The following is a 72,089-nucleotide window of genomic DNA, read 5'->3' as shown; positions in this document are numbered from 1 at the left end:
TAAACCCAAATCTAATAAGGTGTTCTCTAACTTGATCACACACAAGAAATTTACCATTACCGCACTTTTTACACGGACACCTTAACTTATTTCCATCCATAAACTCATATTTACTACTAGCAAAGTCTAAAAATAGTTCCAACCCAGTACGAAACTCATCTGTCAATCCTTGACGTCCAGGTAAGTTCTTATTATACATCCAAGCCCTTTCTCTTTGCATTGTGTCTGTATTAAAATAAAAAATTCTGGTAAAATATTTAAAATATCATATCTATTGTTCTTAATTAAAACCATAAAATTTTGGAAATTATAATTTTTGTTATTCACGCAACAATTAATATGAAATTGAAAAAATAGAAAAAATTACAATGTAAATAAGACTTACCCAAATATTTGACTGAAATATTTGTAGGAGAAAGTGATCAATTTGATGAGAATTGCAACGTCCACTTGGATTGCAAGACCTTCAATTAGGCACATACCCAAAAAAGAATAATCACTTAAGAATCATTTTTTAATAATTTTTAATGTGCGATGGAAACGGAATGTATCCGTCGCAAATTTGCGACGGAAAATAGTATCCGTCGCAAATTTTGCGACGGAATTTTCATTTATTCGTCGCAAATTTGCGACGGAATCAGGTATCCGTCGCAAATTTGCGACGGATACTATGTGCCGTCGCAAATTTGCGACGGATACTATGTTTCGTCGCAAATTTGCGATGGAAATAGTTTTCCGTCGCAAATTTGCGATGGATACTGAAATCCGTCGCAAATTTTGCGACAAAATTTTCATTTATTCGTCGCAAATTTGCGACGGAGTTCAGTATCCGTCGCAAATTTGCAACGGAATCAGGTATCTGTCGCAAATTTGCGACGGCACATAGTATCCATCGCAAATTTGCAACAGAATTATCATTTATTCGTCGCAAATTTGCGACGGAAACTATTTCCGTCGCGAAACGGCATGGCCGTTCAGCCTCATCCAAAGGCCGGCGAGGTGTCGCCGGTCGCCGGTCGTTAAACCGGTGATGCAGATACAAAAAAAAACAAACATAAACATATATTAAAAAAATAGAAATTACAATGCAACGATGAATAGTCACGAAGCTAGCTATGACACTTACCGGTACAAAAGCTTCACCGAGATTAATATGTGCATGCGCGAATTTTGCTGATTTCAGACATATGAAAGAGGGAGAAAAACGAGAGAGAGCGAGAGAGAGCGAGAGAGAGATAGGGTTGGAATATCACGGGCTGATAAACTACGAATTTGCGACGGACGTTGTTTTCGTCGCAAATTTGCGACGGACTTACAATGCCGTCGCAAATTTGCGATGGAATTTGCGACGGTTTTATTTTCCGTCGGAAATTTGCGACGAACGTTTTTCCGTCACAAATTTGCGACGGAATTTGCGACGGATTACATTTTCCGTAGCAAATTTGCGACGGAAAAACGTTCGTCGCAAATTTCGTGTTTTTTTGTAGTGTCTGCTTTAAACCGGCTTTGCCTTTTACTAGGCGCGATGTTTTACGAAAAAGAAATGCTTCAAGCATGTGGGGGGAGGGAGGGAGGAAGGGAGGGAGAGAGAGACCTATGCAAACATATGCTAACCAAACTTCCTCAATTAACAAATCAAATTTACCATATTTTATGTTGTCTTGATTGGATGATCGTATTTTATTATGCTTAGCACGTGGAATTGCACATGACTCCATTATCTAACCAAATAGTGCCCAATTTGTTGTGGCTCCATCTACCTAATAATCTCGCGTGATAAGTTATGATTGAAAAAATGTTGACAATTATGATAAATGTAACTTTTTGGCAGTCTATTCTGTTATATGAATAGGGAATCTGGTATGTTAAAATAACACATCAGAAAATGAACCAGGATTTTGTGTTGGCTTGAGTGAGCTTCATCTTCACTAGTGGGTAATGACACTTGAAAAGAAAAAAAAAGGATAGAAGAGTGAGAATGTGACCATTCTACAAAATTCTGTTGATAATATCAAGTTTTAAGAACCTTTAGCTTCAATTAAATGGTAAGAATAAAAAAGGTACATGTTCATTAACATGACCGATAATAAGATCTTGAATTAGACAATTAATACGATGCATTTATTGAAATATAGAACATAATCATGAGTGGAGGTTGATAACCCCTGAATATTTAGGATGTCAACACGCCATCCAATTTGGCCAATGCCATGATCCACTCTCTTGGGTTGACTCTATTTCCTCCTAATAAACATGTACTTTTTGATCCCGTGCAAAAAAGAAAAAAACATGTACTTTTTGAAAACTTGTGGGTTAACAAGGTATCATCAATTATTCCGATCCTTTTCACTCTAGATATCTAGTGTGAGATTTTCTTTATCTCTTGCCTCACATGTGCACTAGATAATCTTGCTCATGTGATCATTGCCAATTGATACACGACCTCTTTTGATAATCACTGAATACTTCTTTTACTTCCAATGTTCGATGTGACACTTTTTTTCACCTCACAAATGCACTCAATAGATGAACGCTTCAAAATGTATTTACTAACGCCAAAGACAAAAAACAAAGTCTTCAGTGGGTCATAGATTGGTTTGTAGTGCCGACTCTCAAGCCTTGTTTTTTATTTATCTTTTTTGGATTTAAGGGAAGTAAGCACGCTAAACATTCAAAATATTTAAGGGAAATTCATTTCTTGTGAAAAGGGCTAAATGGACTAACAAAAGCTTCTAATGAGTCCACACAATCAAATAAAATAGCCTTGTTATCAATTACAACAAGAGCGGAGGTTCCTAACTACAAGCCGTCACTAGATACTTTCAAACGTATAGTAATTAATTAATGAACTTATTTTAGGGTGCACATTAGTGTGGGAACATGTATAAATTGATGATGAATACTTAGGTCCTTACGGTTATGTTTGGACTTGGTTATGCCTCATAACTCCTTTCTTGACGAAAGGTGACTCCAATCTAGCAAGTGCTGATAGGGGTGTGCAAAATGGATCGCCTAAACTGGGAATCGCCCAAACCTGACCGAACTGGCTGGTTTGATCTGATTCTCGGGAGTGTCAGTCCGATTCTTGGTTCCTAAAAGTGGAATTGGTGTCCGGGCAGTCTGGTTCCCGGTTCCAAGAGGGAACCTGACCGACCGGATCGGATCGACTACATATGCATATTTTTTTATTTCTTCAAAATATTAGTAAAATGTAAACTAAATCCTATGTGAACTTTTTTTTTGGTAAGGTAAATCCTATGTGAACTTCATTGACAAAAATTAGTAAAATGTGAACTAAACCCCAAGTGAACTTTATTGACATAAATTTATAAACAAAAAGTTGTAAAATGTGAATTAAACCCTAAGTGATTGGTTCTATTGGACCGGATAGGACCATCAGTCCGATTCCCTGTCCTAGGATCAACCGGTTCGGTCATCAGTTCCCAAAATTGAAAACCGGTCCTCTCGGTCCGTTTCCCAGTTCCAAGGACAAACGGACCGAGAACCAATCACGCCTAAGTGCCGCATATATATTCAAAATGTTTCACGAAATTAAGGTTTTTTCCACATTTCGATCCCCAATGGATTACGCAGCAGATTTGTTCAACTTTTAGGAACCATGGACACAAATGTTTCTATTTCTCTTCCTACAAAAAAGCTTTCAAAAAGTATTTTTTTTTTGGGGTCGAATTTCAAAAAGTATTTCATAAGTCCCGATGTACGTCAATTCGGTAATTTACATGCATTCACATTGATTAGTCGACTTTAAAAGTAAGGAATTCCATGTTTTTTTACAAATATCCATATGATAAGGAAAAGTCAGAACTCTCATTTCTACTTTAGGGACGAAAAAGGTTCCTTAGATGAAAATCCCGAATCTGCAAAATTTGGTATAACATTAAAGAGAAAATAAATGATCCCACATTTCAAATGTCTCCAAAAAACGAAAAATTAATAATTTTAATCTCAAAATAAAATGATTGTTGTTAAAGAGAAAACAAAAAAACAAAAAACTAGAAGAAGGGAGGGGGGGAGGGCGTGTGTCCCGTGGCCGCGCCACTGTCGACGTAAGCGGCATCACATTTGCTACCGCATTGCTCTTGGTGCTCTTTTCGACTCTGGTGGCCATGGCCACAATTAGTTTCTCCACATAACATAGTTCGCAAAGGCAACCATGGAGAAAGTGCAGGAAAAGTGTGAAAAAAGTCTTAAACCTTTTGCATTAGTGTTAATTTAGTTATAAACCTTTTTTTGATGTTAATTCAGTCCTAAATCTTTTTATGGTGCCAATTCAGTCTTAAACTTTTTGTATTGGTGCCAATTCAGTCTTAAACCTTTTGTTTTTATGCCAACTCAGTCCTTCCAGCCAATTTTGGCTGGATTTTACTGACGTGGACATCGACCGACCGGTGGCCGGCATTGATGTGGACAACTTTAATAATATTTTTTTGAATTTTTATTTATTTTTTTCTTTTTTTCTCCTTCCCTCCCTCCTTTCTCCATCCGGTCGCCGGACTGGCGACTGGCCAGAGGCCGACGAGGTCGGGCCTCGCCCAGCCGTTGGCGAGGCTCGCCCTCGCCAGTGACGGCGAAGGCGAGCATCGCCATGGCTGGGCGAGGCCCGACCACGCCAGATCTGGCGAGGTCGTGCCAGTCGCCGGTGAGGCTCACCTTCATCGTCGCTGGCGAGGGCGACCTCGCCAGTGGCCGGAGAGCCCTCGCCTGCGACCGGATGAACAAAGGAGGAAGGGGAGGGGAAAAAAATTCAAAAAAATATTAAATATATTATTAAAGTTATCCACGTTAGCGTTGGTGACTGGCCGCCGGCCGGCCGGCGTCCACGTTAGTAAAATCCGGCCAAAATTGGTCGGAAGGACTGAATTGACATAAAGACAAAAGATTTATGACTGAATTGGCACAAATGCAAAAGGTTTAGGACTGAATTGGCACAAAAAAAAAGTTTAGGACTGAATTGGAATAAATGCAAAAGGTTTAAGACTGAATTGACACAAAAAAAAGGTTTAGAACTAAATTGGTACCAATGCTAAAGGTTTAGGACTTTTTGACACTTTTCCCGAGAAAGTGCCATTGGCAGACAAACTGTCTTAGTCTTTGCCTTCCTCTGCCTCACCATCTCTCCCATAGCTCGGCAAAAGAAAATCATAAAAGAAAAGGAATGGCCACAATCACAAACACGATGAGTGATTCTGATGATCACCATGGAGCCCGCTTGCAGGCCTTGCCTCGTCAGATCTCTCAGCCCCTATTACGACAATGGCAGGCTCGCGCTTGCGCCCCTCTAATCGGGCGTTCTAACCCTAACCTTGTGTATTTAAATCCGAAGCACATAGAAGGGAACTCCTCTGCATCTTCTCAAACTGCATGCTCGCTCAATGCTCTCTGTTGGTAGGTATAACATCGACTCATAATCCTTTCTCCCTTCAATCGTTCCTCTTTTTCACTCTACTTTGATTTTGTGTTTGTATCTCTGTGAATTGAGAGGAAGAAAGAGAAGAAAAATGTGACATTTGTTTTTGCTTCTACATCCTGTTACTTTTTTTTCCCTTCTCTCTTTGATAAAAAACCATCTTTTTTAAAGTTTAAAATCATCGATTTAATATTTCTTTTACCTTTTTAAAAATAGAAAACGTCACATTAGCTTACCACGTAAGTTTAAAATCACTGATTTAATAGTGGCCAGGTTTGTTTGTCAAGAATGACTACATGCTCTTTTTAGACACTTAGGTTGCGCATGACAACTTGCCAAACAGTGTTTGATTCTGTTCTTTTGTTCTCAGAATCAGTTTGGGAACAGAAATGCGTTTGTTTAATTTTTTGATTAATCAGTTTTGGAGCAGAATCAAGAATAAAAAAAAAGTAGCTTCGTGATTCTGAGAACAATTTTGAGAATCAATTTTTTTTTCTTCTTCCTTTTCTTGGTTTTTAATTTAGCTTCTAATGTTCGGCCTGAGGACCGCCCTCGCCGGATCTGACGAGAATAAAATATTTAATAAAAAATATTTTACAGGCCATGGCCGGCGACCAGGCCATGGCCATAAAAAATAAAAATATATATTTTTAATAAAAATATTTTAATAAAAAATATTATTAATAAAAAAAATATTTTACCTGCCATGGCCGGTGAACAGGACATGGCAAAAAAAAATATATATATATTTTTAATAAAAATATTTTAATAAAAAATATTATTAATAAAAAAATATTTTACCGACCATGGCCAAAAAAATAAAAATGTATATTTTTAATAAAAATATTTTAATGAAAAAATTATTAATAAAAAAATATTTTACAGGCCATGGCCGGCGATCAGGCCATGGCAAAAAAAACGAAAAAAATATATTTTTAATAAAAATATTTTAATAAAAAAATATTTTACCAGCCATGGACGGCGACAAGGCCATGGCAAAAAAAAATAAAAAAATATATTTTTAATAAAAATATTTAATAAAAAATATTATTAATAAAAAAAATATTTTACCGGCCATGGCCGGCGACCAGACCATGGCCGGCGACCAGACCATGGCCCAAAAAAATAAAAATGTATATTTTTAATAAAAATATTTTAATAAAAAAAAATATTAATAAAAAAAATATTTTACCGGCCATGGCCGGCAACCAGGCCATGGCAAAAAAAAATAAAAAAATATATTTTTAATAAAAATATTTAATAAAAATATTTAATAAAAAATATTATTAATAAAAAAAATATTTTACCGGCCATGGCCGGCGGCCAGACCATGGCCGGCGACCAGACCATGGCCCAAAAAAATAAAAATGTATATTTTTAATAAAAATATTTTAATAAAAAAATATATTAATAAAAAAATATATTTTACCGGCCATGGCCGGCAACCAGGCCATGGCAAAAAAAAATAAAAATATATATTTTTAATAAAAAATATTATTAATAAAAAAAATATTTTACCTGTCATGGCCGGCGACTAGGCCATGGCAAAAAAAAAGAAAAAATACTTTTAATAAAAATATTATTAATAAAAAAATATTTTACCGGTCATGGCCGATGAGCAGGCTATGGCCAAGAAGGAGGAAAAGAAAAAAAGAAAAGAAAAAAAAGAAAGAAATATTAAAATATTTAAAAATATTATTAATAAAAAGAAATTTTGTGGCGTTACCAAACGCATTTCTGTTCTTTTTCTATTCTAGGGATGGAATTTTGGACCGTTAACAAACACCTTAAAATGCTCAGAATCAATTCCGGGCACAGAATAAAAAAGAATCATTTCTGAGCAGAATCTGTTCCTGGGCACAGAATCGTTGTCATGCGCAGCCTTAGAAAGTGAAGTAATTTTTCTCTCCTGATGTAAATACATGACTTATTTGATGGATTTGGCCCATCAGTTATTTGAGAACTTCAAACGACACTCCAACCCCACCGTGGCCATTGGGCCCTAACTCTCTTTGTTAATAGCGTGCTGTGTCCAAGTCCCACAAAGCATGGTCAATGAAAAAAAGAAGTGTCGTCTCTTTCGACCCATCGAGAATGAAGAAAGAAAGAAAGACGTTAAGTTTGTGCTCTTGGTCGGAAACGACCAACTCCGTTTGGGCTTTGGGTTGAAACATGGGAGATTGAGATACCTGGTGATATCTATCCCTCTCCGTCATTACACACTATTTTTCAACTAATCAATTTCTTAATTGTGAGTTATGTAGTTTTGGTTGCCTTGCTTTGTTTGTCTTTGTGCGATGGTCATTTGCAAATACTTATATGGGCAAGTTGGATAGAACCACATGATATTTTCTTAATTGCGAGTTATTTGTTGATAAATGCTAAACATGAGTATCCGAGTTGAGAGAGAGAGAGAGAGAGAGAGAGAGAGAGAGAGAGAGAGAGAGAGAGAGTGTTGGATTTTTTTTTTTTGAACATTGTAAAAATGGCCTCCCATTGTCCAATCAATATTAAGATGAATAGAATACTTACATTAAAATATTAAAAATTTAAGCAAAGTTCTATTTATTAATCAAACTTACAAACTTAAAAGTATTACAAAATTTAATTAATCATAGATTAAAAGGAAAATTGGAGAAGCAGTGGCGATAGTGAGAAACAAAAGATATAGTTAATTAACCATTAATTTATTTTCACACACAGAAGGATAATTTAGTCAATTAATAATAAACATAAAAGGTCAAGAGAAAATACGAGAGAGAAAAAAGTAGGACGAATTGATATTGACCATGTTTCTGATCATAAATAAATAAAAATATATATATATATATATATATATATATATATATATATATATATATATATATATTGATTAATTGATAATGAAAAGTGTGTATCAAGCTAAAACGAAAGTGGAATAGCCCCGCCTTTTTTTGTTTAATATAAAGTAATAATATCTAACTTTTATCCGTTGCTATGTTGTCGTGTAATTTATAATTTCCCACATCAAGAGGTAGCCAGTTTAAGAAGATTCTCTTTTAATTTATTTGGGACATGGCATTTGTTGTGCGGTAAGAATTGATTGTAATCTTTTACATAGAAAATATTGAGGGGTCCTGGACCTCCACATCAGCTACCTTTTGTCACGCCCCACACTCTACGAGCGCGCGATCATCCCTCGATGGTCGATCACTGAATGCGACGTCCCAGGCATGTCGCCGACCCAACCCAAACATCAGAGATTAGGCACGCGCGAAAACAAATAGAAACAACCCGGACAATTAATAATGATAAGGGGTGGCAATAGCACGAAACAATAACTGTAATTCCTACACTTTACAGATACAAACCACGTTCACAAAAAGGCAATCCCCAAGCTAGACCACAACAACAGAACCACGTTCATCAAAAAGGGACAGTGGTTCAAAAACTTAACTCCTCTACAAAAAGGGGGAAACTCAAAGCACAGGGTACTTGACCCGTCCTCGATCTCCGAGATACCCTTGCAGCGTCGCCAATCACTCACGGTCGCGGATCTGAAATGGTTATATAATAACCGTGAGAACGAGTCTCAATAAGCAACCCCCTATACCCCACGTAGGCCAATGCGTACCCAGACAAGTCGTATATGCAATCTACCCTATAACATGTAAAATTCGCATCATTATACTTACCTTGCCATCAAGCCCATGTAAACTCTGCACGTTAGTCGTCACGTGATAATGCAATAATAGTAATTAAATAACACATCGCAATTGCTCAAACGCCAACCACACTTGCACGCAATCCATCTTACTAATTCAACCACACATTCAACCAATCAATTCAATCACACACTCAACCAGCCAATTCAGTCACACTCAACCAGCCAATTCAATCACACTCAATTCGTATGCATGGCCGAACATATTTCTCACGACTCGCGCCACTGCGCCTCAGGTCCATTCTCATTGCCCGCGCCACTGCGCCTCAGGCCCAATCTCATTGCCCACGCTACTGCGCCTCTGGCCCAATCTCACAGCCCGCATAAATACGCCTCAGGCTCAGCCCTCCGATCGATCCGGGCTCACTACCAATGACCGACGTAAACACGTCCCGGTCTAACACACCTTTAACGGGCCACCGTCAACACGTCTCAAGCCCGCGTCCATTTGGCACGCCGGCCATTCATGCCTTCACACGGACCGCCGTCAACACGTCCCAAGTCCGTAGCCCTCCGATCAATCCGGGCTTATAATCAACAGGCATGCACACGCCATTCAATTCAATCAATTTCACGCCAATTGCACCAAACGATCCATACTCACAACTCAATCCAATTCACAATTTACCACATCAATCCACAAACCCGACATTCAAGTCGGCCACGTACGATCACCTAAATCATGCATATTATTTTATCCAATCCAACTAGCACAATTATATCATAATATAATTAAATTAAATCATAACAAGTCTATAAAATACCCAAAGTACTAAATAGGGTTTAGGAAGTCACTTACTAGGTTTTGGCCCGGAGAAAATCGGCTCGGGCCTAAAATGGCCCGGGTGAACAATATTGGACTAGGCATGGGCGCGGGCCAAACGGGCGCGCTGACTGGCCAACACGGGCACGGTGGCCGGACGGCGTGCCTGGCGCGTGGGCGTGGTGGCCGAACGGCGTGCCCGGGGGCGCACGGGCGGCTGGACGGGCGACGCGCCTGGGCGACGGGCCGACTGGATGGGCGACGTGCCTGGACGACGGGCCACGGCCGGGCGAGCGGGCGCGCGGCTGGGATGCGTGGGCAACGGGCTGGCCACGGCTTGGGCAAGGCCGGGCACGGCTGGCAAGCGGCCTGAGCTGGCCTGGGCTGCTGGCCAGCTGGCTGGCTGGCTGGCCGGCCGGGGCGAGCGAGCGGCGGTGGCGACGGCGCGGAGGGAAGGGGAAGTCAGCTGGGGGTGGTGATGACGAGAGAGAGGAAGGAGAGAAGTTGCGGGCTGAGAGGGGGGCGACGGCCGGGCGGCGAGCTGGGCGGACGGCGCGGCGGCGATCGGGCGCGGCGAGCGGCGGCGCAGCTCGGTCGGGGCTATGGCAGCGCCAGGCGGACGGCGGGGCGATCAGGACGGCCGACTGGGTGGCTGGCCAACGCCGGGCCGTGATAGGCGCGGCGGTGAGCCTGCTGCGCGCGCGGACAGGGGAAAGGAGGAGCGGTGACGACGGCGGCGCGGCTCGGTCGGGGCGACGGTGGCTGGGCTGGTCGCCGGCGAGGCGCGGTCGGCGTCGGCCGGACAGCAAGGGGAAGCAGAAGCCAGAAGCTGCGGCGTCGGGGGAGGAGAAGGGGGGAGAAGGAAGAAAGAAAAGGGAAGAAAAAGGAAAAGAAAAGAAAAGAGAGAGAGAGAGAAGAGTAGGTGGGGATTGGTCAGCGGGGAGTGGGGGTGTCAGACACGCAAAAGGGGGGACCGGCGGGAAAGGAGGGGAGGAGAGAGAGGGAGAGAGAGAATAGTCAAATCGCAATAATCGCGATCCAACGGTCACGATTCGAATCTAAAAACGATTTAACAGTCCCAAAAAAAATCCTAATTAAAATTTAGGATTTGGCCAAAGGGTATTAATAAAAACACATCGCGAGAGAAGTCTATCAGTCCAAGTTTGCACCCGGTCAAAATTTCACTTTCTCACTATTCCTGGTAAGATTGACGCTGGCCACAATAATATCGACACCGTCCAATTTATTTCGTCCCGAAACTCCCGAAAATCGACTGCCAAGTTCGGTGTCTAAATAACGGCCAAATTCGATCGAGTGCGATTCTAGCAAAATCTCTATTTAAAAAAAAAAGAACTCAAGAGTGATCAGTTTCCGAGCGAGATTCTATTATAAGCGCACTGACGAATTACACGTTTTACAAATTCCAAAAATGAACCGAAATTCAGAATGTCACACCTTTCATCTCCCTGAAACGCTTTCACCAACCCAAGCTCATCGTCCTCATCAAGCATCAACTATGGGGAAGGGCAGAGACAAAGCTCTAATCACCCTCCCCTTGTCGCCTTCCCACTCACTCTCGTCCTCCTTCGATTTTGAGTTCACCATCTCTCTCTCTCCTTCTCATTGCCACCCAACTGCATTGAAAAAAGAGAAAATCGTTGTTCGCCATGAGTGAAGTATCGAAATTGGACATGGAATAGAACAAACGAGAGAGAAATCTGAATTCAGACACGTGGCAAGGTCCAAGAGCACCCCTTATTTTTCTATTGATATCTACATGGTGGATGTTACAAACATTTAAGCACCTACTAGTAGTCATGGCCACGGTTCGGAACCGGCCGTTCCGGTTCGTGGCCATGTGTGAACCGGAACCGGAAACGCCCCTAGCGATTCCAGTTCCGGTTCTGATTTTGAACCGGCCGGTTCCGGTTCGTAATTTAAAAATTTTAAAAATAAATTATGAAATAAAAAAATAATGAATTATAAAATTATGAAATAATGAATTATTCAATATAAATTGTAATCAAAATGTAAATTGTAGAGGTGATTGGTTCCCGGTTCGGTCCGGTTCCGCTCGGAACCGAGAACCAAACCGGTAAGACCGGTCTCTTAATTTTAGAACTAGGAACCGGACCAAAAAATCATAGAACCGGGAACCGGACCATTGGCCCGGTCCGGTTCTAGGTTGTCCAATGGAACCCTTTGCTCTTAACTAGCAAAGGATCATAGCCACAAAAGGCATACAACTTCATATGCTCATGGCTTGGCTTGGGTTTTATACATAACCACTTTGATGGTCTCTTCATTCCCATTCGATGTAAGACTCTTGGCATTTGCATGAAGACAAGCCAAGAGTCTCACATTGAAGGTGTTTAAGGCAAGCTGAGAGTCCCACATCGAATGGGAACGAAGAGGCATTAGAATCATTGTGTATAAAACCCAAGCCAAGCCTTGTAATTAGAGTTCAATACACCCAAGCCAAGCATTGTAATTAGAGATCAATGCAGTTACAATGCATGACAATTAGAGTTCAAATTGTTTTATAAAAAAAAAATTAAATAATGAATTTTTTTTAAAATTTCATTATTATTATTTTTTAAAAAATAATTTGGAACCGGAATCGGCGGTTCTGGGCCTGTTCCAAAATTGTTGGAACCGAAACCGGGCCCATAGGCCACGGGCCGGTTCCAGTTCCGAATCGCGAGCCCGGTCAACGGGCTGGGCCCGGGTTTGACCTGGTCGGTTCCGGGCCAAAACCGGCCCGTGGCCATGACTACCTACCAGCTGTCAAATGTTATTTGTTCACTATTTTTTAAAGAAGACTACTTAGGGTGCCTATGGTGAACAATTTCTGTCATGAAATACTTTTTTTCTATTTCTATTTCCTAAATGAGTTTTTGAGCAGGAAAATGCGTTTGGTAACTGTAAAAAATTTCTATTCTTGAAATAAAAAGAAAATAGAAATGCGTTTGGTACTGCCTTAAAAATTTCTATTCCAATTTTTTTCATTTAATTATAAAACTGTCAACGAAAACTTAACAATTCATGTTTGGATAAAACTGGACTTTTGTAAGGACTTATTTGATTCAGAAAATCCAACGTAATAATTAGTCAAAGATGGTTACCTATAAATGGCAGCAGAAAGTTCCACTGGTTTATAATTCACAATATGAGGATGTTGACAGTAAATCTTTGAGTATTAGAATAAACAGGTGCATAGACCTTTTTAGATTTAGGGTATAGGGTTTAAAGTTATGGTTTAGGGTGTAGGGTGTAAGGTGTAGGGTTTATGGTGTAGGATTTAGGATTAGGAGTTTGTTTCTTTAAAATAACCTTATTTCTCTATTTATTCCCGGAAACAAAAAAGTAGATTTTTTTACTTATTGTTTCTGTTCCAAATCTATTCCCTGGCCACTAATCTATTTTGCAAAATAGAAAAATTAATTAACGTACACAAATAGATTTTTGTTCTTTTTAATTTCGGGGAACATAAGAATAGAAAAATAGAGAAACAAAAATGTTACCAAATAGATCCTTAATTTCCTGCAAAATCCTGAAAATGAAAGAAATGTTTTAATCTTTAAAATATTGAGAAAAATTTCTAAATAATTCTAACCGTTAATACTTAAAAGAATTGACAATATGCATGTAATGTTTCTCCTCATGCTTTGGATTTAAATTGGAACACACTTGAACTTTCTCTCAAAAACACTTTGAGAGTGTGGAATTGTGACGGAGACTGCAAAATTTGTTGGAGCCCTCGAAGATTCATCCCCATTTTCAGAAAACATAAGAAAACTTGAACAGAGATAGAAAAGGAAAGAATTACCCTTCCATTGCACGTGACAGACCAGTATCAATTAATTATATATTAACCAAATATCGTGCTAGTGGTTTTGGAAGTTTTGGAACTTTGTCTTTTGAAATTGGAAAGTTTTATATTTTATGTATTTCTTTTCTTGCAAGTATATCTTCTAGGATGTACTCTTGGGTATATAAATACTCACTTAAGTGTAATGGAAATATACAACAATTTTCTTTCAATATGGTATCAGAGCCTCTTAGAGTTTATACCTACTTACAACCCTAGCTTTCTTCTCTTTTTTTTTTTTCCTTTCTTCTGCAATGGTGGTCGCCATGGACCTATCTCTTAGGGTTCATACCTCCTTTCAACCCTAGCTTTCGTCTCTCTTTTTTTCCTTTCTTCTACAAAGGTGGTCGCCATGGACCTAGAGAATCGTATCACCATTACAAAGCCTTCTTCTATACTCTTCCTCCATTTGGATATGCTCACCACTTCCTTTCTCTACGTCTCACAGCATCCAATTACTTTATATGGAAAACACAAGTTATCCCATTTCTCAAGGGACAAAACCTCTATGGTCATGTTGATGGGACCAAACCATGTCCATCCGATGCAGCCCAAGCAGCTCTCTAGCAACAATAGGACGCTTCCATCATGAGTCTTCTAATTGCATTCCTCTCGGAATCAGTTTTACCTCTCATTGTTGATAAACCAACTAGCAAAACCATCTGGGATGCTCTCAATGCCTCTTTTGGCTTAGTTTTCGCTACTCGTATGCTCTCTCTTCATCCCAGTCTTCAACGTTTGCAATATAAACAGACGAATCGATTATTGATTTCCTCCAGCATGCTAAATGCATTACCGATGAGATGGGTGCTACAGGCAAGCCACTTAAATCAAAGGATTTCAATGTCCACATCTTTCGTGGTCTCCGATCTAATCTCCAGGCTATTGTTCCTACATTACTTAGCCGTTCTGAACCAATCACGTTTACATATCTTCAAGGTCTTCTTATTAAAGCCTTCCCAAAGTTACAGATCTCCGAGCCCTCCTCTCAGGCTAACTTTGCTATGGCCAACTCTGCTAAACGAAATTTCTCCCCCTCTGCCTCCACCACTCTTGGTTCATCTTTCTTTGGCCGTGGTTAGTCCATAGGTCATGAGGGTCGCGGTGGTCGCTTTAACCGTGATTGCAGTGCCCGTGGTGCTCAACAAGATCGGTTATGGTTTCCATCTGTCAACGTACAAATCACCCACATGCTAGGGGCTTTAAATACCCACTTAAGCTTAACGGAAATATACGACAATTTTGCTCTCAACAACCAATAACGTGCTGCTTGTCCTCGTACGGTCATCTGCAAATTGTCCACGCAGAGCAATAACCCATTACTTGGGTGGGTGCACCGATTAACTGTATGTTTTTTTTTTGCACGCACTGTGCTTCTCTCTCTCTCTCTCTCTTTGCTTTTGTTTCGTTGTTCACATTGTTTTACCACTTTGCTCTCTCTCTTTTCATAGATTGCGAGTGATTAGTTCTACTCTCTGTTCAATTTCCTTCGCACAGATTTGTTTAAGCATTTAATTATACGAGGCAACAACAAAAGGAACAAAAGAGGGGAAAAAAAGGGAAACTAGGTGAGTACCTGTTTGCTCCCATTGGACGCCAATTTGGGTATGTGCTGTACTACAAGAGCTACGTCAAAGATCTAACAAATGGAGTCGAGAAGCTGGAGACTGCGAGGGAAAGGGTGCAGCGCGCCGTTGATGAAGCCGTGTATTATGGAAAACCTATACACACTGATATTAAAAATTGCTTGGAGAGCGTCGAGAATAAGGCTAAGGAAGCACGAAATTTGTTAAACCATGGTGAAAGTGCAAAAACTGTTTGCTTCCGCGGGTGGCTTGCCAACCCTGTGGTGCGCCATCCAATTGGCAGGAAGGTGAAGAAGATGACTCCAGTCATTCAGAAACTCCATGATGAAAGCGCGAATAGTAAATTCCACAAGGTCTACTATGAGAATACTCCAATAGGAATTGTCCCTGCTACCACTTCCACTGCAATATCTGTTGACAAGAAAGAAGATGTCTTGCAGTCGAGGGCTTCAATCATAGAGGTTGTAATGAAGGCTATAGCTGATGACAGGGTGCGCGTGATTGGGGTGTATGGACCAGGTGGTGTTGGCAAGTCCAAGCTTTTGGAGGATGTCGAAAGGCAAATTAAGGAAAAGAATATGTTCGATGTGGTTGCCAAGGCAAATGTATCATGCAATCCCGATCTAAAAAGAATCCAAAAAGAAATCACTGACGTACTGGGCCTACACCTCATGAATGAGAAAATTGTTCGTGGCAGAGCATATCGTTTGCGTGAGATGTTAGAGAGTGATTCTAAGAAAAATGTTCTCATCATTTTAGATGATTTGTGGGAGAAGCTAGAGTTAAAGGAAATTGGAATCCCTTGTGGAGATGATAATAAAGTAAGAGGTTGCAAGCTATTGTTAACTTCAAGAAACCGAGATGTTTTGCGTATTGCCATGGGCTCTGATCAAGAATTCCGACTCGATGAGTTAAAGCATGAAGAAGCCCGAAGACTTTTTGAAAGGACAGTGGGGGACAGAGTTAACGATCCTGAGTTTGAAACCTGGGTAGATGGAGTGGTCAAGAATTGCGGTGGATTGCCACTTTTGATTGTTCCGTTGGCAAAAGGGTTGAAGCACAAAGATTTGGCTGCATGGAGGAATGCCTCAACCAATAGAGACTTGTCGGATGTAAAATCACTCGTGGAACTAAGTTACAATGACTTAAAAGATGAAAGGATCAGATCATTGTTCCTGGTTTGTGCTCTAACCTCTGGGAGAATTTCTGCGAGGGATTCCCTTGTCTACGGCATGGGTTTGGGTTTGTTTAAAAAATTCAGCAAGACCATCCAAAAAGTTAGAGATAGGCTGATTGAGGATTTACATACCCTACAGGACTCTTCATTGTTACTAGAAAGTGATGACATGGAACGATTCAGAATGCATGACATATTTGTTGACGTAGCCAGCTCTATGCATGACGAATTTATGGACATGAAATGGAACGCCTTGGTCGGGAGGAAGGATTATGGGTTTAAAGAATGGTCAGAGGATGAGCTCAGACAATGCACTGCGATATCCTTCCCTTATGTTGGCATTGATGAGCTCCCTGAAAAATTGGACTGCCCAAACTTGAGGATGCTTCTGTTATTTGAAGACAGCCCGTCTCTCATAATTCACGAGTTATTTTTTGAATCTATGGAGAAGCTCCAAGTCTTGGACTTGACTGGTTTATCTTTAACCTGTCTACCTTCATCGATTGAGTTCCTTGAAAACCTCAAGTCGCTATCTCTTGATTTCTGTCATCTGGAGGATGTGACTGTTCTTGGAAAGCTGAAAGGATTGCAGTTCCTTAGCTTCCTACACTCGACAATCGCTCGTTTACCCCAAGAAATAGGTGGACTAATAGAATTGAGATTTTTAGATTTGAGAGGGTGTGCCAGGCTCAAAGTTATTGAACATGGCGTGCTTGGAAGCTTGGTTAATTTAGAAGAACTGTATATGGAAGACAGTTTTGATCGGTGGGAGGCCGAGGATGAAGCATCGCAAAGAAACGCTAGCCTGGTTGAGTTGAAGAACATGAAAAAGTTGAGCACTTTGTACATTGCCATTCCTCATTCTGCCAATCTTTCAAGAGACCTGCCATTTGGAGAATTAAAAAAGTATAAAATCCAAATTGGGGATGTTTGGGATTGGTCAGGTGAATACAAGGAATCGAGAACTTTGAAGCTCAAGCTAGATTCAAGCAATCTTCTTGAAAAGTGGGTGCAGAGATGTTTGCGGATAACACAAGATCTCCACTTGGATGGATTGCAAGATGGCAACGATAGGATTCATGATTTGTGCGTCGAAGGTTTCCAAGAATTGAAGTATTTTCATGTTCAAAATAGCCCATCAATTCAGTACATTGTTCACTCAACAGAGAATGTCCAATGCACTACATTTACAAAATTGGAATCGTTGTTTCTCGAGAATCTTAACAAATTGGAAAAGATTTGTTGCGGCTGTCTTGCCTCAGAATCCTTCAGCAAATTAAAAATTGTGAAAGTGGATAATTGTGGTGAAATCAAACATTTATTTCCTTGTCCCATGACGAGAATATTCTTGCAGCTTGAAGAGATTGAAATAAGCAGATGCCGCTCAATGCAGCTAATTGTTGCGGATGCTAAGGCAGATGAAGACAGAATTGAAATATATGATGATCCCATAATGACTGTATGCAATTTGCGTAGGTTGACATTGCGAAACTTGCCAAAGATGACGAGCTTATGTAAAACCGGGGATCACTTGATTGTACTTTTTGACGGGCACCAGGTAAATTTCATTCTTTCTAGAAGGGTCATGCTTTTCTACATGGGGACCATCCCGGTCGGAGGAAACCTTCTTCCAATCCATAAGTTACAAACATGGATATTACCTTCATAAGTATATCGTTCATAGAAATATACTTGTTTAAAGAATGGGTTAACTCATAACTCAATTAGTGATACCCTCGTTAATGAAATCTGACGAAAGACAAATAAAATAACATGAATCCGACTTCTATAGCCTTTTTTAATTTCCACCTTACTTTTCAAAGGCATTATTTTTTGGGTCAAATTCAAAGGTATTAGTTGAAGTCCCATAAATTGTATGGACTTTTTAAAAGAATTTGACTTGTTGAAATATATTTACTTTGAAGGTGTATTGTATAGAAGTTTTGTGTAACTTTACAAAGTAATATGCATTTATCAACCAAACCACAAAAAAAATTATTAACATTTGGATATTTTATTATTTTGTGTTAAAAAGTATGAATTTTATTCAAATGTGATTATATAGGTATTTCATTTATAAACACATTGATGTATTGACTTTACAATTCTCTCAATTTATTTTTGATATGTGCGTCTAAATTATGAGTATTAATGTGAGAAATAATTAGTCTTTGAGTTTCCAGAATAAATAAGACAACTAACAATTTAATTTTTCAAAATGGAATTACTATGTGATATCTGATTGCATGAAAAAAATTTACATGGTAGTTAATTACATCATACTTTATTTGTGTTATGTTATCAACATAGTTAAAGAAGCATTATATGATATATAGATGTTTAAAATAATCTAAACATTTATCATTTCTTAATGGCAAAATTATATATGTAAACACATACATTCATGGATATATTCATAACTCGAAAAGTGTACATACGACCAATATAATTTTGTTGACCTTTTTAAAAAAAATAATGGACATATGTAGAATCCTATTATCTGCTTGATTAAAGGGGAAGAAAAAGAAAAAAATTATTTATTTAATGTTGCTTAAGGGACTGTGTTAAATAACATCTGGATCAATTAATTATATAAATTAATTTTGCAATATTTGTCTTGAGTACTTCATTTCTAGGGTAATTGAGACGATTAAGTTGCTTTTCTTTTCCCAAAAACTGTAAAAAGCTGTGGTTGGACCTTTGTTGAAATTTGGCTCTGCACGAAGTTCCATTATATAATTTTTTATACTCTTATATGTTAATTAATGGAATTATTACGTAACTAGGAAATGAAAAATCAAATATAACAATCGATAAGAGAATTTGTTTTTGTCACCCTTGGTACATTATAGAGATGTTAGTGGAAGAATTAATTTTTTGGTTCTAATTCATGTAAGCTGTGAACCTTTCGGGTGGTGACCAATTCTTCCACAAATTTTAATGCTGACCACTTTTCTAGTATTACAAGTGGAAACATATCCAGCATTCATTTGTGCACTATCACTAGGACTTAACAATTTCAGTCAGTACTATGTTTGTATAAAATACAAAAATGGAAACCCTCTTTCAAATTATTTTTTTTGAAGTTATGTTTATCATGTGACCCAAACTGCAAAAGCATGATGCTCGACTAAAATCATTTGTTAATTAAGTAATTCTTTTTCTTGGCTAGATGACTAAAGCTTTCCACATAATTAACTTTCTTATAAAACCAGTAATTCAACGATTTTAAAGTCTCTCTTATTATATATATCATGAAGTCCGACTACATTTAAGGTAAATGACAAGTAAATTTAAAGTTGATAAATTATAAAGAGAGAATAAGGTAGAAATAAAAAATCACTCCTCCACTTTTTCTTCCATCATCTTCAAATCTATTATAATTTATAATATAATTTATTATTTTTATACATGCAACACTTGTTCATAATTTCTAGTTACAAGCATTGCAATGAGATTATGTGGGGTTATTCACCCCTCGCAGCTATATAAAAAAAATATGCTTATGCCTTGGTAACGTTATTCTCTTGGCTTCTTAAGGTTTCATTGCCTTGGTTGGAGTCCTTGATACTGTCTGAACTTCCCAAAATGAAAGAGATATGGAACTCTCAGTTTCTATCAGATGTGAGCAATCCAAAATTTCTGAAAGTAGAGGATTGCATGTTTCTCTTGAGCATCTTCCCCTCAAATTTGCTAATAAAGCTACAGAATTTGGAAGCCATAGCCGTTGAGAGATGTCCACGAATACAAGAAGTATTCGACCTTGAAGGACTGATAACCGGTGGGGATGTTAAGATTCTGTCGCGATTAACCAAATTAACCTTGAGTGACTTACCAAGTTTGGGACACATATGGAACAAGAATCCAAGAAGAGCATTGTGTTTCCAAAATTTAAGGGCATTGAAGGTGCAAAACTGTGAGAACCTGACGTTTCTTTTTTCTTCTTCCATGGCTAAAGCACTTGGGCAAATAAAAGAAATAGAAGTAGCGAGTTGTAAACTGATGGAGGAAATTATGGATTTGCAAGAAGAAGAATCAGAGAAATTTGCCGTCAGCGACCCTTTAGAGTTCCCTTTGTTAACCTCCTTGACTCTTGAGGAATTACCAAATCTCAAGGCATTCTCTAATGGAAAGTACTCTATTCATTGTCCATCCTTAACAAGACTGAGAGTATCCGAATGCCCCAAAATGATGACTTTTTCTTCATTCGAAGAAAAGAAACAGTCGATGACAGCTGATACAGATTTTCAACAAGCGTTTGGTCGTCTCAATTCTGGCTTGTCCTTGCCTGTCTTCTTCAATCAAAATGTGCGTAAATATCTATGGAATTTTCTCTTTTATGTTTATAATAGAAATTATTCTCGGTTTAGCTGTTGAAAACTTTGCTTGTCAGCATGTCCTATAAAGCCTCTTGCTACTCCATGCATATGTTGTTTTTTCATACTATGGTATAGTCTTGGGTAATCAACTTCATTCTTGAGAATATACTAACATGTTAGAGCAACCAAATTAGGACTTTAGGAGTTCACAGTCGAGGAACTAACATATGGTCCTATCATGCAGGTTCTTTTTTCGAGCTTGGAAGAGTTGACGCTCTTGTCATTGTACGGGTTGAGGAGGATATGGCACGACGAACTCCCTGAAGAATCATTCTGCAAACTGGCATCCATCTCGGTCAGAGATTGTGAAAATCTGTCTCATATTTTTCCATCAACTTTAATAGAGAGATTCCAGAGCCTGAAAATGATTGAGGTGGTCGAGTGTACTTCTTTGGAAGCATTAATGGAACCTGTCTCTGTCAATACTAAGAAAAGGCCAAAATGTATGACCTTCTTAGACTTAAAAGAAGTGAAGTTGTGGCACCTGCCAAGGCTGAATGCTATTGTGACAAGCAGCACCGAAGCAACGTTGGGTCTTCCTAGTTTGACTAATGTTAGCTTGCGCTGTTGCAACAGTTTGAGATATCTCTTCACAAAGGACACATCGAGAACTCTTAATAAACTTGCGGTGCTAGATGTTTCTGGTTGCATTAACATGCAGCAAGTAGTTGCCGTGGAAGAAGGTGAAGAGCAAAAGTTGAAGGCAGTGAAGTTCTGTCATTTACGTACATTGAAGCTCTGTTCCCTTAAGAGCTTGATTAGTTTCAGCTCAGGAAGTAGTGCGTACGAGTTTCCCTCCCTACGAAATCTCTCAATTATGGAATGCACTGAATTCAAGGCATTTAAATTGAGGCCGCCGGAACCAAGCGTGGAGATGAATGAGCGTACTGCTGGTTTTGACAAAGATCCATATTCTTTATTTGACAAGAAGGTTTTCCTCTTTCCTTTAACTCAGCAGTATCGCTTCTCATGTGATTTGGTTTCTTCTTTATGATGCTATGGATTCATAAGCAACTTTGCTTCTTCTATATCATTCAATTGTGACTTTAGCCAAGTGATATTTCTGTAGGTCATACTTCCCAATTTAGAAGAGCTACGCCTAACAGGAATTGAATCGAGAGAATTATGGGAGAGTGAGTCCATTTGCTTTCACAACCTGACTTCTCTAAGAGTTGAAAAGTGCCCGCGTCTGAGAAATCTTTTTACAATGTACATGGCCAAAAGTCTGGAACAACTCCAATATCTCGGTCTAGGCGGCTGTGGAGAGATGGAGTACGTTATTGGCAGAGAAGAGGAGAAAACTAAAGAAGTGGCTGATAAAATTGTAATTCCTGAACTTATCACTCTATATATTCACAACATGCCAACACTCAGAAGTTTCTGCCATGAGAAGCATATTTCAGAGTGGCCCTCCTTGAAACAGGTAAGTGTTGAAGATTGTAAAGCTGTGAAGGTGATTCTAGGAGATACGAGTTATAGAAAACTAGGGGGCAGCATTCTAACGCAGCAACCACTTTTGCTAGTTGAAAAGGTTTGCACTTATTCTTCTTTAATGGCATATCTAGAATTCTCGTCCCTGATGGTTTGAGCTAGACAATGTGGGGTGATTTCTTCTCAATTATCATATTCTTTTACGTATTATTGACTTTTATAAAATGAAAAACTTCTTTGATATAAACATATTAACACATATCTAAACTTTTTCCTAATTTTCAAAAAATTATATATTTTCATTCATTTTCAAATTCTAAACTAATGAAACGTTTCATTAACACTGTAATTGAAGTACAAATACTGCTGAGAGGCTAAGCTCCAATTAACATTTTAACTAATCTGGAGTCTCTACGATGCTAAAGGGGGTGGCTCAAGTTAATATTTTATTCAATGTAAGATCAACGGATAATGACATAATGAGTCCTAAAACTTGTATCGGTTCTTCATTTAAGTCTAATTTTTTTTTATATTCATTCAAGTTATAATATTTGCATGCCTTACGCATATGAGGACTTGTTAAGTCCGTCTGTTTTTGTAGATTCAATATCTGCAATTTTTATCATATTTTCTGTCCTTCATGGATTCCTTCTGTCACTATCCCTAAGATCAATCATAAGGATTATGACTTAAACTGTAAGTGGTTAACTTAATATTCTTCTTTTCGGAGTCAAAGCAGTCAACTCAATCAAATGCTAAACAGAAGAGCTCTGGTGTTAAATGCAATGATGAACTCAGCAAATCTGTATTCGTGGCTCCAAAAGAACCAATAATTGTTATGCATGGCAAGAGGATTTGCTGCTACATGTATTAAATGCAAATATCTTAATTGAACTGACATGGAATCTAAATTCAATGGCGATGTCATTTTACTACTACAAAAAAATTTGAAGAGCTTTTTGCTAGGTGCATGACACATATGTTAGCAACTAATAATATAGAATGAAATGCATAGCAGGGTAATTCAGAATCATAAGAGTTGAAGCGAAAAAAGATGCTGGCTACATTTACTAAATGGTTCAAAGAAATGGCAGAGTATATTCGCTGTTGTGCATGTGGGTTGTAATGAGTGAAATCTAAATTAGCTTAGATTGGAGGTTTATGGGAAATATATAATGCCTAACTAAGGAGGCTATAGATTATGCTACTGCTTAAACATAATGCGTGATATGCATTAGAAAAAAAAATGCTTTCTACTTAAAAATAACGTGACGAATGGAATTCAAGGGGTCGCGTTTGCTAAAAAGATGTATCTAGTCTTCTTTTCTTTCTAATTTACCAATAATATATATCCTATGATTTTCCTTATTCTTGAAAATGAAGTTCTCTCTTTTTTGAGGAGGACAGAGAGCCGATTCTAATGAATTATAATGAAAAATAACAGATTGAGTTTCCTAGTATGGAGTCGATGTGCATCTCGCACATGGATAACGTGGAGAAGATATGGCCGGATGAGTTTGCTTCAAACGCCTTTAGCAAGCTCAAGACACTAATAGTAGAGTATTGTGACAAACTTTCATCCATATTTTCAGCTGACACTATTCTCACAAGATTCCAAAACCTAGAGGAGCTAACTGTGAACGATTGTGGTTCCTTGGAAGTGGTATTTCACGTCCAAGGGCGAAGTATGAGTGGAGATCATTCCACAAGCACTTTTCTATTGAGAGAACTGCATTTGGAACGACTTCCAAAACTGAATTATGTGTGGAGTGGACTTCCAAGTTCTGTGGCAAAAAGTATGACCCAACTTGAAAGACTTGTAGTACAGTCCTGTGGGGTAGAGGAAATTATAGAAAGGGAAGACGGAGGAATAGGGATGAATGCAGGTGATTTCTTTTTTCCGCGTTTGACCACCTTGACATTAGATGAGTTGCCGCAACTGAAGAGCTTCTACAAGAATAATCATACTCCAACATGGCCACACTTGAAGGAATTGCTAGTGAGACATTGCGGCAAAATGAGGTCATTCTCGTTCGCTTCTGAAATCCAAAGCTGCCAAGGTAGTACTACCAGCGAGAACCAACGTGCACTTTCTCTAGAAAAGGTACAATACTTAATTCTAGCTCTCTACCTTTGTTATTCCTTGGTTCATGTGCATGCCTCTCGGTGCTTGTTATTTTCAATTGGAAATTGAAACTATCAACCATTTCTTGCTCATTGGTGCTCACCTAACCTCACTTCTGAATTCGTTAAAAACTTGATGAACGATTCAAGTTAATTATTTCCAGCTCATACTCTTTGAAATATATTCTAGGGATCCTAGTCATTACTCTGGAAAAATAAACATTTTATTGAATTAACTTGCATAGACAGTCATGCTTTAATGATCCGCTCGTATCTTATCTAGTCCAGTATGTTACCGGCAAGTCTAACGGTTGGGATTTACCCATTTAATTAAGTTGACCTTCCTTGTTTGGCAAAATCTAAAAAAATTGGTATTATGTTCGTTTGGAAACTTTGCTATCGTTCCGTAGCTCTAGATATTGAACAGAATGCTATGCTGGTACATCATGATCATAGTTGGTAACTGCCAAGTACCGTGGGTAACTTGCTCTATCTAGCAACGTGTTAGTAATTTATCAATAGGTTTTGACAACTACCAACATTTATCTATGCTTCAAAATTACCAACAATTACTTTTGTGGCTTATGAACGCCTTGAAAGTTACTAACTTCTATTTTAAATTACCAACTTTAATTAATTAATGTACCAATCATATTAAAATATCTACCAATTATAATCACTTACCAATTTTTTATAATCTACCTACATTTATTATTGTGATTACCAACAATTTTGAAGTATTAATATTTCTTTGAAATTACCAACCATAATTTGACTAAGATACCAGCATTCGTCACATTGACATACTAACTAACTTTCACCACTTACCAATTTTTTATCTTATTAGGTTTTGAGAAGTACAAACACTTTTTTACACTTCCAAAATTACTACCTACTTTAATAAAATTACCAACATTTATTCTTGTGACTTAGCAACATCTTTAAAATTACTAATTCTTATTTAAAATTACCAACCTTAATTTGGGTGGTGTACCAACATTCATCATATAAAGATACAACTGAATTCAATCACATGCCAACTTTTTATCTTGTTGGGTTTTGAGAAGTACCAACATTTATTTATATTTTCAAGATTACCTACTACTTTTATAATCTACCAATATCTATTCTTGTAACTTACCAACGCCTTTAAAGTTACTAATTCTTATTTGAAATTACCAACTTTAATTTGACTGGCATACCAACATACGTCATATTAACAGACCCACTTCTATGACTTACCAATCTTTCATTTTGTCGGGTTTTTAAAAAGTATAACATTTTTTATACTTCCAAACGTATTTTGATTGAATTGGGCACACCATTAGCAACGAACATCCCATTTACAATGGTCATCATGCTTGGTCGTCTGGCTCCAGGAAGGTTAAACATTAAACAGGCAAAAAGCGTACAATATGGACTTTTGGTGCCCTAATTAAACTGATTCCCACAGGTCGTTCTACACCTGAAGCGGTTGACATTAGCGAGGGAGGATGTTGCAATGATGCAGCATATGCAGCATGACATCTTTGGCGATCTCAGAGAGTTGACTTTGGCTTACTACCCTGATGAAAATGTCAGTTTTCCCTCTAACTTCTTTCTCCAAAGATTTCCCAATTTAGAATATCTTACTGTGGAACATAGTTCCTTCGAGGAGATATTTCCAGAAGATGCGTTTGCACACGAGGGAGCGACTCCCTGTGGAGGACTAGTTCAGAGGGAAAAACCTCTCAAGGCATTTGGAAATTTGAAGCGACTTTGGCTACATAACTTGTGGAACCTGAGGCGTGTCTGGAAAGATGACTCCTTGATGGGTGAAATTCTTAAACAGATTGAAGATCTGTGGGTTTGGCTGTGCCCTAGCTTATCGATTGTATTTCCATCTCCGACTTCATTCCAGAGTTTGATATATTTACAAGTACAGAATTGCGATGGTTTAGTTCATATGGGGACTTGCTCCGCAATGGCGAGTCTAGTGCACCTTACTCGGCTAATACTAAGAGATTGTGGTGCATTGGAAGACGTGGTAACAGATGATGGAAACGAAGTACAGGAGATCTCTTTTCCCAAGCTGCAACGGCTGACACTTGATAGTTTACCAAGCCTCGAGAGCTTCTCCCCGACAAATTGTGCCTTTAGTTTCCCATCATTGGTGCGTATTATTGTGACACAATGCCCCAAGATGGTTATATTCTGCAAGGCTGCCTTGAGGACACAAAACTAGATAAAGTATTCCTCTCCTACCAATACGATGAAGGGCATTGGGAAGATGACCTTAATACCACCATCCGAACTGTATCGGCAAGAAAGGATCCGCACAGAATTGAGTAAGTCAGGTAAATCCTTTTTCTAATGACAGATGTTATTGTAGAAATCATTCCGGAGCAGAGTTCTCCTTAGTCTAATCAAATCCCAAGTCTCCCAAACAGTACCACAATTAAAAAATTATCCTCATCAAGTCCTTCATCAAAGACCCGAATCGTTTTATTCGATCTAGTATCTATATTCCTCGCATGTTTAGTCCACCAAAGGCCAGATCCATTTCACTCCTTTTAAAACTTAGTGATTTCCCTATTTCATCGACCCGTGTAACGTAGCACGAATTTACAGAGCTCAAACATTGGTCGCAACTCTCTAATCAGTGATCAGTCTCCAAAAAGCTGTCCAACCGCAACTATGTGCTACACAGGATCATGAACCAAGTCCTTTATATGTTACCCTTAATTCTCTCAAAATAATTGAATTCTGATGATGTTTTGCAGTTGCTGGAAACCGATAATATGAGAAATTGGCTCGTCCTATGAATAAGAAGTTGAATTCAAGCTCTTCAGCTTTTCTTGATCATCTTGCACGATGGCGACATACTCGAGGATTGCTTGGACCTCTTCTTTTTATATTTCCTCTTTAACTTTTATTCTGATTTAAATGACAAGGTATCCGGTGGGGAATTTGCCTAATTGTCGTTGGGATATTTCATTGGATTTGCAATGTAATGATCCCAGCACACATGGCCATGGACTGCCCTTTACTTGGTGATTTGGCATGTAGCAATAAATTTCTTCATCCAGTCGACTGTAACTAGAATGACTGCTCTAGCTTTGCGAGGTCTGCAACTCACTAAACTTCTGGGAACGCACGAGACATTTATTTCCTTCAGGGTAGATTCTATATTGTCTCGTCCTTCGCTATGAGACTGGCATTCTCTTTAGCATGATCATGTTGACGGTTTTTGCATGCAAATGGAGGAGGAGCTCTGTACCACAAGTTTGTCATCGGCCTATTTCGTACTCTTTTTTTTGTTTCAAATATAACAGAACTTCTTTTCTTATCGATCACCTGGTTCTTTTATCAGGTTAGTACTGAATTATGTATCAACACTGTGATTTTCCCCTTCTAGATACGTGAACTGTACTACCGGCTTTTTGTTTAGATACCAAGTGTGCTTTAGCGAAATTTGGCAAAGGTTGGGCCTTAATATCATGCGGCACTGAAATCATTTGAGGTGGTTTGTTTAGAATGCTTATTGCTTTCGGAAATAAAGAGTGTTGACACCTAAATTTTTATAACTTATTGAGGTATTTATTGCATAGAAAATTAAGGATTCGACCTCTACCCAAAAATATTATTAAATTGCATATAAATATCAGGATAATTTTTTTAGCATTAATAACAATAAGCCCATATGATTGCATTCTAATTGGACTGGTGTTTAATCTTTGGGGGAACAATCTGGACGTAAATAAGCAAGGCCAGAACAGAGAAAACGCACGTTCCTATTTCAGTCGAGCCCCGCCGTTGCGTTTTACCAATCTCGTCGCTGCTGCCCATCACTCCGCCTTGCCCCGACGCTACACCTCGATCTGTTCCGCAACGACGAACAGCTTCCAGGCAGCACCAGTGATGCCTGCAACATCCAGGTGACGTCCGGCGAGTTCCAAACAAACTTTGGCAGCGCCGCCCGTTTCCTTGCCGCTGCAACTCGCCAGTTCAGCTTTGCTCCAGCAAGCTCGGCGAATTTACAGTAGTTTCCCAGCAACCCAGCCACTGATTAGGTGCTATCCAGCGCCAGCTGCTGCCCCGTCGGTCTCCAACTGCTCAGCGCATCGACGGTTCCTAAGCCTCCCTCCGGTGATGCCAAGTAGCTCCGGTGTGTGACCCTCCAGCAAGTTCAAGGTTTTCAAGCGAAACAGCTCAGCGCCAGCACTCCCTCGAGTCTCCCGAAGACACGTGATGCTTGCCCATAACAGCCCAAGTCGCGACGTTCCCTGCTCCGCGGCAGCTTGCTCTCTCCGCGAAGTAATCCAAGCTCTAACAACTCTCACTATCAATTCCTGTGTCCATTTTGGCCTTTTTTACAGGTTCCACAGCAAGTCCTTACCACAATAAATAGCCCCGCCACACCTATAAGCTTTTCAACAATGGTCAAAGTCCATGAATCACGTTAAACAAGTTAAAAGTTCAGGGACCACATTGAATATTGAACTGTATTGAACAAATTAAAAGTTCATGGACCACATTATATATTGGACCAAAGTTCAGGGATTATTTGTGTTATTATCACATAAGAGAACAAAGATCAACAAATTGAGTATAAACATTTTCTTTTTCATTTTCAAAGTCTATTTCACAATTGACAGAAAACTTAAGGCAGACCTATTTTGATTCTTAATAAAGACGTGAAATATTAAACACTTGGTCGACCATTAAGACTGGGTTGAAACTATCAAAAGATAGTTGACTAAATTAAATTCTTTTCCCCATGTGTCACGAATAGAAGTGTGATAATCTGAGATTGTCCTCCTTTGTCTCCCGCTAAAAATGATCCCGGAGAAGATTAAAATTTGCAAGTTGTGTATATTGGGCTCGGCCCAAAACCTAATAGGCCAACAAGTTATGTCTTAGTCTGAGTCCAAATTAGGTTTTAACTACAGGTGACTCATGGGACCAAAGTGGCTCAAAACAGGATTTTATTTACAGTAGTTCCATGTCTTGCTACGTTTGAGATGAGGGGGTTGCGCAAACATATTGGAAAAAATGTCAACATTTCACCTTTTTCTTTTTCAACAAAATTTTAAAGTTTTCTGCATTTTCCATCCAAACCTTCAGTTTCTCCAATTTACTTCATTTGCCATACATTTAAAAAGTAACTCTACCATTGCTAATAAACGGAGGCTAACCTTTACCAATTGATACATGACCCCCTCTTTTGAGAATCATATGATACTTCTTCTGGTCAAAAAATGTCGGACTAGGTTTTTTTCATCTCATATGTGCACTCAATAAATGAAGTCATCAAATTGTACTTACAAATGCCAAAAAAGAGAAAAGCATAATCTTTGGTGGGCCATAGATAGGTTTGTAATGTAGACGTTCAAGCTTTTCATTTTTTTTTTTTGAACTTGAGGGAAGTGATCGCACCAAGTGCTCAAATGATTTAAGTGAATTTCATTTCTTGTGAAAATGACTAAAATAAGCTTCACATGAGTCTACACCGGTCAAATAAAATAATCTTGTTATCAATTACAACCATAGTGGAAGTTCCTATCTATGAGCTGTCCATTAGCTAGATGCTTTCAAACATAGAGTAATTAATTAATAAATTTATTTCAGCGTGCACACTAGTGTGAGAAAATGTGTATGGAGATGAAGAAATTATTACATAGGCCCTTATGATTATGTTTTGTCTTGTACTAATCATTGCATAAAAAAAAAATACCCGTCTCTTTTCACACATTTGTAAGCAAGAAAGAGGAATCTTATAGCGTGCTTATGTGAATTATAGCTGATTAATCAAAACCTTTCCTTATCAGATGGGAAGGGTTGGAGGAAAACATCTTAATTTACGGGACCACAACGCTCCGTAATTTTCGCAAAGCCTAGTCAATAAAGAATAATGCCTTTTGGTTGAGTGGAAGAAAATAACTTAGAAGACCTTGACCATAATTTTGCCAGTAAAGGAGATGATTACGTGGATCTTAAAGAATTATATCATTTAAAAATTTTAATTTCTACTACAAACATCTTGAAACTAACGTAAGTATCGTCTGTTTTTTGGCCAAAGACCTAAGTGTTGATTAAAGTAAAACGTCTTTCAGCAAAAGACCAATTAGTTCACAACGTCTATTAGCGAAAGACCAATTTGAGACCATTTTTCTCTCTTTCGCTGAAGGTTGACCATAGACCAACTTGCCTCCTGCAAGTTCCAATTGCAAAGTCATTGTGATTTTTTGACTTGGTATTGCTCTAACTCCGTTCTTGACTAAACATTTCTCCAATCTAATGAGTACCGGTGTGGCATACATTTTCAACGCCACCGTCGAGGTAAGCGTGGTGTTACTACAACCATCACCGTGAGGCTCTCACTGCTCTTTTTGACTCCGGTTGTTGAAGCCATCATTGGTTTCTCTACGGAACATAGGTATCTGGCCAAACCCGCACAGATGTTCGATTGGTTCGGTAATGGCCAGGTACCCATACCGATCCTCAGACAGGGTCGGGTCTTTTTTAACCAGCGCCAACCTACACAAACTTGTAGAAAATATGTAAGCATTACAAATATACAATTTCGGTCGAGAGCGATAACTTGTAAATAAACGGTGCACCTAAAGATTAGGTATGACTAAAATTTTAAAGATGATAAATGTGACTTTTTGACTGTCCTATTATGAATCAGGGAATGTTATACTAGCAACGAAGGGTTTTGTGGGGTCTTGTGTGAGCTCCATCTTCACTAATGAGTATTTTACTAGTAAAAAAGGACAGAAGAGCGAGGATATGACTATATTACAAAAATTTGTTGATAAATCAGGTGTTTAGAATCTTTAGCTTCTGTTAAATCATATAGGGGTGATTGGTTCCTGGTCTTGTTCGGTCCTACCCAGAACCGGGCCAGGAGGACTAGTTCTCAGTTTTTGAAATGGGGAACAAGACTACCTAGTCCTGGAACCGGTGGACACTGAGCTTGCCGGCCAAGTCTAGGGTCCAGCATAGACCTTGCAAGAGTTTTGTATTGCACAGATGGAGAGGTTAATGTAGAGATTAGAGGAGCTACATTTTATGAATTGGTGGAGGTCAAGCTGTGGTCTTTAGCAGCTTTGAATTCTCGTCTTCACGAGGATATAATGCAACACCGGCTAAATGGACAGAGCGGATTTTGCTTGATAGTCATGTATATCATCGTTTAAAGGAAAGAACTGTTCTGGTGTTCTTCAACGATTTCAAGTTCCTGATTTGCATTACATCAACTGCCAGGACAACAGAAAGCTATTTCACTTAAAGGACCACAAAAGTGAAAAATCCAGTCTCATGAGTCATGAAAATCACTCAAAGTCTGAGACCCCCAAAGCAAAGACGCACTGCAGGAGCAATGAACCTATCGTTCAACTCATTCGTTAAACGTCGAATGGGTGGTACTTACAAATCAATAAATTAAGAGGGCAGCCTTTATTATATCATCCTGTGCTTTAAACAATAAGAAGCTATATATATGCATCTTCATCTGCCTAAACTTCATCGCCAACAATATGAGAGATTAACGGGATAAGTACAGCGCAAGTGCCATAACTTTTGTACGGAGGACACTTAAGTGCCATAACTTTTTTTGGCTCACTTGAGTGCCATAACTTTCAAAAAAATGATCATCTAAGTGCCACTTACGAGCTGATCGTGAGGGCCCGAAACCGCGGCTTTTCCGGCCGAACGGTGACCTTCCCGGCGAGGCGAGCACCACCAGCTTGAAGAGGAGGTGTCGGTGAATCATTCCATGGCCTTCGTTCGTCTCGAAATTTCCGTTTTAGCCTCCGTTGACGAAAGTAAAAATGCTTCGTAGTCACACATTTATCGAGCCGATTTGTGTGACTACGAAGCATTTTTACCTTCGTCAACGGAGGCTAAAACGGAAATTTCGAGACGAACGGAGGCCATGAAATGATTCACCGACACCCCTTCTTCAATCTGGTGGTGCTCACCTCGCCGGGAAGATCACCGTTTGGCTTGAAAAGTCGTGGTTTCGGGCCCTCACGACCAACCCCTCTGACAAGCTAGTCGTGAGGGCCCAAAACCGCGGCTTTTCCGATTGAACGGTGACCTTCCCGGCGAGGTCGACCTCGACCGGCGACCGGCGGCCGGCCAGAGGGGAGGGCCGGCGAGGTCGACCTCGCCGGCTTCGCCGCTGCTGAGGCGAGGCCAACCTCGCCGTCGCCTAGGTCGCGACGGCTAGGTCGAGCCTCGCCAGATCTGGGCGAGGTTCGACCTCGCCGTTGCGACCCAGGCGACGGCGAGGTCGAACCTCGCCCAGATCTGGCGAGGCTCGACCTCGCCGTCGCGTGGGTGAGGTTCGACCTCGTCGTCGCCTTGGTCGCGACGGCGAGGTCAAGCCTCGCACGAGATCCGGGCGAGGCTCGACCTCGCCGTCGCTACCCAGGCGACGGCAAGGTCGAGCCTCGCCCAGATCCGGGCGAGGCTCGACCTCACCGTCGCGACCCAGGCGACGGCGAGGTCGGCCTTGCCTGCCGTTGGGCCTCGCCTCGCCCGGCGGCGGCGAGGCCGACCTCGCCGTCTCTGGGTCGCGACGGCGAGGTCGGCCTCACCTCAGCAGCGGCGAGGCCGGCGAGGTCGACCGCGCCGGCCCTCCCCTCTGGCCGGCCGCCGGTCGCCGGACCGGCCAGAGGAAGAAAAAAGAAAAAAAAACAGAAAAAAAGAAAAAAAAAAGAAAAAAAGATTAAAAATTTTTAAAAAAATAATAAAAAATTGCCACGTCAGCGTTGGCCGGCGGCCACGTCAGCGCCGGCCGACCAAAATTGGCCGGAAGGACTGAATTGGCAAGAATTAGAAAGGTTTAGGACTGAATTGGCAAAATTAAAAGGTTTAGGACTGAATTGGCCGCCGTACAATAGGTTTAGGACTGATTTGACAATTTTCCCCCTTGCCCTCCTACGAGATCCAATAGCATGGTTAATGGAAAAAAAAATGAAAAAGAAAAAGAAGCATGTCACATGTCTGTCCTCTTCATCGTTTCCGACGGATGTTATAAACTATTTCTCAACCAATCAATTTCTTAATTGCAATTGTGCTGATAAAGTTGTAATTTTTGGTTGCCTTGTTCCGTTTGTCTATCTGTCCGATGGTGATTTGCAATTGTTTATCTGGGCAAGTTGGACAGCAGCTAATCAATTTCTTAATTGCAAGTTGTTTCTTGATGAATTATGAACCTTGCATGAAGAGAGAGAGAGAGAGAGAGAGAGAGAGAGAGAGAGAGTTTGGACAATACCGAGGTATGGTTTGTTAAGAACATCATATTGTCCTGCTGGCTTCTAATTGTGTTTCTTTATTAGCTGACAGTCCAAAAATTCGGGCTTAGTATTTGATCTAGGAACAGTTTTGACTCCCTAATGCACACTTGCCCTGTAGCAACTTTGCTCAAGTCAAAAAGTATTGTTCACTATAGAAAAGGCCAACCAACTGTTGATCCAATCATCAGTGGGGACTGTTCTTTAATATTCACCATAAAAGTGATTTTATATTTGCAGTGAATCAAGGATGCACATGCATATAAACCTTCTTGTTTTTTGTCCAAGTGCATTGACCTTTTTAGAATCTCCACCCTTGCAAGTGTTTTCCAACAATAAGTGTGGACAAAACGGAATGGTAGGTTTCTAATATTCAATGCATTTTAAGGAACGGGTTTCTACGTGAATTGCACATTGTGCATCTTTGATAAATGCAAACAATTCTAATTAATTTGGCCAATCATCGAAGTTCTTAGTTGCATCTGACTCGATATTTCTATCAATTGCTGAAGCTTGACCTTTGCAATAATTGGTTTGAAAGTCTACTTATGCTATCCAATTTGCCTACGTACTAGTTTCAATTGCAAAGATATTGTGATTTTTTCACTTACTTACGCTTCATAACTCCTTTTTGGATGAAACGCTTCTCCAACCTAACGAGTGCCGGTATTGCATATACTTTCAGAGTGTTTCGAGAAATTAAGATTTTTATCCATGTTTGACTCTCAATAGATACATTGTGGACTTGTTCAATTTTTAGGAACCATAAACATGAATTTTCCTATTTCTCTTCCTACAAAAACATTTTCCAAAAGTATTTGGTAAGTCCCGATGTACATAAATTTGGTGATTTGCAGTCATTCATGTAAATTAATATGTCTTTAAAAATTAAAGTAATGCATGTCTTTTAACAAATAAATATTTGATGAGGAAAAATTAGCTTTTTCTTTTCTTTTTATTAGGACGAGAAAAATGACAAAAGTTCAGGCTCCGTAAAATACTATATTAACATCACCAATTAGGTAATACCCACCAGTTGTTTGATAACTTTACAAGTGACTCGACTCCACCATGGCCATAGGCCCCAACACTCTTTGTCGCTAACTTGCTATCTCCAAGTTGCGATAGCATGTTGTTCCGTCTAGACTGGTGCGCTATTGTAGGAATGATTTGCATGCTCTCGATTCCTTAGCGACGGTTATTGTCGATTGATGGATCGTCAATTTTTAATTCCTGTGCGTGCTTCGAGTCAATCAATCGTCATCATGTGTCATGTACTTCATTTGCATTCTGCCTATTGAAAACTCATGAGAGATGGGCTCATCAGGTATTCTATCGATAGATTTCGTGAGTTAAGTGTATTATCATGATCTGATTTGGGTCATTAGCTTGACCGCGTTTTGGCCCAAAAGAAAAAACACAAAAGAAAACGACATAAAAGAAAAAGATTGGCTGCAATCACAAACTGACTTGAAAGCCGTATCAGCCATCGACCGATCTTTCAACCTTGATGATAACAGCAAGCTCACGCTAGTGCTTGAGTCATCCACCCTAACCCTAATCTTGTAGATTCAAATACGAACTGCATTGAAGGTAGCTCCTTTTTATCTTCTAAATCGTTTGATCAATGCTCTCTATTCTAGTTATAACGTCCGACTCATAATATTTCCCTTCAATTGTTCCTCTTCTTCAGAGTGATTTTGTTTTTATGTGTGTAATCTCTCTTCAAATTGAAAGGAAGAAAGAGAAGGAAAATGTGAGAACTGCTTTTGCTTTAATCTTGTAGATTCAAATACGAAGTGCATTGAAGGTAGCTCCCTTTTATCTTCTAAATCGTCTGATCAATGCTCTCTATTCTAGTTATAACGTCTGACTCATAATATTTTTCCCTTCAATTGTTCCTCTTCTTTAGAGTGATTTTGTTTTTATGTGTGTAATCTCTCTTCAAATTGAAAGGAAGAAAGAGAAGGAAAATGTGAGAATTGCTTTTGCTTTAATCTTGTAGATTCAAATACGAAGCGCATTGAAGGTAGCTCCTTTTTATCTTTTAAATCATCTGATCAATGCTCTCTATTCTAGTTATAACGTCCGACTCATAATATTTTTCCCTTCAATTGTTCCTCTTCTTCAGAGTGATTTTGTTTTTATGTATGTAATCTCTCTTCAAATTGAAAGGACGAAAGAGAAGGAAAATGTGAGAATTGCTTTTGCTTCAGGATTCTATTACTTTGTTTTTTCCTTTCTTTTCGATAAAATTCCTTTTTTTGTGAGTTTAAAATCATTAATTTAGATTTTTTTACTAAAAACGCCAAATCAGCTTAACAATTAAGTGCCTTTTGGCATGTAGGCTACCTGGAAAAGATACTAGTGGTCATTTTTGTCCGTCGAGGAAGAGTAAGTGAGGCTTTTAGGACATTTGGAAAGTAAGATCTATTTTCTCCCTTCACTATACATACATGATTTTCTTTTCTAGATTTCGACCACACATTATGTAAAAACTTCAAATGACACTCCAACCCACTGTGGCCACTAACCCAGTGCTCTTTGTTAACAACTTGTTATGTCCAAGTAGGGTCAATGCAAAACAAATGAAAAATGAAGACGTTGAGGTCATCGCCATCGACAAGTCTGAAATGATCGATTCCATCCGGGCTTGGGTTGAAAATGTCTTTAGGGGGATCGAGATACCTGGTGATATTTGTCCCTTTTCGTCATTTCCTTCTAATATTACACACTATTTCTCTACTAATCAATTTCTTAATTGCAAGTTGTGTTGATGAAGTTGCGGTTTTTTTGTTGCCTTGTTTTGTTTGTCTGTGTCCGTTGGTCATTTGCAATTATATATCTGGACAAGTTGGACCGAACCATGTGTTAACTTCTGACCCGATCATATCCCTCTAATATTATATATTTCTCCACTAATCAATTTCTTAATCGCAAGTTGTTCGTTGATGAACAATAAACATGGGTATTTGTATTGCATATGAGAGAGAGAGAGAGAGAGAGAGAGAGAGAGAGAGAGAGAGAGAGAGAGAGAGAGAGAGAGAGAGAGAGAGAGAGAGAGAGTTTGGACAATGCCGAGGTGGGGTTTGTTGAGAACAACACATTGACCTGTTGGCCGTTAATTGTGTTTCTTGATTTGTTTGGCAGCACATGGCTTGTGAAATTGGATACAGCTGCCAGTCCAATAAGTATTGACTACCTAATGCGAGCTTGTCCTGAGTCAGTAGTGCTCATTATAAAAATGGCCAACCACATGCTTGCCCTTTAGACATATTGGTCTTTATATATTCTTGGCAATTATATGTGTTTTCCTCTCTCTCACTCTCATCGGCCCATTGCAAGAACTAAGCAAAGAATTCCTTCATCCTCCAGTCGTTCCAAGTCGAAGCTGAAGGTATTGAAACATCTTCCTCCATTACATTTTCTCTTCCATGACTTTTCAGTTCCCTGCTGCTTTCTTCCACCACGGTGTCCACTTGTTTTGGCGTTATGCTGATATGTCCACTTAATATCAGGACTGGTTTAGCCTGCGTTGCCCTTCATCCATCTTGCAAACAAGTCTGCACCCAAGAAATCTCAGTTCCCCCTGCATCCTTACAGTGAAGCCACTCCGAGTATGTGTGTCATTATATATCTACTTCTCGTGTCCTATCGGCGCTTGTTTCAATTTCACCCTCTTTGTTTGGTAATCTGGTGTATTGATTGAACCCTAGAAAGAACATAAACGCAGAAAAAAATGAAGAAGAAACAAAAATGGGTGAGATAATTGCAATATAAACTCATTTCAAAGGCACCAATATTGGTCTCTCTAAGCTTTTATATTTCTTTAAAATGTCCATTGTATGTCTCTCTTCTCAGACATTTCGGCCTATTACAATTGATAGGAAAAGTATGATTTCTAGATATTTAAGACACTAAGTATCCGTTTGGCAACTTGCCAAATAGTAAAAAATTTTGTTCCCAGAATCAGTTTGGGAACAGAAATCCGTTTGTTAAATTTTTTGTGCCTGGACACAATTTTGCAAAAAATTGTTCCCAAAATCAGTTTTGGAACAGAATCAAGAAGCAAAAAAAAGTAGCTTTTTGACTCTGGAACAATTTTTCCAGAACTGATTCTTCTTGGTTTTCTTCTTTTCTTTTGTTTGTTATTGTTCTTCGACCTGCCACCTGCCGGCCGCCGCCAGCGACCGGTGAGGGCGTCGCGGCCCTCACCGGTGGTCGGCGAGGGCGGCTCGCGGCCACGATGGTGAGGCCTTGCCCAGATCTGGCGAGGCCGACCTCGCCGTTGCCAACCCAGGCAACGGCGAGGTCGAGCCTCGCCAGATCTGGGCGAGGTCGGCCTCGCCTTGGCTGGGCAACGCTTGACCTCGTCGTCGCCTGGGTTGGTGACGGCGAGGTCGGCCAGATCTGGACGAGGCCGAGCCTCGCCCAGCCAAGGCGAGGCCGACTGCGAGGGCCACGACGCCCTCGCTGGCCCTAGCCTGTGGCCGGTTGCCAGCACCGGCGACCGGCCATGGCCAAGGAAAGAAAGAAAAAAAAGGAAAAAAAAAAAAGAAAAATAAGAAAGAAATATTAAAAAATTCAAAATATTATTAATAAAATGAAATTTTGTGTAGTTACCAAACGCATTTCTATTCTTTTTCTATTCTAAGAATAGAAATTTTGTGCAGTTACCAAACGCCTTTAAATGCTTAGAAATTATTTCCGGGCACAGAATAAAAAAGAATCATTTCTGAGCAGAATCTGTTCCCGGCACAGAATGGTTGTCATGCGCAACCTAAGACTTACAAAAGCAAGAATAACATAAAAAAAAGTTTAAAGGTAATAAAAAGATATCATTTTTTTTGTTGATTTTATGAAAGTGGTTGAAATGAAAATATATTATAAAATATGAAAAAATAGTGTAATAATGAAAACTTGTGAATAGTACCAAATGATCTATTTGACTTAGTCATGGAAAGTTGAGGGACTAAATTAAATAAATTGAAAGTTTAGAGACTACATTGAATATTTAGGAATAGTTCGGCGACCACATTATATAAATTAAAAGTCCAAGAATTACATTTCGTATTGGGTCAAAGCTTAGAAAGTTTTAATGTCAATTTCCCCTTTTCAAAATTATCATTACATTTATTGCTTATTACTTTACTCTTTATATTTAAACTGGTCGGTGTAAATAGTTCTACCGATTGAATCGGTGGAATCACATATCGGCCCTCACTCCATTTATGCTATTTATAAAACATTGCCTATGATTAGAGACCGGGATGGTTGACTAAAAGTCCTCCGTTTTTTTTCTTGAAAAGTAGGTAAGTGAAATTTTTTAATTAAGGGCCCTCACCCTTGATTCATATATCTATACATCAATTTCCTTTACGGACAACCCCGCTCTTAATTTATTAAATTTTTATCTGCTTTATTCAAAGTAAAGCGTAAGTACAAACGTAGATTACACATATGACAAATTGGACATCGTAGCAAGTGCATATGTAGATTATGGGGAATTGGATATTGTTGCTTTAAACCTACCTTGTCCTTATACTGAGCGAGAGGATTCACAAAAAACAAGTTTCAAACATGTGGAGAGAGAGAGAGAGAGAGAGAGAGAGAGAGAGAGAGAGAGAGAGAGAGAGAGAGAGAGAGAGAATGAGTCTTATGCAAACACATGCTAACCAAACTTCATCGATTTGATAACAAAAGAGTACAATGTAAAATGTACCATATTTTCTGTTATCCTGACTTGATGCTTGTATTTTATAATGCTCAGCACATGGAATTGCAGATGACTACATTATCTAACCAAATAGGGCCCAACTTGTTAGGCTTGATTTACCTCGTGATAAGTGATGATGGAACAAATGTTGAAAATTTAAATATGATCAAATGTAACTTTTTGATGATTTATTCTATTATATGAATAAAGGAGAAAAGAATCTAGTATTTTAAAATAACATATCAGGTAACAACCGAGGGTTATGTGGTGACATGTGTGAGCTTCATCTTCACTAATAAGTGTTGATACTCAGAAAAAAAAAGGATAGAAGAGCGAGGATATGACCATCTTACATAAATTTGGTTGACAAAATCAAGTTTTAAAAACCTTTAGCTTCCGTTGAAGATGGATATGTACCTTTTTTTATTAGTGGAAGTTCTTATAACAACAACGGAATAGTATGATTTGAATTAATGGGTCGTGTTAAGAAAAATGTATATGTACCTTTTTTATTATCTATATATGGTCAAATAAAATAGGCTTGTCATCAATTATAACAACAGCGGAAGTTCCTAAGAATGAGCCGTTCATTAGCTATATATTATCAAACACAAAGTAATTAATAAATAAATTTATTTAATTGTGCACACTAGTGTGAGAAAATATAAATGGCAATGAAGAAACTATTACTTACGCCCTTACGATTAGGTTTTGTAAGTGAGAAAGGGCAATCTTAGGGCGAGCTCCAGTGAATGATTTCTTATTAGTCAAAATTCGTCCTTATTAGATGGGAAGGGTTCGAGGAAAATTAGTCTATGGGACCACACTGTACCATAACTTTCACTAACTCTGATCATTAGAGAATAAAGCCTTTTGGTTGAGTTGAGGAAAATAATTCGAATCATACTATTCAACATCTTGCAAAAATTGCCGGTAAAGGAGATGGTTATGTGGCCTTTGAAAAGTAGCATCATCTGAAAATCAATTTCCGCTATGAACACCCTGACTCTAACATGGGTATTATTCTTTTTTGGCCAACGATAAGTTTTGATTAAAAAATCTTTTAGCAAAAGACCAATTATTTGAGAAACTCTATTAGCAAAAGACCAATTTGCGACCATAGCATTAATTTATTAATGGAGGAAGAAATCAATTAGACATTGAGGTCGCAATAGCATGGTCAATGAAGAAAAATGAAAAAAAGAAGAAGTGCCGTCTCTTTCCACGCCATCAAGAATGAAAAAAGAAAGAAAGACATTGAGATCGTTGCAGTCAACAAGTCGAAATTCCATCTGGGCTTTGGTCGAAAATGTCTTGGGGGATGTCCCTCTTCATCATTTCCCTATAATATTACACACTATATCTCAATTAATCAATTTCTTAATTGCAAGTTGAGTGTTGATAAAGTTGTGATTTTTTGTTGCCTTGTTTTGTTTGTCTTTGTCCGATGGTCGTTTGCAATTATTTATCTGGGCAAACGGGATAGAACCACGTGATGAGTCTGTCCTCGTCATTTCCCTCTAAAATACACTTCTCAACTAAACAATTTCGTAATTGCAAGATGTTTTTTTATGTTTTTTTATGAACAATGAACGTGGGTATTAGTGTTGCACGTGAGAGAGAGAGAGGGAGAGGGAGAGAGAGAGAGAGAGAGAGAATTTGGACAATACCAAGGTATGGTTTCTTGAGAACAACACATTGACCTGTTGACTGCTAATTGTGTTTCTTGATTTCTGTAGCAGCACATGGCCAGTCCAATAAGCCAGGCTTAGTATTTGCTGCAAGAACACAGCAAAGAATCCGTTCATCCTCTAGCCATTCCAAGTCGAAGCTGAAGGTATTGAAACATCTTCCTCGATTGCAATTCTCTTCAATGAAATTTCAGTTCCCTGCTCTTTTCTTCCCCCACGGTGTCCACTTGTTTTCGCGTCGTGCTAATCTGTTCACTTCTATTCTGGTGTTATCAAGACTGATTTTGGCCTGCAATGCCCTTCATCCATCTTCCAGACAAGTCAGCAGTGAAGTCAAGGAATCTCAGTTCCTCCTGCATCCCACAGTGAGGCCACTCCCGGTATGCATGTCATTATATATCTACTTTTCGTGTGCGATGAGAGCTTGTTTCACTTTCAACCTCTTTGTTTGAAAACTTGGCTGTATTGATTTTACCCTAAAAAACCCAAAAGCGGGAAAAAAAAAAACAAGGAAGAAGAAACAAAATGGGTGAAAATTTTCCATCCAAAAGAATTATGTGGCAATTGACATAAACAAACGGTGCTTACATGTATGCTGACGTGTCTTTTTTTAAATCATTAAAAAAGTAAAAAAATGGATTTTTATCAAAGAGAACATAAAAAACAAAAAACTAGAAGCAGTGAGAGACTCTTTGCTTTTCGGTTTCGACATATTTAGAAAGTAAAATCAATTTGACTCCTCGGATGTAAACACATGATTCTTTGTCTGGATTTGGCCCACCATTTATGTGAGAACTCCAAACGACTCTCCAACCCACAGTGACCACTGGGCCCCGACTCTCTTCATTAGCTACGTCCTATGTCCAAGTCGCAATGGAATGGTCAATAAAAGAAAATGAAGAAAGGACGTTAAGGTCAGTCGCCGTCAACAAGTCAGAAACAACCGACTCCATCACGGCTCGGGCTGAAAAATGTCTTAAGGGGGATGTCCCCCTTCATCACTTCTTTTCCCTCCCCTCTAATGATTCTCGACTAATCAACTTCTTAATTGCAACTTTGATGATGAAGTTGTGATTTTACGCTGCCTTGTTTTGTTTGTCTTTGCCCGACGGTCAATTGCAATAATTTATCTGGGCAAATGGGACAGAACCACGTGATGATTCCTATCCTCATCAGTTTCCACTAATATAATACATTTCTCAGTTAATGAATATCTTAATTGCAAGTTGTTTGTTGATGAACAATGAGCATGCGTACTTGTGTTGTATGCGTGCGTACTAGAGAGAGAGAGAGAGAGTGAGTTTGGACGATGCAAACTTTGCTCGAGTCAAAAAGTAAGAGTCAGCAGTGCTTGGTACCATAATTAAGAGTCGCTGATATTCCTTAGTCTTTGTTTATTTACATCGCTCTTGCTTCCGTACCATAATTAATAGCCCCCCGCCGCACCTATAAGCTTTTAGAGCAAACCTCCAACGGCTTCAATAATCAAAATCTAGGGACCACATTCAACAAATTAAAAATTTGGGGATTATACTGAAAATTAGGCTAAAGTTCAAGGATTAAATTGAACAAATTAAAAGTTCAAAGACTATAGTGTACATTGGGTCAAAGTTCAGAAACTGTTTGTGTCATTATCCCATAAGAGAAAAAAGATCAACAAACTGAGTATAAACATTTTCTTTTTTATTTTCAAGGTTCTGTTTCACAATTGACAGAAAATTTAAGGCAGACCTATTTTGATTCTTAATAAAGACGTGAAATATTAAACACTTGGTCGACTATTAAGACTAGGTTGAAACTATCAAAAAGATAGTTGACTAAATTAAATTCTTATCCCCATTTGTCACGAACAGAAGTGATAATCTGAGATGATCCTCCTTTTGTCTCTCGCTAAAAATGATCCCGGAGAAGATTAAAATTTACAAGTTGCGTATATTGGGCTCGGCCCAATATAATGAGTCCAAATTAGGTTTTAACTACAGATGACTCATGGGACCAAAGTGGCTCAAAATAAGATTTTATTTACGGTAGTTCCATGTCTTGCTACGTTTGAGATGATGGGGTTGCGGAAACTTATTGGAGAAAATGTCAACATTTCACCTTTTTTCTTTCACCAAAATTTTAAAGTTTTCTGCATTGTCCACCCAAACCTTCATTTTCTCCAATTTACTTCATTTCCCAAACATTTAAAAAGTAACTCTACCATTGCTAATAAACGGAGGCTAACCTTGACCAATTAATACATGACCCCCTCTTTTGAGAATCATATGATACTTCTTCTGGTAAAAAAATGTCGGACTAGGTTTTTCCACCTCATATGTGCACTCAATAAATGAACTCTTCAAATTGTGCTTGCAAATGCCGAAAAAGAGAAAAGCATAATCTTTGGTGGGCCATAGATAGGTTTGTATCGTAGACGTTCAAGTTTTTCATTTTTTTTTTTGAACTTAGGGAAAGTGATCACACCAAGCGCTCAAATGATTTAAGTGAAATTCATTTCTTGTGAAAATGACTAAAATAAGCTTCACATGAGTCTACACCGGTCAAATAAAATAATCTTGTTATAAATTACAACCATAGTGGAAGTTCCTATCTATGAGCTGTCCATTAGCTAGATGCTTTCAAACACAGATTAATTAATTAATAAATTTATTTCAGTGTGCACACTAGTGTGAGAAAATGTCTATGGAGATGAAGAAATTATTACATAGGCCCTTACGATTATGTTTTGTCTTGTACTAATCATTGCATAAAAAAAGAAATATCCATATCTTTCCACACATTTGTAAGCGAGAAAGAGGAATCTTATGGCGTGCTTATGTGAATTATAGCTGATTAATCAAAACCTTTCCTTATCAGATGGGAAGGATTGGAGGAAAACGTCTTAATTTACGGGACCACAACGCTCCGTAATTTTCGCAAAGCCTAGTCAATAAAGAATAATGCCTTTTGGTTGAGTGGAAGAAAATAGCTTAGAAGACCTTGACCATAATTTTGTCAGTAAAGGAGATGATTACGTGGATCTTAAAGAATTACATCATTTAAAAATTAATTTCTACTATGAACATCTTGAAACTAACGTAAGTATCGTTTGTTTTTTGGCCAAAGAGCTAAGTTTTGATTAAAGTAAAACGTCTTTTAGCAAAAGACCAGTTAGTTCACAACGTCTATTAGCGAAAGACCAATTTGAGACCATATTTCTCTCTTTCGCTGAAGGTTGACCATAGACCAACTTGCCCTCCTGCAAGTTCCAATTGCAAAGACATTATGATTTTGTTTGACTTGGTATTGCTCTAACTCCATTCTTGACTAAACATTTCTCCAATCTAACGAGTACTGGTGCCACATACATTTTCAGCGCCACTGTCGAGGTAAGCGTGGTGTTGCCACAACCATCACCGTGAGGCGCTCACTGCTCTTTTTGGCTCCGGTTGTTGAAGCCATCATTGGTTTCTCTACGGAACATAGGTATCTGGCCAAACCAGCCCAGATGTTCGGTTGATTGGGTAATGGCTATGTACCCATATCTATCTTCAGACAGGGTTAGGTCTTCTTTAACCCGTGCCAACGTGCACAAACTTGTAGAAAACACATAAGCATTACAAATATACAATTTTGAGTCAATAGCGATAACTTGTAAATAAACGGTGCAACTAAATATACATAAGCGTGGTTCTTCATAGCAAGTTGTGCGTTGATAAAGTTGTGATTTTTTGTTGCCTTGTTTTGTTTGTTCTTCTCTCAATTACAATTATTTAATTGAGCAAGTTAGATAGAACCACGTGATGTATTCTATCCTCATCATTGCCCCCCTAGTGTTATCCTTTCTCAACTAATCGCAAGTTGTTCGTTGATGAACACTGAACATGAGTGTTTGTGTTGCCTCTGTGTGTGTGTGAGAGAGAGAGAGAGAGAGAGAGAGAGAGAGAGAGAGAGAGAGAGAGAGAGAGAGAGAGAGAGAGAGAGTTGGAACATCCCAAAAATGGCTTCACATCGTCCTATTGCTATTAAGATGAATAGAAAAGTTACATCAAAGAATCAACAATCTAAGCAATATAGTATTTTCGGGACCAAAGTTACAAACTTACACGTATAATTTAATCGATCACAATTTAGAAAAAAGAAGATGGGAGAATCAGTGGTGGCAATGAGAAATAAAAAGTACGGTTAATTGATGATTAATTGATTTTCAAACATGGAAGGATATTTTAGTCAACTAACAATGAGCATAGAAGGTGAAGAGAAGAGATGGGAGAGAAAAAAGTAGGGTGAATTGGTGATTGATCTTGTTTCCGAATATAAAAGGTTATTTTGGTCAATTAATAATAAAGGTGTGTACAAAGCCAAAGGGGTTAGCCCCACCGTATTTCCTTTATGTGAACTTTTAATTGATGCGATATTGTTATTTAATTTTGAATTCCTCACATTTAGGTGTAGCCATTTTAAAAATAGAAATTATCTTTTAATTTATGGGGCACATGGAATCTACAGTGCTCTAAGAATTATTTGTAACCTCTCATGCGTTCAAATCCAAGTGGTGAATGGTACAAACATCAAAACAAGTATCGGCCGTTAAATGCTATTTGTTCACTATCTCTTTAATAGGTTCTAACTATCAATATTCACAAGAATCGACAATATGCATGTAATGTTTCTTCCTAATGTTTTAGTTTTAAATTTGGACACACTTGAACTTCATCTCGAGAAAAACTGTGAGAGCGTGGAATCGTGATGGAGACTGCAAAATTTGTTGGAGCCCCCGAAGAATCATCCCCATTGTCATGAAACAAAAAACAAAGAAACGTACCAAATTATTGCACGTGGTAGACGTGTTGCTTGCCCACGTAAGATCATCTGCAAATAGTCCACGTAGACCAGTAACGTGTTACTTGTGTGCTGAACCATAAAGCAACCAAATTATTCTCTCTCTCTCTCTCTCTCTCGTCTTTGCTTTTGTTTCGCTGTTGCCATTGTTTTATCACTTTGCTCTTCCTTTCTTTTCATACGTCGCGAGTGATTAGTTCTGTTCTCTGTCCAGTTTCCTTCTCGCCCATTTGTTTAAGCAAAAACAAGGAGACACAACAAGAGGAAAAAAAAACAGGGGCAAAAGAAATTTCTAGAAAAGAAGGAAGAAATGGCCGGGGCCTTTTTTACCAACGTTGCAGTGAATCTTGTGTCGAAACTTGGTGAGTACTTGTTTGCTCCCATTGGACGTCAATTTGGGTACGTGATGTGCTACACATGCTACGTCAAAGATCTCGAAAATGGAGTCAATGAGCTAGAGACTGCAAGGGAAAGGGTGCAGCGCTCTGTCGATACAGCCAAGTATAACGGAAAACCTATACACACTGATATTCAGAAGTGGTTGACTAGTGTCGAGAAGGAGGCTGAGGAAGCAAAAGACCTGTTAAAACGTGGCGAAAGTGCAAAGAATGCTTGCTTCCGGGGGTGGATTCCCAACCCCGTGGTGCGCCATCCGATTGGCAGGAAGGTGAAGAAGATGACTCAAGTCATTCAGGGCCTCCACGAGAATAGCCGAAATAAAAACTTCAAAAACGTCTTTTATGAGAATACTCCGATAGGAATTGTCACTGGCACCACTTCCGCTGAAAGATCTGTTGACAAGAAAGAAGATGTCCTTGAGTCGAGGGCTTCAGTCACAAAGGATGTAATGAAGGCCATAGCTGATGACAAGGTCCGTGTGATTGGGGTGTATGGACCTGGTGGGGTTGGCAAGTCCAAGCTTTTGGAGGACGTTGAAAGACAAGTAAAGCAAGAGAAGCAGTTTGATGTGATTGCTACGGCAAATGTATCACGTAATTCAGATCTAAAAAGAATCCAGGGAGAAATCGCTTATGCACTGGGTCTGAAGCTAATGAATGAGGAAACTATTCGTGGGAGAGCAGATCTTTTGAATAAGAGGTTAGAGAGTGATCCTAAAAACAACATTCTCATAATTTTAGATAATTTGTGGAAGAAGCTAGAGTTGAAGGACATTGGAATCCCTTGTGGTGATGATAATAAAGTAAGAAGCTGCAAGTTATTGCTAACGTCTAGATACCGAGATGTTTTGCGCACTGACATGGGCACTGACCGAGAATTCCGACTCAATGAGTTGGAGCATGGAGAAGCACGAAGACTTTTTGAAAGGATAGTGGAGGACAAAGTCAACGAACCTGATTTTAAACCCTTGGTGGATGGAGTGGTCAGGAATTGTGGTGGCTTGCCTCTTTTGATTCTATCGGTGGCAAAAAGGTTGAAGCATGGAGATATGGCTGAATGGAGGAATGCTTTGACCAATATGGAATTATCGGATGCAAAATCAATAGTGGAACTAAATTACAATGACTTAGAAGATGAGAGGATCAAATCATTGTTCTTGGTTTCTGCTCTAGATTCTGGGAGAATTGTCATGAGGTGTTCCCTAGCATACTGCATGGGTTTGGGTTTATATAAAAAATTCAAGACCATAGATGATGCTAGGGATAAGTTGATTATGGATCTACATAGCCTGCAGGACTCTTCTTTGTTACTAGATAGTGATAACATGGAAGAGATCAAAATGCATGACATATTTGTTGACGTGGCCATCTCTATTGCTTCCACTCAATGGAATGCCTTGGTTGGGAGGGAGGATTGTGGGTTTAAAGAATGGTCAAAAGATGATCTCCAAAAATGCACCGCAATGTCCTTCCCTTTTGTTGGCATTGATGAGCTTCCAGAAAAACCGGACTGTCCAAATTTGAGAATGCTTCTTTTATATGAAGACAACCCGTCTCTCCAAATTTCCAAGTCATTTTTTGATTCTATGGAGAAGCTCCAAGTCTTGGACTTTACTTGTCTATCTTTCACATCTCTACCTTCATCGATTGAGTTCCTTAAGAACCTCAAGTCGTTAAATCTTGATTTCTGCCATCTGGAGGACGTGAGTGCTCTTGGAAAGCTGAAAAGATTGCAGTTCCTAAGCTTCCACAAATCTGCAATCACTCGGCTACCCACGGAGATAGGTGGACTTACAGAATTGAGATTTTTGGACTTGACCGGGTGTATCGGGCTCGAGGTTATTGAACCTGGCGTGCTTGGAAGCTTGGTAAATTTAGAAGAACTGCATATGGAAGACAGTTTTGATCAGTGGGAGGCCGAGGATGAAGAACTGCGAAGCAACACCAGCCTGGCTGAGTTGAAGAACATGAAAAAGTTGAGCACTTTGTCCATTGCCATTCCTCATTCTACCAATCTCTCAAGCGACCTACCATTCGGGAATCTAAATGAGCATAAAATCCAAATTGGGGCATTTGCATTTTGGTGGGATGAATACAAAGAATCCAGAACTTTAAAGCTTAAGCTAGATTCTGGCAATCTTCTTCGTGAAGTGTGTATGCAGGAATGTCTGGGGAGAACGCAAGGTCTCCGCTTGGATGGATTGCAAGATGGCAGAGATAGCATTCACAACTTGTGCACCAAAGGTTTTCAGGAATTGAAGCATCTTTTCGTAAAAAATAACCACTCATTTCAGTACGTTGTTGACTCCACACAGTACCCTACATTTGCGAGACTCGAATCATTGGTTCTAGAGAATTTGAACAACTTGGAGAAGATTTGTCGCGATTGTCTTCCCCCAGAATCCTTCAGCAAATTAAAGATTGTGAAAGTGGACGAATGCGATGTAATCAAACATTTGTTTCCTTCGTCCATGGCACATATATTCTTGCAGCTAGAAGAGATTGAAATAACTGGATGCCACTTGATGCAACGAATTATCGGAGATTGCGAAGCAGATGAATACAGAGATGAAATTGATGATGATGCCAACGTGAAGTCATGCAAGCTGCGTAGGCTAACGTTACAAGACTTGCCAGAGATGATGAGCTTCTATGAAACTGAGGACCACTCAGTCGTATTCTTGGATGGGCAACAGGTAAATTTCATGCTTTCTAAAAGAGTCATGTTCCCATTCATCCGGACCATCTTAATTGGAGGAAACCTTCTCCGACTAATCTGATGAGTTTGTTACAAACATGGATATTGCCTTCAACTAAATATGTTAATCATAGAAAAATACTTGTTTTAAGCATGAGTTAGTTCATTACTCAATTCGTGATACTCTCGATAACGAAATATGGGGAAAGATAGACAAAATAACGCGAATAAAGTTTCCCATTTTTATAGACTTTTCCAATTTCCTCCATATCTTTCAAAGGTATCAGTTAAAGTCCCACACATTTTGCGGTCTTTAAAAAAATTAACTTATTGAAATATATACTTTGGAGATATGATGTATAGAAATTTTGTGTAATTTTAACAAAGTAATATGCATTTATCAACCAAACGGCAACAATAATTTAATAGCATTTGTGTAGTTTAGTGTTTTGTGTTAAAAGGTATTGAGTTTATTCGAATTTGATTATTTAGATATTTGATTTATAAATACATTAAAGTATTGACTTTAGAATTATCCTCAATTTATTTTTTGTGGAAATGTGGCTCTAAACAAACTTCCGTTATATCCTTACCCAAAAAAAAAAAAAAAACAAACTTCCATTATATGATTTTTTTATACTCTTACATGTTAATTGATGGACTATTATGTGACTACGAAATCAAAAATCAAATATAATGTCCAATAGGGCAATTTATTTTCGTTACCCCTGGTTGTAACATGGACCTTCTATTTTGATCAAATCTACCACAAATCTTCATTTTAACTACTTTTCTAATATTAATTGCAGAGTTTATGTGCGCTGCACATGTTTAAATTTCTTTTTTTTTTGTAATAAAACGTTGCTTTAAAGTATTTTTTAGAAATACATCTAGCATTTATTTGTTTGCTATTGCTTGGATTTAACAGTTTCTGTGTTTTCGACCAAAAAAGAAAAACAGTTTCTGTAACTATTCTGTTAGTAGTAGACAAAAATTTGGAAACCCTTTTTTAGATTATATTTTAGAGATTATATGGCTCCGAGGTATAAGCATGATGATAAAAAAAAAACAGTTTTTGTAATTTCGCAAAAGCATGATGCTCAACTATAACTCTTTTTCTTGGCTACATGACTAACTGTCCACATAAATTAATCTTTTTATGACGAGAAAGGGTACCTTAGGTTCTTATATAGGTAAAATTAAATCCATTGCTGAAATTGACTTTCATGCCCATTTGGTGCTGTTGCGACCAGTTCATGGATCTTATGGCCAACCATGGATCTCAAATTGATGAACCCCTATTTGACCTTGGTTCGATAAGTCATCCATTTCGCATTACAGATATACTAGAGTTTTAGCCCATGTTATGCCCTGGGACAACAAATTTTTCTGACTACTTCATAAATTTATAATTACTTTTTACTTTCAATCTTCTGATAAGGCATGTTTTTTTGGAATACTTTGAAGAAAAATGCCAGACTCAAATTACTCCTTTTAATCAATTAAAAGTATAGTTTTTATCGGTTTGTCAATTACAAGTCCTTTAAATAATGTTCGTTGTTATGTTTAATGTTGTTCTATGTCTATTTTTTTAACTTAATATTATAGTTCATGACGATTTGGTAGAAACTAATTGAGATATTTTTTTTACATTGTCGTTTGAGATATTATATGAGACCACAATCAATGACTAACAAGAATTAATTGAGTCTATGCCATTAATTTTCAAATTTTAGAAAGCACAAAATGTGAGGGTAAATTCAATAAGCTCAATAACTTAGGGATTATAACTTCCTCCTCCTGTCACATATATAGTATAGTCCCAATACATAAAAGGTAAATGATAAGTCAAGTGTAAAAGTTGATAAAATTTAAAGAAGAAAAAGGTAAAAGTCGAAATCACTACTCGGCCTTTTCTTCCATCATCTTCAAATCTATTATGTGAGATTATTTCCTTTATTATTTTCACTCGCAATGCGTGTTCATAATTTTTAGTTACAAGTATTGTGAAATTATGTGGGGTTATCCACTCCTCGCAACTAAAGGAAAATTGATGCATATGCCTTCATAACGTGATTCTCCTTGCTTTTTAAGGTTGCATTGCCCTGGTTGGAGTCCTTGACACTATCTGAACTTCCCAAATTGACAGAGATATGGAACTCTCAATTTCCTTCAGATGTGAGCAACCTAAAATTTCTAAGGGTAGAGGATTGCGCATTCCTCTTGAGCATCTTCCCATCAAATTTGGTAATAAAGCTACAGAATTTGGAAGCCATAACCATTGAAAGATGTCAGTTACTAGGAAACATATTCGACCTTGAAGGACTGACAACAAGTGGGGATGTCAAGATTCTCTCGCAATTGACCACATTAACCTTGAGTGACTTACCAAGGTTGCGATACATATGGAACAAGAATCCAAGAATAGCGTTGTGTTTCCAAAACTTAAGGGTACTGAAGGTGCAAAACTGTGAGAACTTGAGGTTTCTTTTTTCTTCTTCCATGGCTAAAGCACTCCAGCAAATAAAAGAAATTAAAATAGCAAGTTGTAAACTATTGGAGGATATTATAGATGTGCAAGAAGAAGAACCAGAGGAAGCTGCATCCATCGACACTTTAGAGTTCCCTCTATTAACCTCCTTATCTCTTGAGGAATTGCCAAATCTCAGGACATTCTCTTATGGGAAGTACCGTATTCACTGTCCAACCTTAACAAGGCTGACGATAACTGAATGCCCCAGGATGATAACATTCTCTTCATTCGAAGGAAAGCAACAAACGGTAACAGCTGATACAAGTTTACAACAAGCATTTGGTGGTGTCAACTCTAGCTTGTCCTTGCCTATACTCTTCAATGAAAATGTGAGTAAATATCTATGGAGTTTTCTATTTTATGTTTATCGTAGAAATTATTCTTGGTAACTGTAGTCTTATCAACGATGAAGTAGTTGAAAACTCTATCTATCAGCTTGTCCTTTAAAGCCTCTTGCTACTCCATGCACCTATTGTTTTTCTATTACAATGGTATAATCTCGGGTAACCAACTTCATTCTTGAAAATATATTATAGAGCATATTATCATGGGTAACCAACTTCATCCAAATCAGGATATTTATAAGTTCATGATCGAGAAACTAACATATGGTCCTTTCATACAGGTTCTTTTTCCGAGCTTGGAGGAGTTGACCCTCGTGTCGTTGTGTGGGTTGATGAAGATATGGCACAATCAACTTTCTGAAGAATCATTCTGCAAACTAGCATCCATCACGGTCCGAGATTGTGAAAATTTGTCCCATATTTTTCCATCAACTTTCATAGAGAGGCTCCGGAGCCTGAAAAGGATTGAGGTGGTCGAGTGTGCCTCTTTGGAAGCAATAATGGAGCATGTTGCTGTCAATACTAAGAAAAGGAAAAAACGTCTGGTCTTGTTGGACTTAAAAGAAGTGAAGTTGTGGGACCTGCCGAGGCTGAATGCGTTTGTGACAAGCAGCGCCGAAGCAACATTGAGTCTTCCCAGTTTGACTTATGTTAGCTTGCGCTGTTGCCACAGTTTGAGATATCTCTTCACAAATGACACATCCACGACTCTTGATAAACTTGAGATGCTAGATGTTTTTGGTTGCAATAACATGCAGGAAGTAGTTGCCACGGAAGAAAGTGAAGAGCGAAAGTTGGAGGCAGTGAAGTTCTCTCATTTACGTACATTGCAGCTTTGTTCCCTTAAGAGCTTGATTAGTTTCAGCTCAGGAACTTGTGCATATGAGTTTCCCTCCCTTAGAAATCTCTCAATTTTGGAGTGCACTGAATTCAAGGCATTCATAATGAGGCTGCCAGCACCAAGAGTGGAGGCGATGAATGAGGGGTCTTCCGGTTTTGATGAAAGTCCACGCTCTTTATTTGACGAGAAGGTTTTCCTCTTTCCTTTATCTCAGCTGTATCGCTGCTCATGTGATTTGCTTTCTTCTTTGTGATGCTTTGGACACATAAGAAACTTTGCTTCGATGCTAGTCATTGTGACTTTAGCCAGGTGATGCGTATGCAGGTTGTATTTCCCAAATTAGAAGAGCTACATCTAACAGGAATTCAATCAAAAGGACTTTGGGAGAATGAGATGCCCGATGAGTCCATTTGCCAACTAAAGGTCCTTGAGGTGAAGCGGTGTCCCGACCTATTGAATGTCATTCCTTCATTCATGGGGAAGAGGCTGCTTCACTGTATGGAGTCCTTGACAGTTGAGGAGTGCCCACGTCTGAGAAACCTTTTTACAATGTCTACGGCAAAAAGTCTATTACAGCTCCAGTATCTTGGTCTAGGGGGTTGTGGAGAGATGGAATACATTGTTGCCAGAGAAGAGGAGAAACCTGAAGAATCAATTGACATAATTGTAATTCCTCAACTTGTCACTCTATATCTTCACAAAATGATAAAACTCAGGAGTTTCTGCCATGGGAAGCATATTTCAGAGTGGCCCTCCTTGAAAGAGTTTACTGTTGAAGATTGTAAAGCTGTAGAGGTAATTCGAGGAGATGCCAATTGTAGAAGACTAGAGGGCAGCGTTCCAACGCAGCAACCACTTTTGATGGTCGATAAGGTTTGTGCGCATTCTTCTTTGATGGCATATTTAGTTTCTTGTCCCTGATGCTTTGAGCTAGACAATATAAGGGTATGTGGGGGTGACTTATGCTGGCGTATCATTTTCTTTTACAATTTTTTGACTTTAAATTAATTACAAACATATTAAAGCTATTTCTCTAAAATTAACATATTGACACGTATTTCGAAACTTTTTCATAAATTTCCAAAACTTGATATATTTTTCTTTCACTCTCAAATTTTAGACTAATGTAATGTTTCATTAATACTGTAATTGAAATACATATATTACTTAATTAGAGGCTAAGCTCCAGTTAGCATCATTTAACTAATCTAGAGTCTAGACGATACTAAAGAGGTTTCCTCAAATTTAAATCTTTATTGATGTAAGATCAAGCGATAATGACATCACAAGTCCTAAAACTTGTGTGCACTTAAGCTCTAAAACTCTTTAACATGCATTTAAGTCATAATAATTGTACTCTTTATGCACTGTTTAGGACTTGTTAAGTCTTTTGTTTTTCTGTAGATGGAAAATCTGCATTTTCATTTTCATCATATTTGCAGTCCTACGTGGCAATTAATGCAGTGATGGAGCTTCCTCGAGCACAAAAGGGTGTTGTTTTAATATTGCCACATTGGAAAAATATACAAAAAAGAATAGAAAAAGGACTAAAAAATAGAAGAAATCCAACAGTAGTAAAACAGTGAATATGAAAACTGGATTAAAATAATCCTGCATGACATCGCAAGTCAAGGGGGAGGGGCTAAATTGGGACCAACACTTCCCGCTGTTGAGAGCCTACAACCCTCACCAGGGTCACGGCGAGGGCGGTTGACCCTCGCAGGGCCACTGGCGAGGGCTATGGATGATCAATAGGAGAAATGGCATTTCTGAATTTATTAAAATACAAAGGTGTTTATATAAATTCATCCAAATTGGTTAGTTCAATTTTATCCCACTCACTAAAAAATAAGTTTAATCACTTCAAGATTATTTAAGATTTTTGATGATCATAGTTACAGCAATTGTCGTAATAATCTTGTCAAAACTATTAAAATAACATGACTCGTAATAATCGTAAATGTCATGCAAATTAACATAATAATCTTAATAAACCTTTACACTTTTTTATACTAGATTTAATAAATATTGAAAAAATATTGAAAGAGAATATTATACAAAACATGGAGTGGCTCCAAATCAGCACGGATGGTGGCTGAACTTTCAATGGGCATGAATGCTATTCACGAGCTTATCGAATCAGAAATGCAAGTGTATCAACTAAAATAAGTACCATAGCATTGGCCTTTGGTGTAGAATCATCGCACAATGACAAGATGTAGTCAAAGCAAAATTCTAATACCAATTGATGTTGAAGAGATCTAGCTCAGATACCAATTGATGACGAACAGATCTAGATCCGGTAACAACTTATGTCAAACGAAAGCATGTTGAAAGTTAGGTTTAGATTTGTGAAAACCGGAGGAAAATCAGATAATTTGAAAGGAGGGAGAAACTAGAGAGATATCGAATAACTGAACTAAATAAAGAAACAAACCAGCTAGCGGTTGAAGAATCCCATCCTACCGTAGTCTACCATCTTTTGATTTAATTGTCGGATTTTTTCTTCGGTATCTGTCATGTTTTCCTGGAGTCTAAAATTTGTCGAAGAAAATTTTGAAGCGCAAGATCCACAGAGCATTGGTTTGTGCTAATTGTTTTTTTTTTCCGTCAAAACCTTACAATGCACAAACTATAATTTTAAATGGTTCAAAGAAATGGGAGAGTCTATTGGCTATTGTGTATGTGTGTGCTGCAATGAGCGAAATCTAAGACAGGCCAGATTGGTGGCTTTGGGTTATAGTACAACTCAAACATATTTCAAGGAGGTGTCTTTCGCTATCACAAAAAATTGGAAAAGCTCAACCGATAATATAGAACGAAAGTGCATAGCAAGGTTGGTTCAGAATGATAAAAATTGAAGGGAAATCAGATGGCAATAAAGGAGGGAAAAACTAGATAGAGAGAAGAAAGACACAGAAATGCCAATTCAGGCGAGGAAGAAGAAACGCCAAATAGGCAAACTCATTAATCAATGAGTTCATCCTCAAAACTGAAGAAAAATTAGTATCTTGGCCTATATTTATAGGTAATTAAAACAAGAGTTCAAACTAATAAGCATATCCTAATGAGAGAAATAGTATCGCATAACTAAACTCAATATATTTTGACCCAAAAAAAAAACTAAACTCAATATAAATAAATAAATAAAACAAATCAGCAAGGTGGTGGGAGAATCATGTCATTCATCAATCGGCCCCGCCAAGAAGAAGTCAAGTCCTTTCTCCGGTGGCTCTTCCTCTAAGTCAGATTAAACAACTTTTGCCCAGCAAAAAATCTTTGCTACATGCGGAGCGCCTGGCATAATGGTTGTTGCAAAATTCAAGAAATCTCCGCACTGAATAATCGCATAATCCACAAAAGGGCGATTTGGATATGCACCTAGGAATTATAAGGCTATGCTAAGTATTTTAGACCAAATTTTAGCATCACGAATTTTTCACTTCTGTGAATGATCAATAGGAGAAATTACAGTCCTGAATTTATTAAATTTCAGAAGGTTTTTAAATAAATTCATCTAGAATAATAGCGAACTGATAATAAATTCATTTAGAATAATTCATCTTGAATTAGTTAGTAGAATTGTATTCCACTCACTTCACTATTCTCATAACCAGAGTCCTTATTTAACTCTTCAAGACATTAAGAGTACTTATTCATGCTGTTTGCTCAATAGCGAACTGATTTTGGACCGTTTTCTTATCTTCCTTACAGTTTTTTTATTGAATCTATTCAAATCTTACCAAAATTGTTGAAATATTCTCTCAGATCATTAAAGTTTATTTAAACTCTTCAAGATTGTTTTTTTTTTTGGTAAGTAAAACTCTTCAAGATTGTTAAGGATTTATAATATTCATAATCATGGCAATAGTCGTATTACTCCTAATAGCCAAAATTATTAGAATAACATAATAATTATAATAATAATCGCCATACCAATCGACGTAATGATCTTGATAACTCCTGCACTTTTCAAATTTCGGTACGCCAGATCTAATAAATATTGCAACATTATTCAAATAGAAAATTATACCAAACATTGAGTGGCTCCAAATCAGCAGGCATGGCGACTGAAGTTTCAATAGGCATGAATGCCATATATCTTCATGAGCATATCAGCTCACAAATGCAAGTATAGCAACTAAAATAAGTACCATCACGTTGGCCCTTGGTCTAGAATAGTTGCAGAACCATAAAACGTACTCATAGCAAGGTTCTGATACCAATTAATTTTGAAGAGATCTAGCTCGAAGACCAATTGATGGAGAACAAATCTAGATCCGATACCAACTATTGTTGAATGAAAGCATGTAGAAAGTTAGGTTTAGATTCGTTGAAAGTGGAGGAAAATCAGATAATAAGAAAAGATGGAGAAACTAGAGAGAGATGAAAGAGATAGAAAGGCCAATTCTGGCGGGAAAAAAGACGCGTCAAATAGGCAAACTTAGTAATCAAATCAATTCAACATTAGATCTAAAGAAAATTATTTTCTGCGTCTATATTTGTTGGCAACTTAAATAAGAGAGTAATATATTAAGAGAAATAATTCAAGATCAATATCCTAAATCTTTGAAAAGTTTGAATAACTCAACCAAATAAAAAAAACAAATCAGCTAGTGGTTGGAGAATCCCATCCAACATCAATTGGATAGTACATACCTGCACTCTACCATCTTTTGATTTAATTATTGGATTTCTTTCTTCGGTATATGTCATGTTTTCTTGGAGTCTATACTTTGTCGGAGATATTTTTTAGTGCAAGATCCATGAAGTATTGATTTATGCTAATTGATTTGTTTTGTAGATATCAATTCCTAATAATGCACAAGCTATAATTTTTTAAATGGTTCAAAGGAATGGGAGTGTGTTGGCTATTGTGTATTTGTGTGTTGTGATGAGCGGAATCTAAGATAGGGTAAATTTGAGGTTTATGGGAAATATATGACTCGTTAAATGATTATGCTTGTCTAACTAAGGTGCTTATGGGTTATATGCTACTGCTCAAACATTCTGCTTGATATATATTAGATGAATATATGCTTTCTACTCAAAAATAATATGACAGGAGAATTGATTTTAGGAGGTAGCATATTCTTTCTATTCTATCCATAATGTTTATCCAGTGATTTCCCTTCTCTTAAAATTACAGTCTTCTCTTTTTTGAGGGGAATAGAGAGTCGGCTCTAATTAATTAAAATAAAAAATAACAGGTTGAGTTTCCTAATATGGAGTCAATGAAGATCTCGCACATGGATAACATGGAGAAGATGTGGCTTGATGATCTTGCTTCAAATGCCTTTAGCAAACTCAAGACACTAGTAGTGGAGTATTGCGAAAAACTTTCATCCATATTTTCATCTTATATTATGCTCACAAGATTTCAAAACCTAGAGAAGATAACTGTGACCGATTGTGGGTCTTTAGAAGCGGTATTTCACGTCCAAGAGTTCAATTTTAGCGAAGCTCATTCTACAAGCACTTTTCAATTGAGAGAATTAGTTTTGACGCGGCTCCCAAAAATGAAGCACGTGTGGAGTGGACTTCCTCAAGGTGGTCTTACCTTTGGACGCTTGCAATCAATCGAGGTTGTCGAGTGTGAGAGGCTCAAAAGTTTATTTCCAAGCTCGGTGGCAAAAAGTATGACACAACTCAAAGAACTTTTAGTAGAGGATTGTGGGGTGGAGGAAATTATCGCAGAGAAAGATAGAGTAGGGATGAATGCAGGCGATCCCTTCTTTCCACAATTAACCAACTTGAGATTATTTGAGTTGCCGGAACTGAGGAGCTTCTACAAGAATAGTCATACTTCAACATGGCCACTCTTGAAGGAATTGCGAGTGAGACATTGTGCCAAGATGAGGTCATTCTCATTAGGTACAACTACCAGCGAGAAACAATCTGCACTGTTTTCTTTTGAAAAGGTACCGTCCTTAATTCTAGCTCTCTGCCGTTGTCTTCATTGGTTTATGTGCATTGCTCTTGGTGTTTTGCTATTTTAAGTAGGAAATTGAAATTGTCAACGTTTCGTGCTTCTTAATACCCACATAAACAAACCTGTGAATTGCTTAGAAATTTGAAGATTGATTGCAGTTAATTACTCTTAGCACATATTCTATGGAATATAATTTTGTGATCCTAGCTTTTACTTTAAAAAAATTATTGAATTAACTGGCATAGATAGTCGTGCTTCTCATGAGCCGCTCGTGTCTTATGGTTGGGATTTACTATTAAATTTAATTTGATCAACCTTGTCCGCCAAAACTAAAAAAATTATATTCATTTGGCATATTGTTAGCTTAGCTACGGGACAAAGTTCCATGATAATGAAAATGGTTGGTAACTCTTAAGTTCCGCGGATAACTTGCTTAAAATTTTTTTCTACATTCAAAATTACAACTACTATTATAATCTACCAACATTTATTCTTGTGGTTGAAATTACTAACTTTATTTGAATTTACCGAACTCAATTTTATTAGTGTACCAAGATCACTCACATTAAGATACAAATGGATTTTATTTACTTGCCAACTTTTTATATTGTTAGGTTTTAAAAGCACCAATGTGTCCAAAATTACGAACTACTTTAATAAACAATCAATATTTATTCTTGTAACAAACCAACACCCTTCAAATCACTAACTTTAATTTAAAATTACAAACGTTAATCTAATTGATGTACCAATATTTGTCAATTTAAGATACCAACTAATTTTAGTCACTGAACAACTTTTTATCTTGTAGATCTTGAAAAGTACTAATATTTCTTTATATGTTCAAGATTACCAACTACTTTAATAATCTACCAACGTTTATTTCAACGGCTTACCAACGCTTTTGAAATTACTAACATTTAAATGAAATTACCAACCTTAATTTGAGTACTATATCAGTGATATACCAACACGGAATTAGATTTCAGCTTTTACCCCACTGAACGCTTAAAGCATCCTTTTGTTTGGGGATATGTACTTTTGTTTTGTTTCTTAGCTTATTTGACGTTTCATTTTGCTATTGTAAGAATGAACAATTTATCTTAATTATTTACTCTTTTACCATCAATTTTTGGATATATATAAGCTCTATCTTGCTTTATCACTTTTTCGCCCATGTCCCATATGTTCAATTCTTTTTTCCGTTTTTGTCAACCATCGGTTCAGTTTGACTGCATTTTTCTTGGAATTATAGAAAGGTGAAGCCATGCACTACTTATGATATATAGCAAAATAGATATGAGAACTGCAACTTTGAAAATAGAGTGCAACATATTAATGCGGCATCTTACTATTGAAATACATCTACTTACTATAAAAGTAACATGATTTGGTGAAACAAATAAGTTTTGTTCCAAGTTTTTTCTAACGAACTTGTTGAAATCCATATGTGTTTATTTTGCGTTTTAGATTTAATTGGTTTACAATTGAAATATTTGAAGTATCATTAACTAATGACTTTGTTCATCGAAATTCTCGAAACATATTGTGCGTGAACTGGGCACACGAGTAATGGCAATCATCGCTCCCATACATCCCTTGTATAATGGTCATTGATACTTGCTCGTCTAGCTCCAGGGAAATTTTCCCTCTCTTTTCTCTAAATATTGGAGAGGGCATTTTAGTCATTGGACTTTTGGTGGCCTAATTAAAGAGATTCCTATCGCAGGTCATTTCACAGTTGGAGGAATTGACATTAAGGAAGGAGGATGTTGTGATGCTGCAGCATCACACCTTTGGCAATCTCAAACACCTAGCTTTGTCATGCTACCACGATGAAAATGTCGCTTTTCCCTCCGACTTCCTTCTCCACAGATTCCCCAATCTAGAAGACCTTGCTGTGTCCTGTAATTCCTTTGATGAGATATTCCCAGAAGATGCGTCTGGACATGGGGGAGCGAGTTTGAAGGCGCTCGGAAATCTGAAGCAACTTTGGCTGATTAAGCTGTGTAACCTGAAGCGAGTCTGGAGAGATGGCTCCTTGATGGCTGAAATCCTCAAACAGATTGAATTTTTGTGCGTTTGGCAGTGCCCTAGTTTATCGATCGTATTTCCATCCCCGACTTCATTCCAGAGATTGACGCAATTACATGTGGCGGATTGCGCTGGTTTAGTTCATATGGGGACTTGCTCAGCAGTGGCAAGTCTGGTGCACCTTACTTGGCTAACCCTAAGAAATTGTGGTGCAATGGAAGACGTGGTAACAGATGATGGAAATGGAGCAGAGGAGATCTCTTTCCCCAGGCTGGAAGAGTTGATACTTGACGGTTTACCAAGCCTTGAGAGCTTCTCCCCCTCGAATTGCGCCTTCAGGTTCCCATTATTGGAGCGTATTGTGGTCACGCAGTGCCCTAAGATCAATACATTTTGCAAGGGTACCTTGAAGACACCAAACCTAGATAAAGTACTCCTCTCCGACAAGGATGACGAAGGGCGTTGGGAAGGCGACCTTAATACCACCATCCAAACCTTATTGACATGAAACAATATACTCCGTACTCAGCAAGTTAGGTAAATCTGTGTGCCTAATCATGTTTGTCCAACCCGATGTCAAATGTAAGAAACTTGAGTTCTATATTGGCTCATATGAAATATGTTTTTCATGAAAAATGTTCGATTGAGTTTTAAAGGAATCGTAACATTGATTCAAAAAATAGGGGCTTTTTGAGCGCTTACTCATAAATGCATACTAGCTGTTTGATGAATTGCTTAGCATAACCTCTGTCGGTGTAGCTTTGAAGATTGTGAGGTTTTGTTATATAAGGCTATGTGCTTGCCCACTGCTCTGGTTAATCTTGAGGAGTGTCAGTAGTTAGACATGTCTTACTGACGATGTTTGTTTCGTTGAGGTGTCATGCTCGCTCCGATTAAAGTGGTTGCTTTTCCTTGCTAAAAAATGTCTCCTGTAGTAAGATGTTGAAGCAAGCTTTTTGCAACATGGTGTTGATGCCTCTTGACATGGCATCTTTGTGCCGACATGTGGTATTCACAATGGGCAGGTGCTTCATTGAATATCTCATTCTTTTTCTAGTTTGGGATGTCCTCTTTCTGTCATTTCGTTGATAATGTTACTGGTGTAGCATAATGGTTGAACAAATAATAATGGATGTGGGGGTGCTCTATCCTTTATCGAATTGTATAGGGATTTTGAATGAGTGTTGGCTTTTAGGCAGCCTTATTTAGCACCAAGACGTTTCTTTGGAGTTGGACTCTATGGATGATGACACCAATGGCCATACACTGACCAAAGGGGGAGGAAGTCCAAAAATCCAAATAAGCACGTCTCCTTCAAGCAGCGTACCACAGCCTGCATGGAGCCGTTCACATTAGATGTTTTCATCTCCAAGCACTTCGTCTTGGCTTCACTCGCTCCCAAGCAAGTCACTGTTGTGGGTACCAATTCTAAGGAAATCAGACCCAAGTCGAGTCTCGGTCGGACATTGGCATGTTTGGCCGTAGGCCGGATTTTAGCAGACTGGGGCGAGGGAAGCTGATGCATAAACTGCTTCATATACTCCAAGGGAGAGGGACAAGCTTGAAGGAAAAATCAGAGCAGTAGTTCAGTCTCTGATTGACAGTGGCATTAATATTTAAGTTTATCTTTACTCTTCTTGAGCATGATCCTTTTTATGTGGACAACTCCTAGTAGGAATATAGTGACATCTTGAAAGTTGTTTTGAGAATACGCAGGATGGTAGAATTGGTTCATTTGCTGGTTAAATATAGATAATAGTGACTGTTTGTTTGACAATAGCAGAATCGGATTTTGTTTTGGCTTTGTCAAAACATTTGCCTTCTGGATTCTTGAATGAGCATTGTGATGGCTATCATAGCTTCATATATTTTTCTCAAATTTTACATGGTGTCCATATTGACTACATCTTTTGGAACATTATGGATGTCCATGCCGCAATGATTAGTTCATCTAATCTTCTTTTAGCAGACACTTATTTACAAGGTTAGGTCCGCAGCTCTTGACAATTCGAAGTGCTATCATCACGTGGATTGACAAGTAATATCCTTCTCAAATTATCATTACTTAAGTTATTTAAGTTGTCTATTATTTAACTTGAGTTCACAACATATAGATATACATAGATATTACTTTACTGCCTTTATGACTTGATAATGAATATTTTTTATTAACTCAATATGACATGCAGTAGTCATTGTATTCTTGTAGAAAATTTCTACACTATATATACAGTGTTATCTAGTCATAGATTTTGTTCTATTCTCAGAGTTTGACTATCTTGGACAAGAAGAGTAAGACTCATTGAAAAATGAATTCATCTAATCTGGTACTTTTTGAATTTCATTTCTAGCCGATTTACTTTGGTGGAAACTAAGAAAAACATTTACAAATTTTATCCATTCTATAACCTGTATATTTTTACCTTAACAGTAGTATTGATCATGCTGATGTAAAAGTCTCTCAATTGCAATGAGTTCCAGTTAGAATATCATCGAGCTGTCAAAGAGAGAGAAAAAGGCCTTAGATCTAGTTTTCTGTAATCTGGCTCTTCAATTGCTTCAAATGATTTGATAAATTTTGTCAAATAGCTCACAAAGTTAAAGTACCATTTTCATTTCCAAGACATGTTGTGACAATACTCAAATTTTGGCTCATAGATTAGTCATCATCTCCTAAGAAAATTAGAGATTGAATATCGTTGATAACGATATAATTTGATCTTGAAATAAAAATATCAACATTGAATGATCATAAATTTTATATTTTTTGTTGCATTTAGACATTTTAAACATTTAGGTTTAGACATAATGCATTTGCATAAGCACGAGTCCGATTATGAACTCCTTTCCAAATCGACCCGATAGATGGACCTACATTAACGCGAAGTCTAGGCCGATTCTGTCATTTAAAGTCAAGCCCACAAGCTGGGTCCCCTTCTCTCTCTCTCTCCAAATTCAAGCACTTTCTGTTCCCTCTATTTCTTTGACCGAAATGTCATTCAATCATGCCAAATATGACTCCATTTCTTGCCACCTCGGACCATTTCAAGCAAAGCAGGTATCAAGGCATATGAGATAATGGGGATGCTGAAATTGACAAAGGAAAGGATTAAACTTCGTGTAGGGGAAAATTTGAATAAGGTTTTGACTGAAATTAGGAGGAGGGAGCTGGAGATCTCGGGCAGAAAGCAAAAGGAACAAGGCCCTCACGTTTTCTTAAAATACCTGGAGCATCGCCAGACAAATGAGGATCTCCTCACCTAGTTTTACACCAAAATTCCTCGTCTGCAGATCTCCCTCCACCCATTCATTCTTCACGGGAACTCAAATGGTGCCGTGACACAAGCAACACTTTTGTCGGTTTTGTATAAGGAGAATGCCAATCAGCATCGTAAAGAAGGACCGAAAGAGGAAATGGTAAACGATAGGAAAGAAAATAGATTTGGCTCAGCAGAGTGTGGAAAAGGACAAGTAGGATGTGGGAAGGTCGCGGGATGAGGAAAATAAGAAGAAAGACGGAAGGGAGTGGGACAATCGGTGGAGGTGCACAATCACTCACATTCACGCTTTCGTATCCATTCACTCAATCTTGCACATCAGAAGTGGAGGAGACTCAGGCCAGAACAAGCAGCGCTTCCGTCGTCCACCGTTATCCCTAGAGTCTTCTAAATTCGTCAGTTTACTCTTATCGTGTTTAACTCAGTTGTAGCCCAAAGGTATCTTTTCTAATCACGAAACTGATTGGTAGAGTATGTACGCATGTCTGAACCCCTGTTTGTCGATCCTAATTAGTTGTTCACTGCTGTTTCTTCGTTGGGTTTGGTTGTCAAACCGTGGACATTGCGTTTGCAATAATCATGGATTTCTCTACATTTACAACTAGACGATTATAATACGTGCAATTGGAACACCTCAAGCTCAAAAATAAATCATGAGGCTCTCAGTTTAGAGGACAATTCAGCCACGCTCCCAAAGCAGTATTCAATTCACTGAGAACAAAGTAAACGGAAGCACCAGAGGAAAGAGAACTCTAGGCCATCAAAGGATGAAGCATCAATTCGCAACATATGATCAGTAGTGGCCTCAAACTACGGGCACATCTCCGGCGAGGGGAATGAATCCGGCGAAAATTTCAACCGTGGCCGACTCGGAGAAACATTAATATGCCACAAAAATCACAAAGAAACGTAGAGCAGTGAGCGAATAATCATTTTAGAACAAATCAAGCATGAACTGTGATTCAAACAGACGTTTTCATTCATGGATTGATTCAACACTCATTCACGCATTTCATCAAACAGCTAGCATGCAGCTTAAGAAGTACATTCCAACATGAGATTCAATGCGATTCTCGACTCAATTGTGATGCATAAAGACCTGAATCAACATATTTCACATCAACTCCATCTCAGTTCATCGAAACTCACTCAAAATTTTCACAATCGAATTCGGTGTTCTAAGCCTCCAACATCTCATTCAAGCATTTTAGCGAACAGTTGACGTACGATTAAAAACATGAATTCTAGACTCGGTTTCAGTGCAATTCTCGACTCAACGTTGATACATCACACTCCAAATCGTCATTATATTCTACGGCTCAGATTTAATATCACAGGATTTGTCCACAATCTCATCAATTCATTCCAATACTCTCAAACTCAATGAACGGCTAAAAAAACAGGACAGAACAAAAGCATATTTTAGGAGCTCGCCTGGAAAGAAACGGAGATTCAATCGGCGACGGCAAGGGACGTCCGGCTATGATTCCTCTTTCTCAGTGGATGAACTGCAAGAGAATTTCCTGTTATTCCCCCACCACGTTGGTTATCCTCCGATCCTGTCCTCTAACAAACTCCAGCTCAGCCCCTTCTACTGCAACATCCCCTGAACTTGCTTCCATCACCTCACCGTATCTCTCTCGCGCTTCGCTCCACCCGGTCACTCTGCTCACAAACGTGAGCTTATGCTTGAAGAAGAAGAAGAAGAACAGAAGTGAGGCTGGGCCACGTCAGTGTAATGGGCCGTGAAGGAAAAGAAAAAGAAATGGGCTGGAAAATGAATATATCAGGTGGGCCAAGTAAAAGAATGTGGGTGGCTTGCGAGATGAACCGCCCCAAAAAAAAAGGCCGAACTGAACCGGGCCGAGTTGTGCGAAAGGGCCAGGTTGAACCGGCCTTTTCTTATTTGAGTCGATCCCTTCCCCTTTTTTTTTTTTTGGTTTATGCTTATTTTTGTAATTTTTGCGATATATATTTTTGTAATAAATTTTTTTTGTTATTTATGGTACTAGCGGTTACATTATCTCTAAACTTTACACACAAGTTTTACGAAAAGATTTTTCTAGAGGATTTGTAATACACCAGGGTGTAGTGCTTGAGTTTTTCTACTATGATTGTGAGTGGTCAGAGACTTTCCAATTTAGGAATTAGAAGTCATTAATTCAAATCCCACTAAGCACATACAAACTGCTCTGAGTTAAAGCCATCTGCATAGGCGAAATGCCTTAACTTGATAAGTCCGTGACACTTGCGGGGTGTTCATAAACCTCTAAGTAGCCGTTGGGTCTGCACGTCTGTATTCCCTGAATTATCAATAAAAAAATGATCAATCAGGACTTTCAAATCATCTATCGCAAAAATAATAATAAAAAATTACCAACACATCCCAAAAAATTAAATCACTAATTAAAATTGTCAAGCATGAATAAAAAAATCTTCAATTATGAATGATTTCAAGCTAATAATAGAGGTAAAATGTAAACCTCACGGTCCTACCTATTGCTTAGCTCCTCCCTCTCCACAGTTAGTCAATCTGACCTTTGACCTTTACCCAAGCTTTTTCTTAGAGATTTCCACAAAAATTTCAAACATGGCACAACTTTAATAAATTTCTCAATTAATTCATCATCTTCGAAACATACTACTCAATATTTCACGAAAGTTGCTGGTAAAGCAGATAATTACGTGGCTCTTAAAGAGTAGCATTCTGTAAAAATAAATTGCCACTACGAATACCTTGACTCCGACATAAGTATCACAATTCAATTCCTTTTTGTCCGAAGACCCAAGGGTTGATCAAAAGGTCTTTTAGCAAAAGACCAATTATTTGAGAAGGTCTATAGGCAAAAAACCAATTCGCGACCATATAAGTCTTTGAATGAAACTTCATGATTCCAAGTTGTGATGTGTCGATAAAGTTGTGATTTTTTGTCGCCTTGTTTCGTTTGTCTTTGTACGATACGCAATTATTCATCTATGCAAGCCTCGGACAAAACAGCAGTCATGAATTCTGCCCTCATCATGGACACAAAATATCTTCACTTTGATTGGCATGGCCACGGGATCCAATTAACATCCTTAACGCCTACAAGGTGGTGGATTGTTGTACAATCTCATGTTAATGAGCACAGGGTAGTACTATGTGATGGTAATTTTCCAACGAGCTAGTAATTTTTTTAAGGAGTGCTACTAATTTGGTATTGATAGAAATTTTTTAAGAAGATCGAGTAGCAAACAGCCAGGAGACCATCGAGCAGCTAGCCTTAAAAGCATTTGCCTATAGTCATGGCCGTCATACTTTACTCGCAGAATTCAACACACGCAGAATTCAACACTTTCTAGTCTAAACTCAGTTCACTATGGACGGGATCATTCCAGCTGACGAATTGTGTGACCTGCACAAGGCCGTCATGCTCATAATAAGAAATTTTTCTTGGAATCTCCTTCATGAATGGATAATTAGATAAACTATAATTAGACAACAAGCGGCCGCCAATTATCAACTCCACAAAGCACATGTGCAACACATTCATAGTGAAAAAAGGAAAAAAAGAAAAGAAAAGAAAAATACACTCAAGAAGATCAAGAGGCAAGAACATCAAATATTAATCCGATCGGTTCTGTTGATACCGGGAAGTATCGGGTAATCAAAACAAAAAACCAAAACAAACGAGGAGTAACGAGGGATTAAAAGGACTGTCGCAACAAAAGGTAAATACATAATAATATAGAAGTGAACTACTGATGGATAGTCAGATTAGGTCTTTCTTCAAGTTTTGGATGATGGTGGATTATCACATCTCTTGACATACAGTAGAGAGTAGATCAAAATGTGAATCCTCCCTCTCAAATAGCAAAGACCCCAATTCTGCGTACATGAATGCTAAGCACACCACAAAATAAGGACACGGCTTGCTGCACACCCGATAACACCATTGAACTAGAAGAACCCTAGTGCAGGTTGCCGGTTATTCAAGGACGTTGACGTGTACTCTTGTCAAAATCGTGTCAATTCTTACCGGACGATATCTATGGATGTTAAAGATACGGTGCTTTACCCATTTGTGACACAATCACACAAGTATATAGAGAGACACGAGTGCAGTGGACAACCAAAAATAAAATGAAAACTATCGATGCCTGCACAAAATATAAATTTACGGCATTTTTCTATGTTTGATGATTGATATGCTGGCAACTATTCATTTTAATCTTCAATCGATAACTTTCTAAATTTGCATAACCATTCTCCTCAGACTATTCTCCTTTTTTTAGAGTAAACTTTCAGCAACTTATATTAAAATTTGATTTTCTGTCTTCTCATGCATATGAAATTTAAGACATGTGTTGACACCTAAATTTTGATTAACCATTTAGTGATTAATTGCATAGAAAATTAGGGATTAAATTTTAACCCCTAAACAAAAATATTAAAATTGTATAGCATATAGTTTAGGTTCATATAGGTTAATTGCATTCCACATCGAACCAGCGGTGGCAAGGAAGCTGAAAATTCATCATGTAAACCAAGCTCGGGCGCCGAACGAAATTCCGCTCATTCAGAGGATGGGGCAATGGGTCTTGGTTGTCTTATTTTGAGCTTAAATTAGTCTATTGAGCTTAATTAAAGAAAAGCTCAAATTAATTAAACCCATTCAAAATTAAAATAAAATTAGATGATAAAGCCTAAGCTGAAGCCTATTAGGATTAGAAAGCGCAGTCAATTAATCTAGATATGCGATATAAATATGTCGTTATGCGTCATAATCAAGGGAGACTCATAATTTTTGGAGAACACAATTTCGAAGAGTAGGAGAGACACACGTAGACGAGAGAGAAGACAAAAAAAGAGAGAGACTCGGCTGGATCTCTCATCCCTAAGCTCCCTCTCGGCCGTGCTTTCCACGTTGCACCGCCGTTGCTCGTCACTTGCTTCTGACAACGTTCACTGCTGTCGCTATCTGGAAGCTCCTGTCCGTGAAGTTACAAGAATACAGAGAGAGAACGACGTCCATCGAGGAGGGTGTTAAGAAGGGGCAGCCACAATTCAAAGTGGGCGTCGTCTGTAGAAGATACAAGCGAGAGATTGAGGAACGTGTGCAGTGAAGGGGGCCCACTCTCCATCAATTCTCATCTTCATGCCTCTGTGTGATTCACGTAGAAGACCATCTCAAGCATTGACTTCACACACGGACGCACGTTCAACACATTGGAGTAGACTTGTGACGTCCGTTCCAGCAAACCGTGAGCCCAACCGTGATGAAGTTGCAGCCCCGGTTCACACCCTCACCGTCCACGACAACTCCAGCGGTTACGCCCCCAGTCAACCATCAATCGTCGGTATCACCACTCGCGATCCATCGTGAGCCATCATCCGCCGTCCCCAATTAATCCCGGTGTTCCTTGTTGCTCGTGTGGTCGCGACGTCCCTACACCAGCGTGGCTCGTGTCTTTGTTTTGCAGATTGACCGGAGTGCCACCACGTTGTTGCTGCCGCGCCCGCCGTCGGTCATCATCCCGATCCGCAAGCCTGAGTCCGATCCAAGTTTGAATCGGAAATATTCGTCAAATTAGGTATGATCGATATCCAATATTTTTTCAGAATATTTTAAATTCCTAGTTTAGGTTTTTTAAATATTATGTGAATATTTGGTGGATTGCTAAATGTTAGGGATATTGTTTGCTCTATCCACAATATTCTAAAACACTCACAATTAGGAATTATTCCTAATTTGGCAACGTATCTGGACGACTATCCGACCTTATCCATAAGGTACGATACGCGGCCATACGGAAAATCGTTATCTTATCCATAATCACTTGGATACGATAATAGATTTTATTCGCTTTTCAAATTCAAATAATCAGTTTTCCGTCGAAATCTATAACCCTATAGATATTACTGTTAATTTGATTTCTTTTCCTAATTCAAATTTGATAAGAAGAATCTTGCGGATTGCGTGGATTGTTTGACTGCGGTTGCTATCTTTGTTTGATTGTTTTTTTTTTAAATAAAGAAAATCCAAAAATATGTTAGTTAGGATTTAAATTAGAAGTTTTGCATGTTTAGGGAACCCTAAATGTATCTAGAAGATAGGATAATTATTTAATTTAAATTAGGACTTGAGATAATTTATTTCCTAGTTTAAATTAGGTGTTATTCTAATCCTAATAGATTATTTAGGTTATTTTAAGATTCCGAATTTCCATGAAAATCCCAAAAGAATGAGTTACTTTAGGATAGATTGGGATAGATTGCATTCTTAATTTGAGTAACTTTTAATTTCGAATTTTAATAAAAAGAATAAAAAAAAGAAGTTGTTAAATTGCATGTTATTTTAGGCATTTTTTTTATTCCGAATTTCATTGGAAAAATACCAAAAATAAATCATTTATCCGTCACTAGAATTAGATCACGTCGACGCATGAAATATAGTTTGCATGCTAGGTTGCATTAATCGCATGTCATTTTTGCACGTCATTGCATATAGGTTAGTTTGCATTTTAATAAAGCGCAAACCCTAAAGAACACCTTGAGTGCCTTGCTTTGTTAATTAGAAATCATATTAGGATTGTCTGTATGATTTTCTACTAACAATGCAGATGCTTGCGTTGCATTAAGGTACGTCATTCTCCTAATCTTGCAATTTATTTATTACTTTCTTGGGTGTTAAATTGGTGGTTTGTGCACCCGCATGAACATCTCACATGTTAATAATTAGGTAATAAAATGGATCCAGACTGCCTGCATAAACATTTTTGAAAAGAAAAGGTACTGAAAGGGCATTAGACTAGATCTAGCGTAACCAAGTTTCCGAGCTTAGAATCTCTAGTTCGTAGGAATAAAACATATCTCCCTATGTTTTATTTAGGTTTCTAATCGACCTACCACAAATAGATTAGTGGCGACTCCAAACATGAAAACTTTTATATGCAAAAAACTTAAATCTTAAGTTGCGAATTGGTAGGGCTTGGGAGAGCCCGAGTTAGGCTTAAGCTCCGTTCGTTTGGCGGAAAATATTCTCCCGGAAAATATTTTCCGGGTTTTGCGGTGTTCGGGGGGCGGAAAACGTTTTCCGTGGGAAAATATTTTCCTTCCCCCCTTAGAAAATAGCCTAAGTCTACGGAAAATGACTTCCGCTTCTTCAAAAGCGGAAATCATTTTTCGGAGCTTCTTCTTCTTCTCCTTCAGGGTCGCCGGTCGCCGCGTGCCCGCCGCCCGTCGCCGCGGCCGCCGCCGGTCGCCGCGGCCGCCGCGGTCGGTCGCCGGCCGTGGCCGCCCGGTCGCCAGCGGCCGCCGGCCGTGGCCGCCCGGACGGCGGGGCCGTCGCGGCCGCCGGACGCCGGGGCCGCCGTCGGCCGCCGGACCAGCCGGGCCGCCGCCGGCCGCCGGACGCCGGGGCGCCGCCCGGGGCCGCCGCAGGTGCCGGACGCCGGGGTTGCCGCCGTGCGCGAGCTGCGGCCGCCGGTCGCCGCGGCGCGGCCATGACCTGTCCACGCCGCCATCCGTCGGCCGCCGGACGCCGGACGCCGGACGTTAGCCGTCGGTCGTTAGCCGCCGCCGCGCCCGACATTGCCGGCCGCCGGGCGTTAGCCGTGTCGGTCGCCGGCGGCCCGCCGCCGGATACCGCCGCCGGTAGCCGGACGCCATCGCCGGCCACGGGCCGCCCGCCGCCCGACGCCGGCCGCCGCCGCCGGCCGCCGATCACCGGCGAAAAATATTTGCTGAAACTTTTTCATATTGGTCGCCGAACACCGGAAAATTATGTTCCGGGAAAACATTTTCCAGGAAAATGACTTCCGGGAAAATATTTTCCAAAAGGAAAATATTTTCCGCCAAACGAACGGAGCCTTAGTCTTAATAATTTATTAGCCTGAGAAATTTAGGTAGCGACAACATGACGGCATATGGCGTATGCATTAATGGTTGTTCTCTGTTATTTGTGTCTTCAATGCCGGAGTATTGCTGAATTACCTTATGACGGGAAGATTCATTTGTACTGCAGAAAACACTTCTAGGAGAGTCCTTGCATGCGCATGTTAATGCTATT

The 72,089-nt window shown here is 38.7% G+C and overlaps 1 protein-coding gene and 1 pseudogene across 2 annotated transcripts; both read left to right on the top strand.

The window, feature by feature from the left end:
• Positions 1-15,512: 15,512 nt before the first annotated feature.
• LOC115680958 (putative disease resistance protein At4g19050) lies at positions 15,513-26,382 on the top strand (annotated as a pseudogene).
• A 10,624-nt stretch (positions 26,383-37,006) lies between these two features.
• LOC115680959 (uncharacterized) lies at positions 37,007-62,624 on the top strand. 2 transcript variants are annotated; one of them, XR_008816204.1, is made up of 12 exons: positions 37,007-37,146; positions 37,268-37,366; positions 41,205-41,302; positions 41,473-41,536; positions 46,195-49,074; positions 51,171-51,938; positions 52,235-52,984; positions 53,119-53,667; positions 58,005-58,715; positions 60,456-61,297; positions 61,636-61,785; positions 61,956-62,624. XR_008816204.1 is itself a non-coding variant. In XM_056309969.1 (11 exons), the coding sequence occupies exons 5-10, from the start codon at positions 46,291-46,293 to the stop codon at positions 61,266-61,268; spliced, it is 6,375 nt and encodes a 2,124-aa protein (XP_056165944.1). In that variant the 5' UTR covers positions 37,007-37,146; positions 37,268-37,366; positions 41,205-41,302; positions 41,473-41,536; positions 46,195-46,290; the 3' UTR covers positions 61,269-61,297; positions 61,636-62,624. The 2 variants fall into 2 exon arrangements, 1 of the variants encoding a protein (XP_056165944.1); XM_056309969.1 differs by having other exon boundaries at positions 61,636-62,624.
• The last annotated feature ends 9,465 nt before the right edge of the window (positions 62,625-72,089 follow it).

The sequence above is a fragment of the Syzygium oleosum genome, unplaced genomic scaffold (genome assembly GCF_021117445.2).
Source record: "Syzygium oleosum isolate NSW1041296 unplaced genomic scaffold, Sole_v2.1 Sole_v2.03, whole genome shotgun sequence".
Taxonomy (NCBI): Eukaryota; Viridiplantae; Streptophyta; class Magnoliopsida; order Myrtales; family Myrtaceae; genus Syzygium; species Syzygium oleosum.
Note: the sequence above shows the minus strand (reverse complement) of the source record. Positions and strands in the feature narration are given on the sequence as shown.

Bases quoted from the DNA above. Each gene is read 5' to 3' on its own strand.
- LOC115680959 (XM_056309969.1), top strand. From the start codon at position 46,291: ATGGCCGGGGCCTTTTTTACCAACGTTGCAGTGAATCTTGTGTCGAAA. The intron at 51,939-52,234 runs GTGAGTAAATAT...CCTTTCATACAG, and splicing joins CTATACTCTTCAATGAAAAT to GTTCTTTTTCCGAGCTTGGA. The intron at 53,668-58,004 runs GTTTGTGCGCAT...AAAAAATAACAG, and splicing joins CACTTTTGATGGTCGATAAG to GTTGAGTTTCCTAATATGGA.